This window comes from Somniosus microcephalus, chromosome 1 (assembly GCF_052327205.1).
Source record: "Somniosus microcephalus isolate GS21.2 chromosome 1, FLI_Smic_1.0, whole genome shotgun sequence".
Lineage (NCBI taxonomy): Eukaryota > Metazoa > Chordata > Chondrichthyes > Squaliformes > Somniosidae > Somniosus > Somniosus microcephalus.
This window is the reverse complement of record NC_140987.1, coordinates 258,951,122-259,023,210: the sequence shown is the minus strand read 5'-3', so window position 1 is coordinate 259,023,210 and position 72,089 is coordinate 258,951,122. Positions and strand designations below refer to the sequence as shown.

Below are 72,089 nucleotides of genomic sequence, written 5' to 3'. Positions count from 1 at the left end.
GCGGCACAGATGCGTGTGGGCCGCGAGCCCGGCACTTCTCCGAGGTGCCGGGCTCATTTTTCTCCACAGATCAACGGCCAGCGGTCGGGTGCAGGCAGCTCCTCCTTAACGGAAGGAGGAGGCCTGCACTTCCCCAGCCTGCCGCACCGCATCGGGTGCCGCAGCGGCGGATTAGCGCCGCAATGCGGCAGTCAGCGCCCATTGCGAGGCGCTGACACCCTCCAGTAGCGCCGGCAGCCGTCTGGGCGCGGCGCTACTGAATTTTTGGCGCGCGCAGGGGGACTTAGCGCCGGCGCTAAATTTCCGGCGCTAAAGCCCTGGCGCGGCGCCAACTCAATTTCTAGGCCATAGTGCCTTTCAAGCCTTCGGAACGTCCCAAAGCGCTCTGCAGCCAATGAAGTACTTTCCAATGAAAGACTAAACTTTAGTGTTAAAACTACCACCTTGTATATCCTTAATTTTCAAAGAAGCCTCCTATTGCCCCGTTTGTTTAAAAAATTCATCCATTTTGCTGTCAATCACTTCACATAGACATGTTGAAGACCACATGAACTCCCAATTAATGAGGCACCGGTACCTAGACATGCCAGGTCACTCATTTATTCTGTACCTCCTCAAGTCCTTGCTAGCAAGGGGTCTCACCCAGATTAGGCCAGATATGCCACCCCACCCCCCCACCCCCTCCTTACCCGGCCAGCTATCTCCAGGTTTATGGTCTTGAGGCTTGTCTTTTACAATTGCTAAGGAATATTTTGTTTGTATAAGCCTTCATAGTTTATTTAGCATTAGTCCTTTCCTTCCCTAGCATTGACTACTGACTCCATTTTGTCGACACATTTAAGGCAATTCTTAGGGCATTTCTCCTACACTCAGAAACATTACTTTGCATCCCATAACTTTTGAGTTCTGATGATATCTTCACATACATGTCTTTTAGTCCCCATATAATTTCTGCCTGTGGCAGACAGCAGGGAGATTCCTCTGTAATTACCACAATCGGACTTGTCACCTTTCTTGAAGATGGTCACGATTACGGAGTCTCTGAGATCCCCTGGCATGCTCTCCTCCTTCCAAATAAGAGAAATTAGTTCGTGTATTCGCGCCAATAGTGCTTCTCCGCCATGTTTTAGTGCCTCGGCGGGGATTCCATCTGCTCCTGAGGCCTTGTTGTTTTTCAGTTGTCGGATGGCCTTTTCAACCTCATGCCGGGCTGGGGTTGGGCTGAGGTGGTGGCGGGTAGCATGCTGTGGGATGGGGTTGAGGACACTTGCATCGAAGACAGAGTCTCGGTTAAGGAGGTCTTCGAAGTGCTCCTTTCAGCGGACACTGACTGCCTCTCTGTCCTTGATCTCGCTCAGGCCAACATCCCCAGCATCGAAGCTTTGACCATGCTCGATCAGCTCCGATGGACGGGTCACATCGTCCACATGCCCGATAAGTGACTCCCAAAACAAGCGCTCTACTCTGAGCTCTGACACGGCAAGAGAGCCCCAGGTGGGCAGAGGAAATGCTTCAAGGACACCCTCAAAGCCTCCTTGAAAAAGTGCAACATCCCCACCGACACCTGGGAATCCCTGGCCCAAGACCACACAAAGTGGAGGAGAAGCATCCGGGAAGGCGCCGAACATCTCGAGTCTCTTCGCTGGGAACAAGCGGAAGCCAAGCGCAAGGAGCGCACTTCAACCCAAGCACCACCCCCCCCCGCCCCTCCAACCACCGTTTGCCCCACCTGTGACAGAGACTGTAGATCCCGCATTGGACTCATCAGTCACCTGAGAACTCATTTTTAATGTGGAAGCAAGTTATCCTCGGTTCTGAGAGACTGCCTGAGAAGAAGATAATTTCTCCCTATGTTGCTCACTGGCATCTCAACAGCCACCATTGGCTCTCTTTGTCCCCTTCTGTATCCTTTCTAACCTTTCCTCAATAAACACTGCTCTACCTCCCCAAAACTTATCATCCAATAATATATCCTCTCGACGCACACAGCTATCCACCTCCTTGAGCAATGTGTCCCCTATGATTAAAGGCTTTTCATAACTTTCAACCTGTATCTTTATCTCCAGTTATCTTCTCTGGTTTCTTAGCTATCACTACTTCTGAATTACAAGACATATCTGTTCATTATTGTCACCTTCTGAGTGGCTTCATGGGATTTTTTTCACCTTTCCTACTTTAATTCATCCAATATCACTATTTTTGGTCATATTACTCTAGCTAGGTTACAGTTACTGCATGCTGTGCTGCATGGAATTCTGTAGCTTCTGAATGATTCCTTGATGCAACAGGAATCTTTCCTTAAAGGCAGAAGCAAAGAATTTGAGTCTTTTTTCTGTACCTATAGATGGAGCTACACTTACTTCTCTCAATGATGAGGTCACATATTCAAACATACCCACTCCGGAGACTTGATCACATAATCCAAGGCTGATACTCCAGGGCAGTACTGAGGGAGTGTTACAATGTAGGAGGTGCCGTCTTTCGGATGAGACGTTAAACTTATTTCGAAGAAGAGCAGGAGACTCCTGGCCCTGTTTTATCCCTTAACCAACAGTACTAAAAACAGACTATCTGGTCATTATCTCATTGCTGTTAGTGGGACCTTGCTATGCACAAATTGTCTGCCGCATTTCTATATTACAACAGCAACTGTTGTCTTAAAACAGTGTTCTGTTGTTCACTTGAGTAGTAACAAGTTCAGTCTTCTGGTTATAATCATTTTATTCTTTAACTTCAGCATGGAAAGCAATTTACAAGCGGAGTATAGTCACAGATAGTACACGAGAACCTAGGCATGGGTCTTTTCGTGCTGCTTGAACAAAAGAAAAAGCTTATATTTATACATTATTCTCTTTATCAAACTGGATGTAGCCTTGCCTTATTTGGTAGTCTCTGGTCAAAAGCACCGTCCTTCAGCCGATGCACACAAGTTTACATTTCTCGTACATCAATATTCGGTAGTTTACATTCAATGTACCGTCCTTCAACCGGCTTGTACTTCAACGTCCTCTTGCAAAGATTGCAATGGTACATGATGGGATGTTTACTGTATGGCAATACTATAAACATCCCAAGGCCCTACTTCAATCTTGAACACTGGCTGTTGCTGAGTGAAATCTATATCTCTCTCTCTCTATCTAATGATGTCAACCTCATTTTTTCCCTATTATGAATGAACTAAACATGAACACCTTTCAGAAGCTGAATTAACCAAGTTCCATATGCCAACAGCGACTGCACTTCAAAAGTATTTCATTGGCTGTAAAGTGCTTTTGGAATGTCCTGAGGTCATGAATGACACTCTAGAAATGGAAATTCTTTCTTGTAAGTGCTCCAGTGGAGATGGTTTAGATCTGCTTGTGATGGAAAGTCCTGCACCCATCAACTTGGCAGAACTCTAACGCACCAGAGGGACATTTCCATATCCATCCGTCTCTTTGGCCTCTGATTGAGATTGCCAATCATTGGGTAATTATGGGCAGTTTTGTGCTGAAGATTCATGCCTTCAGATTACCCAACCACACGTTGCTTAGAGCTGTTTCAGCCAGCAGAGAAAGAAGGTAGTTCGAAATAAAAACAGAAAATGCTGGAAAATACTCAGCAGGTCAGGCAGCATCTTTGGAGAGAGAGACAGAGACAAAGTTAACGTTTCAGGTCGATGACCTTTCATCAAAGGAAGTTCCATTAGCACATAATCTCAGGTTTCAAAAATTAAAGAATGTTATCGTCATTGACTGCATGATTCAGTTTCCTCTTCCCTTTAAGTCCATGTCCAAGGGTATAATAAACAAATAGTGATTGCAAGTTTTCAGGTTACTTGGTAACTCCTTGGTTTGCAGAAGTGCACGGTAATGCCATAGTCCTGTACCTTCTCGTATTATAACACACACTCACAGATTTACAGCAGAGAAACAGGCCATTCAGCCCAACTGGTCTATGCTGGTGTTTATGCGCCACACGAACCTCCTCCCACCCCCCTTCATCTCACCCCACCAGCATAACCTCCTATTCCTTTCTCCCTCATGTTCTTATCTAGCGTCCCTTTAAATGCATCTATGCTATTCGCCTCAACCACTCCATGTGGTAGCGAGTTGCACATTCTCACCACTATCTGGGTAAAGAAGTTTCTCCTGAATTTCCTTATTGGATTTATGTGTTATGTGTATACCATTTGTCTTACAGGTTTCAGTGTTACAGATACAAGTTTTGTATTATCTGCAAACTTCAAAATTGTACTTCCTATACCCAAGTCCAGGTCTTTATATATATAACAAGAAAAGCAATGACCCCTGGAGGGCCCCACTGCATACTTCCTCCGATCAGAAAAGTGACCATTCACCACTGCTCTATGCCTCCTATTCCTTAGCCAATTACGTACCCAAGTTACCACCGTCCCTTTAATACCCTGTGCTTCTATTTTCCGAGAAAGTCTGTTATGTGGTACTTTATCAAACTTTTGAAAATCCATATATACATCTACTGCACTACTGGATTTGTGTGTTCTGTGTATACCATTCAGTCAGTAGTTTACCGCTATAGTCATCAACTCAGTTTATATATTACATTAAAACAATAACTCAGCTTAATGAAGCTTGTAGATAACAAATGATTTCATCGTGTACTCTGTTTGCACTGTTACACAACACAAGCTGATCTGCAAGATGCTGCAAATGACTACCTAGGTTTAAAGACAGAAAATCTGTCAACAATTTCCCAAAATATTCCGTATTTTTTTAATCAAAATACTGTGTGGGCTTCATATAACAAAATTAATTTATTTCAGCCAACTATTGTTCTATTACCATGGTATCCATTCAACTAAAAGCTAGCCATGAATTATTTCAACCAGCTACAAGTGGTTGGTTTCTATGGAAACAGGCATTTTCAAGCCAGGTCCATTATCTCAGGGAACATCTGCACTTGATGAGTAGGTTCTGATCTCGGTATACTAATAAGGCAACCTTGATTCATCAATGGGCATCCCATGCTAATGACACCTGCGGAGACATTTAGAACAACATCAAAGCCTCGGCTAACCGGGTCTGTTTCCATGGAAATTAGAACATTGCAACTGCACCTAAACAGTTACTGCATACATATAGTAGTCATAGAGCATTATCTTAAGAGCTATCTCTGTGAATTTGATCATCGAACTTCTAACTTAAATGTTTCGCTTCTGTTTTGTAAATCTACTAATTATCTGAATAGTTTATCAACAAATTTGCAATAAAAATGGATCAACAATTTATGAAAACTTAAAGGCATTCCAGATATAGATGGAGGAAGTTATTCAGCCCCTCAAGCCTATTCCACCATTCAATTAGATCATGGCTGATCTGCATCTGAACTCCATTTACTCGCCTTTGCTCCATATCCCTTGATACCCTTAACTAACAAAAATCTATCAATCTCAGTCTTGGAAATTTCAATTGGCCCTGCATACACAGACCTTTAGGGGAGAGAATTCCAGATTTCCACTACCGTTTGTGTGGAAAAGTGCTTCTTGCTTTCACTCCTAAATGGCTTAGCTCTAATTTTAAGGTTAAGCCCCCTTGTTCTGGATTCCCCCACCAGAGGAAATAGTTTCTCTGTTACATAAGAACATAAAAAATAGAAGTAGGAGTAGGCTGTATGTCCTGCTATGCCATTCAATAAGATCATGGCTGATCTTCGACCTCAACTCCACTTTCCCGCCCTCTCCCCATATCCCTTGATTCCCTTAGAGTCCACAAATCTATCGATAGTCTTGAATATACTCAACGACTGAGCATCCACAGCCCTCTGGAGAGGAGAATTCCAAAGGTTCACAACCCTCTGAGTGAAGACATTTCTCCTCATCGCAGTCCTAAATGGCCGACCCTTTATCCTGAGACTATGCACCCTAGTTCTAGACTCTCCTGCCAGGGGAAACAGCCCCTCAGCATCTACCCTATCAAGCCCTTCAAGAATTTTATATGCTTCAATGAGATCACGCTCATTCTTCTAAACTCCAGAGTATATAGGCCCATTCTACTCAATCTCTCCTGATAGGACAGCCCTCTCATTCCAGGAATCAATCTAGTGAACCTTCATTGCACCCCCTTCTAAGGCAAGCATATCCTTCCTTAGGTAAGGAGACTAACACTGTACTCAGTACTCCAGGTGTGGTCTCACCAAAAGCCCTATATAATTGCAGCAAGACTTCCTTACTCTTATACTCCAACTGCCTTGCAATGAAGGCTAACGTACCATTTGCTTTCCTAATTGCTTGCTATACCTGCATGTTAACTTTCTGTGAGTCATGTACAAGGACCCACAAATCCCTCTAAATACCAACAATTACTAGTCTCTAACCTTTAAAAAAAATTCTGCTTTTCTATGCTTCCTATCAAAGAGGATAATTTCACATTTCCCCACATTATACTATTGCATCAATTAGTCCCACAGTCAAGCAGATTCAATAGTAATATTCAAAAGGGAATTGGATAAATGCTCGAAGGGGAAAAATTTGCTGGTCTATGGGGAAAGGGCAGGGGAGTGGGACTAATTGGATAGCTCTTTCAAAGAGCCGGCACAGACATGATGGGCTGAATGGCCTCCTTCTCTGCTGTATCATTCTTTGGGGGAAAAATTTGGTTGCTTTGCGTCTCCCGTTCGCGCCCTGGCACTAATGGGGTGCAAAGCAACTAGCACCTGGGCGCGACGATGTTTGCGCCACTCGTGAAACTGACCAGACATTTTGCGGCGGCGCTAAACACTGCCACCACAATTTCCAGCGTCCGCAGATCGTCACGTCAGTTGAGCATCTAACGCCCCGGTAGCGCCCTGGACCAGATATTGAGTGGCGCCCCCTGCCTTTCTGCCTGCCGCTAGCAACGACAGGTTGAGGGGAACATTTTGCAGTCGGGAATGGACTGGGAGAGCGCTATTTAAAGGCGACCGCTTTCCTGCCTTTTTTTGTCGGCGACATTTTTGCCCCACGCATTCTGAGAGAGAGAGACTTCTGGAGAGAGTCAATGCTGTGTGAAGGAGTTTTGGATAGAGAGCAGCACTTTGCAGATTCATTTTGATTTGACCTTCCTTGTATCGATTTAGAAGAGACTATGGGGGCTGCACTCTGAGCTCTTTCCCTGGGTCTCTCCATTGTTCTTTCCAGCAGAATTGATGTACAGGTCTCTCCAGGCTGAGTTTCAAGGCTGCAATGAGCAGGGTGTGGATGGAGAGCAAGATCGACCCTCACCTTTAAGAACTGGCCGGCGCCATTGTGTCTGTGTTCCATTGTTGACTGACATCACACGAGTTTCGCCAGCACTCTGAGGTAGCGCCTCGCTCCTCGGCGTTAACGCCTTAAGAGAGGTGTGTAGTGCCTGATTTAGTGCTCCAATCACCTCCAGGGGCGATAGAAGCCAAGTTTGCAGTCGGAGGCGATAATTAGCGCCAGGCTCTAAACTTTGCACCCGGCCAATAATTGCGCCCCTGTTTCTAATGTAGAATAGTTGAAGCAGAGAGCAATGATACATTTAAGGGGAGGCTTCATGCATACATGAGGGAGAAGGGACTAGAGGGATATGGGGGAATTGTGGGAGGAGGTTAAGAATGAGAGGAAATTTCTGTGCAGTACAAACACTAGAAGAGACCAGTTGAGCCCAATGCCCTGTTTCTGTGATGCAGAATCAATGTATTGAAGAGTAATAAAGTCTTTATATAGCTGGTGTATACATAAGAACATAAGAAATAAGAGCAGGAGCAGGCCATTTGGCCCTTCGAGCCTGCTCCGCCATTCAATAAGATCATGGCTGATCTTCTACCTCATCTCCACTTTCCTGCATAATCCCCATATTCCTTAATATTCAAAAATTTAGCGATCTCTGTCTTGAATATACTCAACGACTGAGCCTCCACAGCCCTCTAGGGTAGAGAATTCCAAAGAGTCACCACCCTCTGAGTGAAGAAATTTCTCCTCATCTCGGTCCTATATGGCCTACCGCTTATTCTGAGACTGTGACCCCTGGTTCTAGACTCTCCAGCCAGGGGAAGCATCCTCCCTGTCAAGCCCTGTAAGAATTTTGTATGTTTCAATGAGATCACCTCTCATTCTTCTATACTCTGGAGAATATAGGCCTAGTCTACTCAATTTCTCCTCATAGGACAATCCTCCCATTCCAGGAACCAGTCTGGTGAACCTTCATTGCACTCCCTCTATGGCAAGTATATCCTTCCTTAGGTAAGGAGACCATAGAAGTACACAATACTCCAGGTGTGGTCTCACCAGGGCCCTATGTAATTGCAGTAAGATGTCTTTACTCTTGTACTCAAATCCTCGTGTAATAAAGGCCAACATACCATTTCCTTTCCTAATTGCATACTGTATCTGCATGTTAACTTTCAGTGATTCATGTAGAAGGACACCCAGGTCCCTCTGAACACCAACATTTCCCAATCTCTCACCATTTAAAAAATACTCTGCTTTTCTATTTTTCCTACCAAAGTGGATAACTTCACAATTCTCCACATTATATTCCATTTGCCATGTTCTTGCCCTCTCACTTAGCCTGTCTATATCCCCTTGAAGCTTCCTTGCATCCTCCTCACAACTTACATTCCCACCCACCTTTGTATCATCAGCAAACTTGGATATATTATATTTGGTCCCCTCATCCAAATCATTAATGTAGATTGTGAATAGCTGAGGCCCAAGCACTGATCCTTGCGGTGCCCCACTAGTTACAGCCTGCCAACCCGAAATTGTCCCGTTTATTCCTACTCTCTGTTTTCTAAACATAGAAACATAGAAGATAGGAACAGGAGTAGGCCATTCAGCCCCTCAAGCCTGCTCCGACATTCAATGAGATCATGGCTGATCATCCAAACTCAGTACCCTGTTCCTGCCTTCTCCCCATATCCCTTGATCCCTTTAGCCTTAAGAAATATATCTAACTCCTTCTTGAATATATTTAATGAATTGGCCTCAACTGCCTTCTGTGGTAGAGAATTCCACAGGTTCACCACTCTCTGTGTGAAGAAATTCCTCCTCATCTCTGTCCTAAATGGCTTACCCTTTATCTTTAGACTGCGACCCCTGGTTCTGGACTCCCCCGCCATCGGGAACATCCTTCCTGCATCTATTCTGCCTAGTCCTGTTAGAATTTTATAAGTTTCAATGAGATCCCCTCTCATTCTTCTAAACTCCAGCGAGTATAAGCCCAATCGACCCAATCTCTCCTCATACGTCATTCCTGCCATCCCAGGTATCAGTCTGGTGAATCTTCGCTGCACTCCCTCCATGGCAAGAATATGTTCCCCGACATCTCTGGGAGGTTATTTGTGTTCTCCTTTGTGAAGACAGAACCAAAGTATGTATTTAATTGGTCAGCCATTTCTTTGTTCCCCATTATAAATTCCCCTAATTCAGACTGCAAGGGACCTACGCTTGACTTCACCAATCTTTTTCTCTTCACATATCTATAGAAGCTTTTACAATTAGTTTTTATATTCCCTGCATGCTTATCCTCATACTCTATTTTCCCCCTCTTAATTAATCCCTTTGTCCTCCTTTGCTGAATCCTAAACTGCTCCCAATCCTCAGGTTTGCTGCTTTTTCTGGCCAATTTATATGTCCTCTCTTTGGATCTTATGCTATCCCTAATTTCCCTTGTTAGCCACGGTTGAGTCACCTTTTTTGTTTTATTTTTGTGCCAGACAGGGATGAACAAATTCTGTACTTCATCCATGCGATCTTTAAATGTTTGCCATTGCATATCCACCATCAACCCTTTGAGTAACATTCCCCAATCCATCCTACCCAACTTGCGCCTCATACCATCATAGTTTCCTTTATTTAAATTAAGGACCCTAGTCTCTGATTCAAATACTTCACTCTCCATCTTAATGAAGAATTCTATCATATTATGATCACTCCGCCCCAAGGGGCCTCGCAAAACAAGATTGCTAATTAATAATTTCTCATTACATAATACCCAGTCTAATATGGCCTGATCTCTAGTTGGTTCCTTGACATATTGGTCCAGGTATACACTCCAGGAATTCCTCCTCCACAGTATTGTTACTAATTTGGTTAGCCCAATCTATATGTAGATTAAAGTCACCCATGATAACTGCTGTGCCCTTATTGCACGTGTCTCTAATTTCCCGTTTAATGCCATCCCCAACCTCGGCATTACTGTTTGGGAGTCTGTATACAACTCCCACTAACGTTTTCTGCCCCTTGGTACTTCTCAGTTCTACCCACACAGATTCTACATCATCAGAGCTAATATCCTTCCTTACTATTGTGTTAATCTCCTCTTTAACCAGCAATGCTACCTCACCTCCTTTTCCTTTTTGCCTGTCTTTCCTGAATATTGAATACCCCTGGATGTTGAGTTCCCAGCCTTGGTCACCCTGGAACCATGTTTCCGTAATCCCAATCATATGATATCCATTTACATCTATTTGCGCAGCTAATTCATCCACCTTATTATGAATGCTCCTCGCATTAAGACACAAAGCCTTCAGGCTTGTTTTTTTAACACTCTTAGACCTTTTAGAACTATTATTGACTGTGGCCATGTTTGATTTAAACCCTTGACTTCTCTGCCTGCCACTTTTCTCCTTCCTGTCTTTTGCTTCTATCCTTATTTCCCATTCCTCTGTCTCCCTGCACAGGTTCCCAACCCCCTGCCATTTTAGTTTAAACCCTCCCCAACAGCACTAGCAAACACTCCACCTAGGACATCGCTCCCGGTCCTGCCCAGGTGCAAGCCGTCCAGTTTGTACTGGTCCCACCTCCCCCAGAACCGGTTCCAATGTCCCAGGAATTTGAATCCCTCCCCCTTGCACCATTCCTCTAGCTATGTATTCATCTGAAATATCCTTCTATTTCTACTCTGACTAGCACGTGGCACTGGTAGCAATCCTGAGATTACTGCCTTTGAGGTCCTATTTTTTACTTTACCTCCTAACTCCCTATATTCAGCTTTTAGGACCTCGTCCCGGTTTTTACCTATATCGTTGGTACCTATATGCACTACGACAACTGGCTGCTCACCCTCCCCCTCCAGAATGCTCTGCAGCCACTCCGAGACATCCTTGACCCTTGCACCAGGGAGGCAACATACCATCCTGGAGTCTCGTTTACGGCCACAGAAATGCCTATCTATTCCCCTTACAATAGAATTCCCTTTTACTATAGCTCTCCCACTCTTTTTCCTCCTGTGCTGTGCAGCAGAACCACCCACGGTGCCAGGAAGTTGGCTGCTGCTGTCTTCCCCCGATAAGCCATCCCCCCAACAATATCCTAAGCGGTATATCTGTTTGAGAGGGGGATTGTACAGGGGACCCCTGCACTACCTGCCTGCGCCTACTACTCTGCCTGGTGGTCACCCATTCCCTTCCTGCCTGTGCAGCCTTTACCTGCGGTGTGACCAACTCCCTAAACGTGCTTTCTACGATGTCCTCAGCATTGCAAATGCTCCAGTATGTATCCATTCGCAGCTCCAGCGCCGCAATGCGGTCTGCCAGTAGCTGCAACTGGATACACTTCCCGCACACATGGTCGTCAGAGACACAGGAAGTGTCCCTGATTTCCCACATAATGCAGGAGGAGCATACCACAGCACCGAGCTGTCCTGCCATGACTTACCCTTCAATTTATTTAAATTAACTTAAATCAAATCAGTACCACCAATTACACTACAAATAAATGATATACTCAAGGGCCGTTGGTTACTAGCACTAGAAACTATAACCACAAAAAAATTAAGACCTTCTAAACTTTATAAACTATGAACCTTAACTGTCAAACTATAGAGTAGTATAAATACTCACCTGGCCGTACTCACCCAATCAGCTGCTCCCTCCTGCCCGCGTCACATTTTGAATCGTGACGTGGCTCTGGAACGGTGCCGCCGGTCTGAGATTGGTAAGAAAGCCCGCAAAAGTGAGTTTAAATACTCACTGGGTTTCCGGTCTCACTGCTCCCGACACCAGCCTCTGCAAAGAAAGCCCGCGAAAGTGAGTTTAAATACTCACTGGGTTTCCAGTCTCACTGCTCCCGACACCAGCCTCTGCAAAGAAAGCCTGCGAATGCGAGTTTAAATACTCACTGGGTCTCCAGTCTCACTGCTCCCGACACCAGCCTCTGCAAAGAAAGCCCACGAATGTGAGTTTAAATACTCACTGGGTCTCCAGTCTCACTGCTCCCGACACCAGCCTCTGCAAAGAAAGCCCGCAAAAGTGAGTTTAAATACTCACTGGGTCTCCAGTCTCACTGCTCCCGACACCAGCCTCTGCAAAGAAAGCCCGCGAATGTGAGTTTAAATACTCACTGGTTCTCCGGTCTCACTGCTCCCGACACCAGCCTCTGCAAAGAAAGCCCACATTAACCAATCCTCAATCCATGCTAGTATGTTACCCATAATCCCATGAGCTCTAATTTTGTTTAATAATCTCTTGTTTGACACCTTATCCAAATACACCACATCTACTGGTTCCCTCTTATCTATTCTGCTAGTTACAACCTCAAAAAACTCTAACAGATTTGTCAAACACGATTTCCCTTTCATAAATCTGTGATGACTCTGCCCAATCCTATTATTATTTTCTAAGTGCCCTGTTACCATGTCCTTAATAATAGATTCTAGAATTTTTCCTACTACTGATGTCAGACTAACTGGTCTGTAGTTCCCCGTTTTCTCTCTCCCTCCTTTCTTAAATGGTGGGGTAACATTTGCTACCTTCCAATCCATGGGAACCGTTCTAGAATCTATGGAATTTTGGAAAATGACAACCAATGTATCCACTATCTCTATAGCCACCTCTTTCAAACCCCTAGAATGTAGGCCATCAGGTCCAGGGGATTTATCAACTTTCAGTCCCACTATGTGCTCCAGTACTATTTTTTACTAATACTAATTTATTTCAGTTCCTCATTCTCGTTAGAGCCTTGGTTCGCCACTATTTCTGGGAAGTTTTTTGTGTCTTCTTCCATGAAGACAGACACAAAGGGCTGGATTTTGATACTGGGGCGGGCTGGGTCATGTAATCCGCATTTTGTGTTAGTCACCCGATTCTAAATCGATGTGGAAAAATTATACCATTTTAACTTAATTGGCCAATTGAGTTCCAACGTGTGGGAACTCATGGCCAATGAGATTTTCCAGTCTGAAAGTCGCCTCCGATGATGTCATCATTGCTGCTGCATTTAAGGTCTGCAACAAGCCTTGCCAAGCTTTTGCCCTTGCATGTTAGAGGCACCTGCAGGAAGAATGGCCAGCCAGAGACCTAGGTCTGCACAACGCTTTGATGACGTTGCCCTGCAGGCTTTAGTAGAGGGAGCAAGAGCAAATAAAGAGGTGCTCCTCCCTTATTCAGGGAGGAAGAAGCCTCCCCAGCAAAAAAAGGCTGTGTGGATCCAGCTGGCAGAGGAGGTCAACTCATTGTCAATAACCCGCAGAACCTGGCTTCAGTGCAGGAAGAGCTTTCATGACCTTCTGCACACTGGAAAAGTGAGTATGAATTTCCCATCACCCTCAATCTGATCCCCATTGCCTCTCCTCACCAGCACTCAGCTTTAGCAATCTCTTCCTCCACATCCCACTTGACACTGACATCCATGCACCCTTACCCATTCCCTCTCTCTCTATGGTCACATTCACCTAACTATTTGACTATGCAGCCCTCACATTCCCTATCACTGTGATGCAATTACAACTTACAACTCACAGGGAGGGCCCTTGGTCTTGCCACCTCACTCCATCTTTGTCTCCTTCTAAGCATCTATGCTATGGATTCTCTATACTCACTCCTTCATTCTCACTCAAACTCCACTTGACTCCCTCATTGCAGGAAAAGAGAGCTCACAATAAGAGAGAAAGAGTGAGGACAGGAGGAGGGCCACCCTCAGTAGCCCAGCTCACCACCTGGGAGGAGGCAGCCCTGGAGATCGTGGGAGTGGAGGAAGATTCCCAAGTGGGGGATGGACAGACGGGCGCATCACAGCAAGCTGGTGACAGAATAGTTTTCCATCTCTCTCAATGACATTGAACATAAGAACATAAGAAATAGGAGCAGGAGTAGGCCAATCGGGCCCCTCGAGCCTGCTCCGCCATTCAATAAGATCATGGCTGATCTGATCCTAACCGCCAATCCACTATCACAGAACCATCTCCTGAATCTAACAGAATTAGACACACGAAATAGGAGCAGGATCAGGCTACACGGCCCCTGGGCCCGCTCCACTACCCACAGGGCCATGACCGATCCGAACCTAGACTCATGTCCAAATTCCTGCCCGCTCCCCGTAACCCTTAATTCCCTTTACTTCTAGGAAACTGTCTATCTCTGTTTTAAATTTATGTAATGATGTAGCTTCTACAGCTTTTTGGGGCAGCATATTCCATGGACCTACCACCCTCTGAGTGAAGTAGTTCCTCCTCATCTCTGTTTTGAAAGAGCAGCCCCTTATTCTAAGACTATGCCCCCTAGTTCTAGTTTCACCCATCATCGGGAACATCCTCCCCGCATCCACCCGATCCAACCCCTTCACAATCTTATATGTTTCAATAAGATCGCCTCTCATTCTTCTGAACTCCAATGAGTAGAGTCCCAATCTACTCAACCTCTCCTCATATGTCCATCCCCTCATCCCCGGGATTAACCGAGTGAACCTTCTTTGTACTGACTCGAGAGCAAGTATGTCCTTTCTTAAGTATGGACACCAAAACTGTACGCAGTATTCCAGGTGCGGTCTCACCAATACCTTGTACAACTGAAGCAATACCTCCCTATTTTTATATTCTATCCCCCAGCAATGAAAGCCAACATTCCATTGGCCTTCTTAATCACTTGCTGCACCTGCATACTAACCTTTTGAGTTTCGTGCACCAGGACCCCCAGATCCCTTTGTACTTCAGTACTTTCCAGTTTCTTGCCATTAAGATAATAACTTGCTCTACGATTTTTCCTGCCAAAGTGCATAACCTCACACTTTCCAGTGCTGTATTCCATCTGCCAAATCTCTGCCCACTTACTTAGCCTGTCTATGTCCCCTTGCAGGTTTTTTATGTCCTCCTCACTCACTACTTTCCCTCCCATCTTAGTATCATCTGCAAACTTTGATATGTTACACTCGGTCCCCTCCTCCAAATCGTTAATATAGATTGTAAAGAGTTGGGGACCCAGCACTGACCCCTGCGGAACACCACTAGTTACTGATTGCCAGTCTGAGAATGAACCATTTATCCCAACTCTCTGCCTTCTGTTAGATAGCCATGCCAGAATATTACCCCCAATCCCGTGATTTTTTATCTTAAGCAATAATCTTCTGTGTGGCACCTTGTCAAATGCCTTTTGGAAGTCTAAATACACTACGTCCACTGGTTCTCCTTTATCCACCCTATATGTTACTTCCTCAAAGAACTCCAGCAAATTTGTCAAACATGACTTCCCCTTCATAAAACCATGCTGACTTTGTCCTATTAAATTATGATTATCCAAATGTCCTGTTACTGTCTCCTTAATAATGGACTCCAAAATTTTACCTACCACAGATGTTAGGCTAACCGATCTATAGTTTCCAGCCTTCTGTCTACTGCCCTTTTTAAATAAGGGTGTTACATTAGCAGTTTTCCAGTCTGCTGGGACCTTTGCCAAGTCCAGGGAGTTTTGGAAAATTATTACCAATGCATCCACAATCCCTACCGCCACTTCCCTCAAGACCCTAGGATGTAAGCCATCAGGTCCAGATGATTTATCCGCCTTGAGTCCCATTATTTTACCGAGTACCACTTCCTTAGTGATTTTGATCGTGTTTAGCTCCTCCCCCCCTATAGCCCCCTGTTTGTCCAGTGTTGGGATATTCTTAGTGTCTTCTACTGTAAAGACTGATACAAAATATTCATTCAGTGTTTTTGCCATCTCCATATTTCCCACCATTAATTTCCCGGTCTCATCCTCTAAGGGACCAACATTTACTTTAGCCACTCTTTTTCTTTTTATATAACTATAAAAACTCTTACTATCTGTTTTTATATTTTTTGCTAATTTACTTTCATAATCTATCTTCCCTTTCTTAATCAATCTTTTTGTTATTTTTTGCTGTCTTTTAAAGTTTTCCCAATCCTCTATCCTCCCACTAGATTTGGCTACCTTATATGCCCTTGTTTTTAGTCGAATACTATCCTTAATTTCTTTACTTAGCCACGGATGGCTGTCTTTTCTTTTACACCCTTTTCTTCTCAGTGGAATATCTATTTTTTGGAAGATGTAAAATAACTCCTTAAATGTACACCACTGATCATGTATCGTCTTACCCTTTAATCTATTTTCCCAATCCACTCTACTCAATTCCGCTCTCATACCTTCATAGTCTCCTTTATTCAAGCTTAGCATGCTTGTTTGAGATCCAACCTTCTCACCCTCTAATTGAATATGGAATTCAACCATGTTATGGTCACTCATTCCAAGGGGATCCTTTACTAGGACATTTTTAATTAATCCTGTCTCGTTACACAGGACCAGATCTAAGGTTGCTTGCCCCCTGGTCGGTTCAGTTACATACTGCTCAAGAAACCCATCCCTAATACACTCAATGAACTCATCCTCAAGGCAGCCCTGCCCAATTTGATTTGTCCAATGAATATGATAGTTAAAATCCCCCATAATTATAGATGTTCCCTTATTACAAGCCTCAACTATTTCCTGATTGATACTCCGTCCAACAGAGTTGCCACTGTTCGGAGGCCTATAGACTACGCCCACTAGTGTTTTTTTCCCCTTATTGCATGAGTCGCTGATAATGATTCTGAAGCGCTAACAGATGGACTTATGATCATCTGCAATATGCAATATGCATGTAACCTTGGCATCACATCTCTGACTCTTTCCTTTACTCCCCCACAGGACCATCGCAAGCACCCGTCCCCACTATCCAGGAGGACGAGCATGAGTCTCAAGACTCCTCAGAGGAAGCTGCAACCTCTGAGGGCGCAGCATCAGCAGAATTCACCGCACCCAGCACCAGCGCAGACACTCACACCTCGGAGGAAACATCGGGAGATAGAGTAGTGTTATCACCTGGTGTATCACAGCTCACAAGTGAGCATCAGCAGATTGTGGAAACAGGGACAGCAGTGGGGAGTCCTAGTCGGAGGGTGCAGGACTCTGCCAGCACGGCTCAGCTGCATATCGCCCCTCTGCCTCTGGATCCATCCATAAGATCAGCGGTGCTGGAACTCCAGGAACAGATGCAGGAGTCTCTGGCAAGTTTTGTCTCCAGGGTTGCTGCGAGTGTGGAGCGAATGGAGGAGTCCATTGCGAACATGAGCAGAGCCTTTGTGGAGTCATTGGCGCATGAACGCATCACCATGGAAAGGATGGCAACCTCCATGGAGGTGATAAGTCGCCAGAGTGCAGAAAACATGGTGAGTGTTCTGAATAGAATGACATCTCTGGAGGAGCGATGGTCATCTATTGAACAGAGAAACCAGACCTTCAAGGAAGTCCTTCTGAGTAGGACTGCCAGTGCAGATACGGGTCCCCATGGCCCCCCTGATGTGCAGCAAGGTGCTCTCAAGCTACTTGCAAGCGCTGAGGGGGACTTGACCCATGAGAGGGAAGTTGGTGGCAGACATCAAGGAAATGGGGGCTCTTCTCCAAGCGCTCACACTTCCATGCCACTGCAGAGCCCTCGGTCAGAGCCCCACCAGAGTCCACACCCAACTGAGATCGGCATCTCAATCCCTGCACAGCCTCAGAAGCAGCAGACTTTTGGTGAGCCCTCACATGTTCGCAACCCCAGAGGATGCCTGCCAAAGGTGTTGAGACAGGAGCAGCAAGGAAGTGAGCAAGGGATCTCCACATCTGCTGAAGCCACAGGGGAAGCACCACGTAAGAGCACGCGTAAGAGAAAGATACTGCACAAATAGTCACAAGGGTAGTCACTTGGGTGAAATGTGATGTTTTATGTTAAAAAGCCATCAGATGATTACTGTAAATAAAAAATCTGATGGCTACTGCTGCATTTTGGTGGCAAAAACAGGAAGGCAGATTATTATTTGAATGGCAATAGATTGGGAGAAGGGGAAGTGCAAAGAGACCTGGGTGTTCTTGTGCACCAGTCGCTGAAGGTAAGCATGCAGGTGCAGCAGGCGGTTAAGAAGGTAAATGGTATATTGGCCTTCGTAGCAAGAGGGTTCAAGTACAGGAACAAGGATGTCTTGCTGCAGTTGTACAGGGCCTTGGTGAGACCACACCTTGAGTATTGGGTGCAGTTTTGGTCGCCTTACCTGAGGAAGGACGTTCTTGCCATGGAGGGAACGCAGCGAAGATTCACCAGGCTGATACCTGGGATGGCAGGAATGACGTATGAGGAGAGATTGTGTCGATTGGGCTTATACTCACTGGAGTTTAGAAGATTGAGAGGGGATCTCATCGAAACCTATAAAATTCTGTCAGGCCTGGACAGACTAGATGTAGGAAGGATGTTTCTGATGGCTGGGGAGTCCAGAACCAGGGGTCATAGTCTAAGGATAAGGGGTAAGCCATTTAGGACTGAAATGAGGAGGAATTTCTTCACCCAGAGAGTGGTGAACCTGTGGAATTCTCTGCCACAGAGGGCGGTGGAGGCCAGTTCATTAAATATATTCAAGAAAGAGTTGGATATATTTCTTAATGCTAAAGGGATCAAGGGATATGGGGAGAAGGCACGGACAGGGTACTGAATTTGGATGATCAGCCATGATCTCCTTGAATGGCGGAGCAGGCTCGAAGGGCCGAATGGCCTACTCCTGCTCCTATCTTCTATGTTTCTATGTAGTTGTGGTGTGTGTCATTTCGCGAATGGGATTTCCACATTGAGGGCTTAGGATTACTTGCAATTGTCAGTATGGTGGTCAAATTGCTAGGAATCCGCTGGTTCTTGGCTATTGTCGATGCTCAGGTAAGAAGCTGCGAGGCAAACGTGCTTGATTGGCTAGGCTAAGCAAATCTGGCCAAGATGAGTGCGTTCCTTGCATTCTGGGCAGCAATGTTCTCGCGTACTGCTGCCGCTGGTTGATGGGCCTCTGCAAGATGTTCGTTTTCGCTCTCCTCCTCCTCCTCCTCCTCATCTGGGGAGGATATGTGAGGAGCCACTTGGTCCTCAGGAATCTGCAAGCCACGACGCTGTGCCATGTCCTGAAGTGCACAGCAAACCACGACGATTCTGGAGACCCTGGCTGCTGAGTACTGCAGGGCTCCACCAGATCTATCCAGGCATCTGAAGCGCATCTTCAGCAAACCGATGGTTTGCTCAATTATGGCTCTGGTGGACATGTGGCTGGAGTTGTAGCTCTCCTCAGCTTCGTTGGATGGGCTCAATGGCGTCATTAGCCACGTCTTCAGGGGTTAGCCCTTGTCTCCAAGTAGCCATCCGTTAAGTTGGTCTGGCGGACTGAACAGTGGAGGCACACTAGACTGGCGCAGTATGAAGGAGTCATGGCAACTGCCAGGGTACTTGGCACAAACATGCAAAATTTCCTTCTTGTGGTCACACACCAGCTGAACGTTAAGGGAGTGGAAGCCCTTGCGGTTGACAAAAATACCTGGATTGCGATGGGGTGCCTTAAGGGCCACATGTGTGCAGTCAACGACGCCCTGCACCCTTGGAAAGCCTGCCAGATTAGCTAATCCAACAACACGCGTCGTGACACTTGCTCGATCCTTGGTGAAATGGATGTGATTGTGCGCGATGGCAAAGAGGGCATTTGTTACCTGCATGATGCAAGTGTGCACGGCCGCCTGTGAGATGCCGCTGATGTCTGCTGCTGATCCCTGGAATGAGCCTGAGGCAAAAAAGTTGAGTGCGGTGGTGACTTTGACGGCCACTGGTAAGGGTTGTCCACCTGGTCCTCTGGGCTCCAGGTCTTGTTGCAGCATTGCAGAGATGTCACCCACTACCTCTCGCAAAACTCGGAGCCGCCTTTGGCACTGTTGCTCAGACATGTTGAGGTAGCTGACCCTGTGTCTGTAGACCCTGTTTGGGGGGTATCTCCTGCGCCAACGGGCTTCCATGCGCTGGCCCCTTCTGGCCTGTGCAGCTTCAGATGGGTGAGCAGCAGCTTGGCGCTCCTGTTGTTGCTGCTGCTGTTGGTGCTGCTGCTGTTGGTGCTGCTGTTGTTCATGGTTCTGCTGGTGCCACGGCTGGTCTTCGTCCTCATCTGATGTCCAGAAGGGAAGGAAATAAATGCCTCCCATGCTTCTGGTATATGCCTCATTTGAGGAAGCGCTCAACGAAGGTGGCGAGAGGGGTTATCCAGGAGGTCACACTGGAGATGGGTGTCAGGCTCCAAACTTCCACAGCTGTGGTTATGCCTTCTAAAAATTCCCCCAGACCTGAGACAACAAAGTACTGCCACCTTCAAATGATGGCTGATCAAATCTCCTCTTTAATGGTTGAGGTGCAGCTGATAGTCAGCTCCAATTGTGCTACCGCCAGGTTTCACCGTCGTGTTTCAGAACAGGCATGCTTCACATGGGAAAAGGGTTAAAATCACAAAGGCCTATCAAAATGGCATTATAGAGGCAATTTAGTGCTTGTTAAGGGCCTTATCGGCCTATCCCGCCTCTTGGAGGTGGGACAGAGACGGGACCAGTAGACATGATTTAATGAAAATTGCTTGGAGGTGGGATGGAGCCGGGGTTGGGCCCGCCCACCATTTTTTGCAATTTTAACCCCCCACATGCCTCCAATCCCGCCTCAACGGCCCGATGAAATTCGAGCCCAAATTATTTGCTTAATTTCTCAGCCATTTCCTTATTCCCCATTATAATTTCTCCTGTCTCAGCCTGTAAGGGACCCACATTTACTTTCGCTAATCTTTTCCTTTTTACATACCTATAGAAGCTTTTACAGTCTGTTTCCATGTCTCTCGGTAGTTTACTCTCATTATATTTTCCCTTTCTTTATCAATTTCTTTGTCCTCCTTTGCTGAATTCTAAAATCCTCCCAATCCTCAGGCTTACTACTCTTTTTGGCAACATTATAAGCCTCTTCCTTTGATCTAATACTATCTTTACCTTCTCTTGTTAGCCACGGTTGAACCACTTTTCCTGTGGGGACTTTTTGCCTGAAAGGAATGTATGTTTGTTGTAAATTATGTATTAATTCTTTAAATGCTAGCCATTGCTTGTCTACCATTATACCTTTTAACGTAGTTTCCTAATCTACCTTAGCCAACTCGCCCCTCATACCTACGTAGTTTGCTTTGTTTAGATTTAAGACCCTAGTTTCGGATTTAACAAAATCACTTTCAAACTCAATATAAAATTCTATCATATTATAGTCACTCTTCCCTAAAGGCCCCTTGACAACAAGGGTATTAATTAACCCTTTCTCATTGCATAATACTAGATCTAAAATAGCCTGTTCCCTGGTTGGTTCCTCAACATACTGACCTGGAAAACTATCTTGCATACATTCCATGAATTCGTCCTCCACACTATTACTGCAATCTTTAGTTTGCCCAGTCTACATGATTACTGTATTACTCTTGTTACATGTGCCTCTAATTTCCTGATTTATGCTCTGCCCTACATTACAACCACTGTTTGGGGGCCTATAAACAACTCCCACCAATGTTTTCGGCCCCTTGTCATTTGTTACCTCCACTTAAACTGATTCTACTTCTTGATTTTCAGAGCTAAGATCCTTTCTCGCTACTGTCTTTATCCCATCCTTTATTATCTGGGCTACCCCTCCTTTTTCATTTAGCCTATCTCTTCTAAAAGTTAAGTATCCTGGAATATTTAGTTCCCAACCTTGGCCACTTTGCAACCACGTCTCCCTTATGGCTATTAGATTAAACCTGTTAATTTCTATCTGTGCTATTAATTCATCTATTTTGTTGCGAATGCTTCGCGCATTCACATTCAAGCCTTTAGCTTTGACTTAATTCTATTTTTCCCTGATGTCTCCTTAGTCACTGATGCCTTTTTACCTTTGTTACTCTTGTGAAGGAATAAGCCTTGGTGGTCAGGCATGCTTAAGACCTGTAAAATAAACGTGGCAAATTGGGAGCCATGCAATTTAACCAATAAGTCATCACTAAATAAGCCACCACCAGTGGCTCCTGTGAAAGCTGATGAAGCAATGGGAAAATTCTTTATTGACTTCATTGGACCACTTCCCCCATCTTTGGGATACAGACATGTTCTCGTTTGTGTAGATGGATGCACTTCCTTCTGCTGGCTGGTCCCCACAAAAACTGTTTTGGAAAACGCACTCGCCAATGCTATTACTGACATAATTACTGTAGCTGGTGCCCGCAAAATCTTGCACTCCGCTGTCTCCAAGGTCTTCAAAGACTACTGCAAACAAAGGGGGATTGGGTTAGAGCACAGCACGCCACATCATCTGCAATCAGCGGGGCTGTGGAATGTAAAAACCAGGAACTAAAAAAGCTATTGGTCAAACTGTTAAGAATCAGGAGAAATAAGTGGACCACCGTCACTCCAGAGGTGCAGCTATCATTTAATAATGTGCCTGCATCTGCATCAGGGACAGTGTCCCCTAAAACTCCATATTATCTAATGTATGGGGTTGAGATGCATACCCATGGTTCTTTTATTGCCTCTACACTCTCTAATTCCTTGACCCGGCAGCAACAATTATTTAAAAAAAGAAGTAACAGAGGAGATACATCAAATTGATCAGAGGATAAGGAAGACAAACAGGCAGAAAAAAATGACAAAGCATGGCAACCCCTAGCAGGAGATTGGGTACAGGAAAAGAAATTCAAACAAAAACCTGGTTTAAGACCCAAGTGGAAAAAACCTGTTCAAATACGTTCCATTATTAATGAAAGAACTGTTAAAATACATATTAATCAGCTGAATGACAAGCATATTCTTAAAACTGTCTCCATAGACGATCTCAAAAGATGTCCTGTGGGATACCGAAATGGAGGAACAATACAAGGTGCAGTCGTACACTGTCTTTCAAGACCCAGCTTGGAGCACGACACAGGAAGTAGATGCGATTGAACTACTGATGACAATCAGCCAGACAGTGTCGCCAACTCCTCCACACGATGCTTGGCAACGTCTCAGGAATTGGATTCGCAAAAAGCCACAACCAAAACAAGTAAAGACCAACAAGTTACTTCAACAAAGGAGGAAAACACTGCGGATGGAGAAGGAATCAACTGAGCACCTGGCAAGGCCTTTACGAAAACAAGAATCTGTCCTCACGCTGGATCAATGGAACAGTGTGTCAAGCTTCAGCCAGTTCCAAATGACTTCTCCTTGACTCGTATGAATAACTCACCTCTACGGAACGTACATCTGCCAATTGGACATTCTAATTACATGTTGTTTCGCTAATTGCATGACAATGTACCTATCATTTTTTAAATTTGTGTTCAATTTAAAATAAGGCAAAACATTGTCCTGGGATGACTTAAAGAAATTTTCATGTAGCGCATGATTGGGCTCTTGTGAATCTCGTGAAGTTAATGTACTATTGTAACCTTACTTGTAACATTGACCAAACTCTGCCCTGATGCTTGAGCTCATTTTTTGGTCAAGAGGGGGGTGTGAAGGAATAAGCCACAAAACCTATTCAGAAAAATACACCATCTTATGAAAGAATTCTGGCCTTATTAAAACATGACAAACTGGGTTTGGAAATTTAGAAACCTAACTATGAAATAGCTATGAAAGAATTCTGGCTATTGAGATAAGATAGTTGTTGACCCTGAATAAATAACCTTATTGAAACAGAAGGTGAAGGGCTCCGACAGGCTGAACTTTTGGGAACGAAACAATGGTTCACCCTGGATAAGGTGTTCTAATTTACACTTCGTAAAGAAGCACATAAGATAAGGAACATCTGCCCTCGTAAAGATGACATAAAGTAAGGAACACCTGCCGTCACACCGTTTTTATATGGTAAACGTAGAACAGCTAGAGATGAGACATGAGTCTGGCGGAGGTGGCAGTAAGAATTGCAGAGGTTGGCATAAAAATGACGAGATAATTAGCTTGCATCAGCAGAAAACCTTAAAGGAAATACCACTGGAAAAGGGTATAAATATTTGTAAGCGGTTTTTGATCCTAGCCCAATTACTAGACGGACGGTTCGAATTGCCCCCACCTTACAAAAGTTCTATACCCGGGAATTATTATTCAGAGTGTAAATGAAATAAGTCACGGACAGGAATGCTTCAGTGAAAAATCAAACTTATATTCATTTGGTCTAACATACATTGGCTAAAACATGCACTAAACGAAATCACTGTCTCTGTGGAGAATAAAATCCAGGTTACAAACATACATACTGTACCAAACTGGGGACTATAACAAGCAGTAATTCCCTTGTTGCTATGGTGGACTCTAATTCCACCCCTATCAACGAATTACCCAGTCGCATAAACCCCTTTGCCTGGCTGAACCAAACGAAGCTCCCACCCTCGGAATAGCCCAAAAACTTCACTTCTGAGAAAAGTCTGAGCCCTTACAGCTCACGGGTTACCGGCTTGGGACACTCGAGACTATGCTTACCCCCACACGTGGTCGGTTTCGATCACTCCGCTCGGCGGCTTCTCTGGTACTTCTTGTTAGTTCGATCTTGTTGGAGCGGGAGCGAGAGAGAGAGAGAGAATGTTGGAAAAGAATCTATCTTTTATAGGTGTCTGGCTACCCCTATCTTTCCTGCCAATCTTTAAAATCCTTTTGTTTCTAAGCACTCCGGTGCTTAATCAGTGATGGGTTGTCCTCGGACCCATGAGTATTGGATTAATGGCCCTAAGTCTGGGACATATCTTTCGGTCTTTGTGTTGGGAAAAAAAACTGGCTTCTTTTCGGCTGTCTGAGGCCAGTGGGTTCATTGTTCTGCTTCTCTTCTGAGATGGAGGTGAGAAGTGCTTTTGCATATTAGAGTGGCTTTCTAATAAGTTCAAGCTCAATGGCCCCCTTCCTTTTTCCAGGACTGTCGGGCGAACCCATACATTCTGGATGATGGACAGTTCTTTTGTCACAGCCAACTGCCATGCGTTCTCTGGAGTTTTAACAAACCAGTCCCTCACGCATCTGCACAGGGCGATCCCACCACAGGTAAAATACCCTCAGCCCATAAAGTCCACAAAAATATTCTCGACTGAGTCCATTCTTCAAACAGAGACTTTGCGATCTCTTCAGTCCCCCGTTTGATGCTTTTCTTTCCACAAAGCATCACTCGACGAGAGAGCAAAGGCCAAAGTCTCCCACAAGCGAAGCTGTTTCCCTGTTTTTACATTTTAAACCCCTTACTGCGTGCCATAGTTCCCTTCTACCGAGCCAAAACATCAGCAAAAAGGCTTCTTAATACATTCAAATAGCTGGGTTCCAATTCCCACGGACAAACTTCGAGTCAAAATACAGAACATTAATAAGATCCACAGGACGTTACCAAAAAGTCACTGCGCACATCACACAGTACGGCATTGACAGGTGGTAACACATTACAAAAATGCAATAGCGCACATCGCGCAATACAGAGTATAAAACTATAAAATCCAAACTATACAGACAAGCAAAGGCAACAGGCAGGAGAGAAAGAAGTTTTGTACAGCGCCACCCATCTCCGGGTGGCCACATTAGGTCTCCTCGACCCTGGGCCTCTTACGATTCCGGCTTCCTTCGTTCACCGGTGTGTTAAGGAGGCGTCCACGACACCCTCAGCCGTGGGATACTGGCACTCCTTCTCACTCCTGCCCCCACAGGCGGAACAACTAGTCCCTCTGTGGGCTCCTCACAGTCCCAGATTAGGGCTGGAGACCCACACCTGTAGCGCAGCTCACTACTACCTGCTGTTTCCTCCTCTTATCAGCTCTTTCCCCAGGGTTGAAAAGCCTGTACTGATTGATATGGAACCACTTAGTGCGTCGGGGCATTTTGACCACATATACCATTGGACTTGCCCTATCCACGATACTGTGCGGTCCCATGTATAGCGGTTCAAAAGTCCCTACCCTGGCGAAGTTTCTAACCATTACTTGATCTCTGACCTTCCACTCGTGGTGCCTCTGAGGCTCAAGCAATAAACGATTTCTACAATGTTGTTTCCCCATGTTACTCCCCATGTTACTGGCACCCTGCCAATGGATCTGTCTGAGATGCTCAAGCAAATTCTTAACAAACCTGTCCTGGTTCACCGCTCTCAACTGACCTTCCGTGAGAACCGGGGCCAGTACATGACTGGGTGTTCTCATGACCCTGCCAGTCACAAGCTCATGCGGGGAATACCCTGTGCTTCTAGACGGGCTGGCTCGGACCCCCATCAGAACTAACGGCAAGACCTCGGCCCATTTTCTAGGCGGGTCTCCTTCCGTAACCTTTCCTTGATGGTCCTATTCATCCACTCCACAATCCCCGATGACTGCGGGTTGTGTGTGACGTGCCATTTACCCTCGACACCTAGCATCTTCAGAGTCGCCTGCATGACTGCCCCTGTGAAGTGACTCCCCTGATCGGACTCCACATATTGTGGTAGCCCCCACCTAGAGAACACTTCTCTCACTAGAATCCTTGCGGCCCCAAAGCTGTGGCTGTTCAGCATGGGAAGGCGTCTACCCATTTAGAGAACACATCCACCAGGACCAGGCAGTACTTGTAACCCCCTTGTGCAGTGGGCAGCGGTCCGATATAATCAACCTGTATGGACTGCCATGGTCCCTCCACTCTCCTAGTGTGTCCCATGGATACCTTCCTTTTCTGAGGGTCAGGGTTGTTTGCAGCACACACCAAGCAATCCGCGCAGAAGTCGCGGACGTCCTCCCTCAGTTGCGGCCACCACCCTGCCTGTTCCACCCGTTGCCAGGTGGTCTCCGGCCCGGGGTGCCTCGCTCCTGGAACCTCGTGGGCCAATTGAAGGAATTCCCTCCGGTGTTGCTGCAGAGCTACCCACTGTTCCCCTCTGAAAACCATCCCTTCCTTTACCGTAAAACCTGCCACTCCATATGGACCCTCTACCTTATCTCCCTTAGCCAGCGTCTCCAGAACAGTCATTAGGGCGGGATCCCATGCCTGGACCATCTTTAGGTCCGGGGCCAATGCCACCCCTGCACTCCCTTGGGTCCCACCTCTGTCTCTGATCGCTGCTACCAGACTCGACCCATATGGATCCCAAAACGTGCCCGTTTGAGCACCCTCTTTGGCCAGCACGTCGGCCTGCTGATTGCCCTCCGCACGGGGTTCTGTCTTAGAATGGGCCTTGACTTTGTGGATATAGAAATCCCCCGGGTTCCTATCGATGTTAGGATCTGTCGCAACAATGGCTTGGTTGCTAGGGGTTTCCCGTCTGCAGATGTGAACCCGCGACAAGACCAAATGGCTAAATATTCTGTACACGAATTACAAGTGAACATGTTGTCCGAACAAATCGTGTAGGGTGTAGGGAACTCTTCGGGATGGGTAACCACATACACCATCGCCGACAGTTCAGCGTGCTGGGCGCTCATGGTGCTCGGGAGTTTAATGGCCTTGGCAATCAATGCCTGCCTTTGGGTCAAAAATCCCGCATCCAATGAGTCGCTCCCCGGCCACCACTGTACTGGACCCATCTACATAGATCTCGCGGCTCGAGGGATGGATCACAGCCCGAAACCCTATGTCTACGTCCCATACCACTTCAACAGAACATTTGTGGGCCACCCCTGGGTAGATCAAATTTGCAGTGAGCTTGGGCTCACAGGGGCCTTTCACACTCAAATTCATCTGAGAGAGCAATAAAGTCCAGCAGGCAATGCGTGCACTGCTCACCGTGCCGTCTTTTATCCTCCCATCCAGAAGCATCTGAGTGGGCATATGATGAGTTAAGAGAGTTACCGGGGACGCCCCCGTGAAGATTTGTGATCTCCTCACGGCCCAATGTGTGGCAAGCAGGTGCCTCTCACAATTGGAGTACACCCTATCTACATCTGTGAGGATTCTTGATGAGTATGCCACAGGCCTCAGCTTGCCTTGCCGCTCCTGGAGCAGCACTTCACTCAAACTGTCCCCTGTGGCAGCTACCTCCAAGAAGAACTCCTTTCCCCCATCAATCGCTCCTAAAGCCGGTGCGGTCTGCAGATCTCTCTTTAGACGACTAAAAGCTGCCATGCAGTCCTCATCCCACTCCCAGCCCACTCCCTTGTGGAGGAGCCGGAGTAGAGGAGCTGCCGTAGTGGCATAGCCCTCGATGAAATCCCTGCAGTACCCTGTGAGTCCCAGGAAGGATCTTACCCCCGTTACCGCGGTCGGGGCAGGTAGCTCCTGTACTGCCTTCCTCCTCGCCTCATCGATGGCCCTCTCCCCAGCACGCACGGTCAGCCCGAGGAATTTTACTACCTGCTGGCCGATCTGTGCTTTCTTGCGATTAACCTTGAACCCAGCTTCCTTTAACAGACTCAGCAGCTCAGCCAGCAGTGGGCCATGCTCCTCCCCCTCGTTGGAGAACAAAAGCAGGTCATCCACGTACTGCACAAGCTGCTGCGGTCTGCTGAACCCCTTTAAACAGTTGGCCATGCATTGGTGGAAAATAGAAAGACTGTTGTGAAATCCCTGGGGAAGGCAGGTCCATGTGTACTGCTGACCCTTGAAAGTGAATGCGAACTTATACTGGTCCTCCCTTTTGAGAGGGATAGACCAGAATCCGTTTGAAATGTCCAGCACCGAGAATGTTTTCGCGGATGCTGGGATACTCCCGATCAGGTCGGCTACGGCTGTGATGGTGGGGGCACAGGCTGGGATGTTCTTGTTAAGAACCCAATAGCCCACAGTGGCTCTCCACGAATTGTCCGGTTTCCTAACCGGTCAAATTGGAGAGTTCACATGGGTCGCTATGTGTCTCAACACACCCTGCTCAACCAGTGATCCCACTGCCGTCTCTAAATCCGCCTCTGCCTCTCTGGGGAAGTTGTACTGTTTCTGTGGTCGGGCCATGGGGTCTCCTTCTACTCTGACCTCCACCCCTATTACCCTCCCACAGTCATGCTTGTGTGTAGCGAATGCCATGAGGTTGGCTCGCACATCCGCTATCTACTTCGCCGGGGTAGAAGTGACCAAAAGTTCAAGGTCATAACTACCCTTGGGCTTCATCATGCACACAGTTCCCTTGCCTTGCTTCCCTGGTATAACTACCACCTCCTTCTCCTTTCCCGTGCATACTGCCCCCCAAAGACAGTGATTCCGGAAATCCACCAATATCTTGTGGGCCAGTATGAAGTCTGCCCCCAAAGTGCCTATTCCCTCCTGCTCCCACCGCATCAGGACACATTTCCACTCCGTATGGAGTGTGCCCAGATCGATGGCTAGTGGGATGGAGAAAGACCCAGCCTGTTCGTTCCCAGTGAACCCGACTAAGTTATATGGGACCCCGCTCGATAGAGGTGATGTGGTCGGGTTATCCGCATAGGCAATGGTGCTTGAAGCTCCAGTGTCCAGCAGATAGGTCCCTTGCACCTTCTCCACCCCCATCTTCACGCACGGTCTCTTCCATGCATCATAACTTAGTGGGCACAGGTAAACGGGCTGAGAAGCCCCTAGTCATGGGTCGGGATTGTTCGGGGCGGATGGGAGTTTGCTGCCCGCTGCCGCGTCCACCCTTCCCTGCCCTGCCGGAAAGACTGCGCGGAGAGCAGCCACTAAGACCGTGAACGGATCAGTGCTGCTTCCTGCCACAGCTGCGGCTTTCTGCACTGACGCTGGAGGATCCCCTTTCCCGCTCCTTTTGTCAGAGACTGGGCAGTCTCTCCTCCAGTGCTCTTTACTCCCGCACCCATAACAACCCTGCTTCTTCTCTGAGCTACCCCCTTCCTGGTGCCACTCTCTTCTAACGTTGCCTCCACTAGGCTTTAACTCGTGTACTCTGCCCTTTGGTTTGTCATCCTCACCCCTACCATTCTTAAGAGAGAGTTAACTGCCGGATCACACTCTCTTCTGTGGTCTGGGGATCCCTGGAATCGAACCACCCCTCTGCTTTGGCCTTGATCCTGGGCAGGCTGTTCGCCACCAGGGTCCTCAGCCAATGAGCCCAAGGCTCCCCTTGCAGCTGAGCCCAGTCGGGCACCCACGCACAGGCACTCCGGTAGACGGGCCAAAGCCTGTCCGCGAAAGCCTGCGGTGCCTCCCCAGCTGACTGTAGTGTCCTTTCCACTCGGGAGAAGGGACTTCCATCATTGAGGCCCATAGCCTCTACGATGTCATCCTTTATCCCCTCTAACGTACCCTGCCCCCTCTTGCTACCCGCTGAGAGCGACTGGTACAACCTACTATCCAGGGAAAATAAAAGTAATTTGGCTGTCTCAGCTTCGTTACAATTATTGATCCCCCCCATCTGCTCCACATCTATAAAATGGACAGATGGGTCCCCTGTGCTGGTCAGGTTAGAGACCATTGCCTGCAGCTGGGGGGTCGTATACGGGGCCACGAAGTCACTCTGCAGTGCTCCTTGCTCTTGACCGTCTACGGGCGCACCGTATTTCTGCTGCCGGACAGGGCACATGGGTCCTGGTCCCGGCACTTCGGGCGGTGGTCGAGCGTTCTCCTCTGCCTCACAGTCCTCCTTATCTACCTCCTCCTCTTCCTCATCTACCCAGGCCACTCCCGGAGCTACCAAGCAGACCATCCCTTTGGCCTTAGATAGAGCATCAGTCAAAGTCCTGATCTGCTCCTGGCAAGGACCATGATTACCCTTATCAAACCCTCCAGTGCTGGCAACTCTGTATGCCACCTGAATATCCTTCAACTGCTCTCCCAGAACCTTTACCTCACTCGACAAGCGAGCGTTCTCCTCCCTAACCACCCTCTCATTCCCCTTTGCCTCAGTTACCTGGCATTGCAGGAACTCCTTATGGTTACGGAAGGTTTCCTCCTGGCTTATTCTTCCCTGCTTCTCATCCCTTAGCTCCGTGCCTAACCTGCTCCCTACTACAGCACTTGCATTTGACTGTGCCTCAGAATCCCTGAGCTCTGCCTCTAACTTCGCAACCTGCTTATCTAGCAGTTGGACTTGTCTTTGTAGACAGATGAGCCATATCGCCTTTTCAAAGCTGCGCCTATGCTCCTTACCCTCCATCCATTCTGCCGCTGCGTCCACCGGACGCTCAGCACACAACAAGCCTAGCACCCACTTCTTAGTGACATTAACCTTCTTAAACACATATGAAGAAATCCTTTCCTCCATTTGGGATCTTTCGCCAGAAGCGCTGTCCATGACAGATTTACACTCCTTTAACCCAGGTTCTGCCACTGGTCGCCAAGAGCTGTAAGCGGCTTTTGATCCTAGCCCAATTGCTAGATGGACGGTTCGAATCGTCCCCGCCTTATGAAAGTTCTATACCCGGGAATTATTATTCAGAGTGTAAATGAAATAAGTCACGGACAGGAATGCTTCGGCGAAAAATCAAACTTATATTTATTTGGTCTAACATACACTGGCTAAAACATGCACTACTAAACGAAATCACTGTCTCTGTGGAGAATAAAATCCAGGTTACAAACAACATACATACAGTACAAAACTGGGGACTATAACAAGCAGTAATTCCCTTGTTGCTATGGTGGGCTCTAATTCCACCCCTACCAACGAATCACCCAATCGCATAAACCCCTTCACCTGGCTGAACCAAACGAAGCTCCCACTCTCGGAATAGCCCAAAAACTTCACTTCTGAGAAAACACTGAGCCCTTACAGCTCATGGGTTACCAGCTTGGGACACTTGAGACCGTGCTTACCCCCACACGCGGTCGGTTTCGGTCGCTCCGCTCGGAGGCTTCTCTGGTACTTCTTGTTAGGTCGATCTTGTTGGAGCGGGAGCGAGAGAGAGAGAATGGTGGAAAAGAATCTATCTTTTATAGGAGTCTGGCTACCCCTATCTTTCCCGCCAATCTTTAAAATCCTTTTGTTTCTAAGCACTCCGGTGCTTAATCAGTGATGGGTCATCCTCGGACCCATGAGTATTCCATGACTGGATTAATGACCCTAAGTCTGGGACATATCTTTCGGTCTTTGTGTTGGGAAAAAAAACTGGCTCCTTTTCGGCTGGCTGAGGCCAGTGGGTTCATTGTTCTGCTTCTCTTCTGAGATGGAGGTGAGAAGTCAAAACATCAGCGAAATGGCTTAACACATTCAGGGCGATCCCACCACAGGGAAAACACCCTCAGCCCATAAAGTCCACAAAAATATTCTCGACTGAATCCATTCTTCAAACAGAGACTTTGCGATCTCTTCATTTTGAACTCTCAAATGGGATAACAGACTCGCTTTAATCAGGCAAAGCGATTCTCGGCTTCAGAGGTGGCTCTGTAGTCTCCAACTCTTTGTACCTCGGGATCAAAGGTATTTGATATTAGTGGATATCCTGTAGAAAACTTTAAGAACTGTAAAACTGTAGCGAAGTTAAAATTTGAAAGTAAGATTCTCTGTTAAAAAGATCGTATGTTTTCTCTTTTTGGAACTGTTAGTGTTGCAATTGACTCACCAACTGTAAATTGCATGTCGGTTCTTTAATAAATCTATATATTTTTAGAATTGTCTCACATGAGACTTCTGTATCAAAAACTCGCAAACTCAATCTCTGTACACTCTTTGGTGGAGAGTTACAGAATTCTGGGTGAGTTTTCCGGACCCTCATAATATCCAGAACGTTACAGTCTAGCTAAACTTATTAAAAGCGCTATCTGGAGGACGGTAACATTCTCGGGTTGTTCCTTTCCTTTAGGGAGAGATAGTCCGGACCTTTAGACACAATTAAGCATCTTTAGGATTCGGCTACCTCAAACTTTAGTTGAAAGTGAACGTCTGAGAAATACGCATGATCCGGGGTAGCCCTAAAGGGGCTAGGACTAGTAAATATCCCTTCTCTCTCTCTGTCCCTTCCTGACCCACTCTGCTTGTTTTTACCCGAACTCTACTCTGCTTTAGAGCCTTGACATGTCTCTCACTGCTTTTAAATGTACTCTTTCCTGAATCCTCCCACCGCCCCCCCGCCATCATTAGTTTAAAGCCCTGTCTACAGCCCTAGTTAATCGGTTCGCCAGGACACTGGTCCCAGCCCAGTTTAAGTGGAGCCCGTCCCAACGGAACAGCTCCCTCTTTCCCCAGTACTGGTGCATGTGCCCCATGAACTGAAACCCCTTCCTCCCACACCACTCTTTGAGCCAAGCATTTAAACCTGTAATCTGTTTGTCGCTATGCCAATTTGCGCGTGGCTCAGGTAACAATCCAGAGATAATTACCTTTGAGGATCTGCTTTTTAATTTGGAACCTAGCTCCTCAAACTCCCTCAGCAGAACCTCATTCCTAGTTCTACCTATGTCGTTGATTCCTACGTGGACCATGACAACTGAATCCTTCCCCTCCCACTCCAAGGGCTAGATTTGTGTTCTAATTATGTGTTAGATTTCAGGAGATGGTTCTATTCCTGTTCCTGGCTGGGGTGGAGATCACCTTTTACAGAAGGTAAGTACTGTAGAACATATAGGGACAGTGATCTCCTGGACGAGTTTCGATCGCCTAGATGGGTCGGAGAGGAATTTCCCAGATTTTTTTCTCCCAAATTGGCCATTGGGTTTTTTATCTGGTTTTTCGCCTCTCCCAGGAGATCACATGGGTTTGGGAGGGATGTAGAGTGATAGTAGATTTGAGGTTAGGATCAGATCAGCCATGATCTTATTGAATGGTGGAGCAGGCTCGAGGGGCCGATTGGCCTATTCCTGCTCCTATTTCTTCTGTTCTTCTGTTCTTATTTTCGTGGAGCCGTCAGGCGGGGTTTCAGGCATGTGGGGGGGGGGAGGGAAGTCCCGAATTTGGGGGTCCCGACACCATCCCGCCCCACGTAAGTTTCAGGGGCGGCGGGTACCCGCCCCGCACTGGGACCCGCCAAAACCAGGCGGGAAGGGATTAGTGCCAATTAACTGCCTGTTAACAGGTAGTTAACAGGCAGTTTTTAGCCTAATCCCTATTTTGAGGGGTTTCGTGTGGGTTTCCCAACGGCTCCAAACCACGCCAGGTTAGAGCAGGCGGGCCGTCGGGTTGAAGGAGTTGGAGGGGTCGCGATGTCGGTGCTCAGGTGAGTGATGGGTGCATGAGTGTAAAGGTAAGTGTGTTTGGTGTGTCTAAAGTGTGTAAAGAACTTTTACTTACCTGTACTTACCTTCACAGCCCTTCTTCCTGCAGGCGTCGGGAGCCCATCACTCACCCGGAACTTAAAGCTGAATGGCTGCGATCTGTCAAAAGTGACAGCCTGCAGCTTTGCGTGCCGGTGAGAGTTCTAACTGAGTCTGTGCAGAATGACTCATGGTAGAACTCAGACTGTCAGTGTTTCACAGCTTCAAACAGCTATGAAACACTGATATTTCATCTGTCAAAAACTCTTGACAGATGAAATTGCAGTTTGTGACGTCACCTGTTGCCGGGTGGCCCTTAATTGGCCTGCTGAGCCCGCTGGGTGGGCTCAACAAGGTCGATCAAGGGAAAATCGTGCGGATTGGCCGGACGTCAGAAACCCGAAAGGGGAAGTCCCGCCTTCTTCCCGACAGGTTCGGGAAAATCTACCCCAAGTTCTTCTCCAGCCGCGAGGAGATGTCTTTAACCCAGGCAACACAACCTTTGGAACTCTCGGTCGCGGCTGGTCCCCCTGACTATACTGTCCCCTACCACAAATATGTTCCCTTTCACTCCCCCCACTTGAATTGCCTCCTGCACCATGGTGCCATGGTCAGCTTGCTCATCCATCCTGCAGGCTTTTCCCTCATCCACACAGGCAGCAAGAACCTCATACCTGTTGGACAAGGGCAAAGGCTGAGGCTCCTCCAGCATTGCACCTGGGGTCCCCTTACCTGTCTGAGTTCCAGTCACACCCTCCTGTCCCCGACCACTAACCAGACCTGTACCACTACCTAACCTAAGGGGTGTGACTGCCTCCTGGATCAAAGTGTCCAGGTAACTCTCCCCATCCCTGATGCCCCGCAATGTCTGCACCTCAGACTCCAGCTCAAAAACTCTGAGCTGAAGTTCCTCAAGATGCAAGTACTTATTGCAAACATGGTTGGCCGGGATCACAATGCTCTCCACAAACTCCCACATGGTGCAGTTGAGGCACACCACCTACACTGCCATCCCTATATGATCTTGTTTTATTTAATTAAATTTATAATTAGGTAACTTAGTTTACAGTGTAGTTTCTTGACTACTTACTTGATCTAGATTAAGTTAAGGGTGCTGCAATTAAATATCTACCTATAACACAAAGCACTGCAAGTAGTGTAGGCAAAAAGCAGCAATGCCTTCTCCCTCTTCTCTGAATTCCCACTCTTTCCAAATAAAACACTGTTCAAGTCCACTCCGTTTAATCCCACTCTGAAAGAGCTACATTTATTTCGGTGAGGCAAACAATATTATTTTGTCCATACTTTTAATTAATGGCATTGTGTAAAACATAATGATGAGTGAGATTGAGAAGTGGTACTAATAAAGAGTGCCTTATCATTAAAGTTATGGCATTGTAGGAAATTGTTGGATTTAAGAGATGTACAAGATAAGGGACACCAAGTAAAATATGTTTAGTACTGCACAAATAGAGGAATATTCATCATAAGACAGGTGGATTGCTGATCTTATATTAATTGAATGAGGACATTGATAACTTGAATGATGGATGTAAACATGAGATCTAGAAGGTTTCAGGTTCAGTTCTCATTCTGAATTACCTGGTTTCACCTGGGTTGATAGTAGTGCACTTACTTTAGGAGTGAAAAATTGCGTTTGGGAATGGAAAATTGTTCAAGAGTTTGTGCTGCTATAATTCTGGTTATCTTGCCACGCCCGCTGAAAGTGCATGTGTGGGCGTTGGGCAACAACAACAACAACTTGTATTTACATAGTGTCTTTAATGTAGTAAAATATCTCAAGGCACTTCATCGGAGCATTATCAAACAAAATTTGACACTGAACCACATAAGAGATATTAGGGCAGAAAAGAGGTAAGTTTTAAGGAGCATCTTAAAGAAAGGAGAGGTTAGAGAGGCGGAGAGGTTTAGGGAGGGAATTCCACAGCTTAGGGCCTTGGCAGCTGAAGGCACGGCCGCCAATGGTGGAGCGATTAAAACCGGGGATGCTCAAGAGGCCATAAATAGAGGAGCGCAGATATCTCAGAGGGTGGTAGGCAATGTTCCTTTAATTCTTTTTTTGGGTGCGTGGCCCCTTTAAGGGGGTGCACGGCTCATTCAAAATAGCACGCATGCACAGTTTTTGCCATTGAAAAGCCAGTGAGCCAGCTGCACGGGAGGTCCAGAGCGCTGCACGACCGTGCAGCTTAAGGGGAACATTGGTTGTAGGGCCGGAGGAGATTACAGAGATAGGGAAGGGCAAGGCCTTGGAGGGATTTGAAAACAAGGATGAGAAGTTTAAACTCGAGGCAGTGTTTAACCAGGAGCCAATGTAGGTCAGCGAGCACAGGTGTGATGGGTGAACAGGACTTGATGTGAGTCAGGACACGGGCAGCAGAGTTCTGGATAAGCTCAAGTTTACAAAGAGTAGAATGTGGGAGGCCAGCCAGGATTGTGTTGGAATAGTCAAGTCTAGAGGTAACAAAGGCATGGATGAGGGTTTCAGCAGCAGATGAGCTGAGGCAGGGGTGGAGAAGGGCGATGTTACAAGGACAAGATCAAGTCGACTATGATATCTCCACCGCTGAATAGCTTGTTGACACTGTACATCAAGACTCTTACAGGAACAATAGCCACTTGGGTAAGTCACAAGAGGGTGCACTGATAGCATTATGATATTTCCAATAGACCTGGATTTACAAAAATATTACAGAGAAAAAGACAAATTCAAGACATACTTGGACAAAGCAGCCCGCTTGATTGGCGCCCCATCCACCACCGGCGTACCATGGCTGCAGTGTGTACCATCTACAAGATGCACTGCAGCAACTCGCCAAGGCTTCTTCGGCAGCACTTCCCAAACCCATGACCTCTTTCACCTCGAAGGACAAGGGCAGCAGGTGCAGGGGAACACCACCACCTCCACGTTCCCCTCCAAGTCACACATCATCCTGACTTAGAAGTATATCGCCGATCCTTCATCGTCGCTGGGTCAAAATCCTGGAACTCCCTCCCTAACAGCACCGTGAGAGTACCTTCACCACACAGACTGCAGCGGTTCAAGAAGGCGGCTCACCACCACCTTCTCAAGGTCAATTAGGGATGGGCAATAAATGCTGGCCTTGCCAGCGACGGCCACATCCCATAAACGAATTTAAAAAAATACTGTATCCTAAAAAGTAAAGAAAAAGCCCACGATAACGTTGCAAGAAATTGAAACAAAAGAAATTACAAAAAAATCTTTGGCTTGATTTAGCTGTCCATTTCTGGGGCCACGTTTTACAAATCTATAGCACTAGAGAATAAACACAAGTTATATTGAAACACCGAGCTATGCTTGTTGTATATGTAAATATGCGAGACCCACAGACACAGGCTACATATAACGAGAATATCTCAGAAAACTTGGAATGAACACGGGTGCAACTAAGCAAACAACCGTTCAGGATACAACTGGCTTTAATATAAAACACTCAACAGGCTGGGTGCAAATAAAAATTGCACCAAGTCCTCCTTGCATTTAAAATCACTTCATACAATATCCCAGCGTGCAACGCCACGCCGCACCTGCTGCTTGGTGGAATTAGCCCGCCCCACTCACCGGCGCAGATTGCATACAGAGCTGTCCAGTAACGGTGCAGTGCTTTGGTTTGCTAGCAGCTTTACAGCCTGGTCGTGGTGTGTAGGTGCGGAGACTGAAGATGGGAGTCCGTGTGCTTGAGAACCAGGTTAGCAACGTTTTCGCACATTTGCGAGTGTTCCATGCCATCCCCTCCCCCGGCCTCGAGGCGCTTTTGCGAGTGTTCCGTTTCTCCCCGGGCGGCGGTCTCGAGGCGCTTTGATTCATTGATTGTCTGTCTCGGGCTCCGGCCGGCTTCCGCGCCTCTCCTGTTGGGACTCGAGCCATTTTCGCCGTCGCAATTTTCCGTTAGTCAAAGGGTCGGAGAGATGATTTGGGCGGGGGGGGGGGGAGGAAACATTTTTAAAATTGCGGTTAAAAATAATCTCTTTAACCCCCCCCCCCCCCTCTCTTTCACAATCATCAGAAGAGTTTCGTTGACACGATGTTCGACCTCCTTGGATTTGCAGAACGATAGTGGACAAAATGTCGTTTTGTAGTGGGTTTTTGTGGGGAATGGGACAACCGGACCGCATGGATGAGACCTTGCGATGGTTTCTGCGCTGGACTCGGATCTTGTAACGTTTCAACTTCGTACTTTTTTAAAATCTCCTTTTAAAATATTTGTTTAATTGAAGGGGATGATCACTCCGCACGCTGGCCTTTGGAATAAATGACTGCAGGAACCCGTTATTGAGCCTTTTCCCAATTTTTAGATCTAAATTTGACCCGAGCTTAAGTTAAAATAAGTGACCAGTGACTTGTTTTGACACGGTCATATCGATTCAGTGCTTCTCTGAGAATAAACACACCTTAAGAGTTATTTTCTAATGAATTTCATACCGGTTGAAGTGTTTTTGAAACGAACATTATTGATTGGCTCCTGGTCTACAAGTCCTTAAATTCAAAATTCTCATCGTTAAATCTCTTCATCCTTCCCCTAGCGTAACTTTTCCAGCCCCATAACCTCCCCCTCTGCTCCCAAACTCTCCATCCTTCTAACTCTGGGTTCTTGCATATCCCCCTACCTTCAGTCAAGCTGACCCCCGTCTCTCCAGAAGCTGCTTAATTTTTATAATTGTGGAGTCTCAAATTTCTCCATTATGATAAAAATTACAATTTTTAAAAAAGCTTAAGTTTGTTCATGATATTTCAGATTCTACCTTATCCCCATGCGCGAGTCCCAATCTTTATAATATTTCTTAAGTCTGGATAAAAGCAGCTTCTCGTTTCCTGTCTGAGAATTCTGCAATGCGACTGGCTGCTTAGATAGCTTGTTGCCGTCACTGCAGCACTAGGCTCGGGATTCCCATTACAGAGCGCTGAAATCAATTGAACGTCAAAAGGCAAACTTCTTGCCACGGATCTCTGTGGGCAGCTTTCTTCAGGACCAGCAGCGAGCGCCTTTGTTTCGCCGCTGACTGCAAATTATGGGCCATTGTTTTTATGGTGCAAGTAATGGGAAGTTGATAGTGGTACTGCAAAGCTGGTATTACAGCTATGGTTTTTTTTTTAAGTTCAGCATTTGTTTTTAACACATTGTACAAAGCCTGGAAGAGAGAGCTCTGATGCACTCGGTGCAGAGGCTATACCAGGGCTGAGCATTTTGGGCAGATTCCAGGAATAATTTTGTATCCAGATTGTTCAGTAACAAGTTTCGCAGTAATTATTTTGACCACTTAAGTAGATACTGATTCTGTCCTAGTCATTTTTTAACCAGACCTTTTACTTGTAGGTGGTCAGATTTACTTTTGTGATCTGTTGGTTAAAATTTGAGCATCATTTATGATTTAGTGGGCTGACCACCTTAAGAACTTGCATTTTGATAGGGCCATATTGGGATAATTCCTTTTTAATACCAATTCAAAAAGCTAGCAGTAGTAATGTGTGTGACAATTAAACTTAATTTATTGTTTCAAAGCATTCATCTTAAGAGAGTACATAGAGCAGTACACACAGTCCTACATCTGGAATCGTGTAAAGAACTTCCTGGGAATTGAGCGATGCCAACCTAGGAAAGTTTCGGCTAGTTGAGATGTAGCTACTGTTTCTGCAACGACTGAAACCCTTCAGAAGTAAAGACCTCCGCAACTGTCTCCGGCTCTGATTTATTCCTTGTGCATTCCAACTGAAATTCCACCCTTCATGTTTCGGATCCACCTATGATTACAGATATCTCCAGGATATTCAGCATTCCTCGAACCACTGCTCTCGCCGCATCCTGAGATCCACGCTCTTGACCTCTCTTCAGCAGCACACACTCACTCTTTTATATCAAAGCTGTCCTGGTCTGCAGTTCATCCATTGCCTCATCCGGTGCTTTAACAAAAGACTTTTTATCTTCCTTTCAGGTGTCGAGGATTGCAAGTTTCAACAACTCTTGAATACCAATGCCCCTCCGGAAACCTTTTTCCTCCGGCCCCATCTTCCAATCTCGACCCATGCCATATTTTCACTTTCCCTTCTGACCCCCAAATTATCAGTCCTCAGTGAAAGCCTCAGCTTCATCCCCCTTATGCCCCCACCTCTTAATTTTGAGCTCGGCACCCACTTCTTTACCCCGGACACACACTTTCTCCACCCACCCCCCGCCGACCCTTTCTCCCGTCTTCAGAATTCTCGTTCCACCTGGACCCTCTTGCCCTCTCTAAATCTTTTCATTGGGTACTGCCAGCGTGACATTGGTCATCTCAATTTCTCTGCTTCCCTCACTCACACTTAACTTGCCTCCCTCTGAACTTGCAGCGCTCCGTTCTCTGATCCCATCCTAACCTTGTCATTAAACCTGCTGTTGTAGTTTGGCGAACCGACCTCTACCTTGCGGAGGCTGAATGCCAACTCTGACACTTCCGCCTACCTCCCCCGGACCATGACCCCGACACTGAACATCAAGCCATCGTTTCTAAGACCATCACTGACCTCATATCCTCTGGAGATCTTCCCTCCAAGGCCGCCAACCCCATAGTCTCCCATCCCCGCACAGCCCACTTCTACCTCCTTCCCAAGATCCACAAACCGGACTGCACTAGTAGACCCATTGTTTCAGCCTTTTCTTATTTCTTCCTATCTCGACCCTTTTTTCCCCCCCTTGTCCAGTCTCTTCCTACCTACATCTTCAACGTCCTCCGCCACTTTAACAGTTTCTTGGCCCTAACCATCTCTTTTTCACCATGGAGGTCCAATCCCTCAGCTGCTCAATCTCCAACCAGGTGGCCTGAGGGCGCTCTGCTTCTTCCTTGAACAGAGGCTCAACCAGTCCCCAACCATCACACCACCCTCTGGCTGAACTTGTTCTCGCATTGAACCACTTCTCTTTTGACTCTACTCGCTTCCTCCAAATAAAAGGTGTTGCTATGGGAACCCATATGGGTCCTGGCTATGCCTGCCTTTTCGTGGGGTATGTAGAACATTCTTTGTTCCAGTCCTATTCGGGTCCCCTCCCTCACTTTTTCCGGTACATTGATGACTATCGGTGCCTTTTCCTGAATTTGGCCCCAAACTGGAAAATGTCATCAACTTTGCTTCCAATTTCCACCCTTCCCTCACCTTCACATGGTCCATCTCCTACTCTTCCCCTCCTTTCCTCGATTTTGCTATCTCCATTTCTGGGGATACTCCATTTCTGGGGATAGGCTATCAACAAGTATCCACTATAAGCCCACTGACTCCCACAGCTACCTTGACTACACTTCCTCCCACCCCACTTCCTGTCACATCTATTCCGATGATGCCATCTTCCATACCAGTGCTTCCAATATTTCTTCCTTTTTCCTCAGCTGAGGATTTCCCTCCACCGTGGTTGACGGGGCCCTCGACCGTGTCCATTCCATTTTCTGCTTTTGCCCTTTCTCGCTTCCCAGAGCCATGATCGTGTTCCCCTTGTCCTCAACTTCCATCACACCAGCCTTCACATTCAACGAATAATTCTCCACCATTTCTGCCACCTCCAGTGTGATCCCACCACCAAACACATCTTCCCCTCTCCTCCCGTTTCAGCATTCCGAAGGGACCGTACCCTCCAACACCCTGGTCCACTCCTCTCATCACCCCTTCCCACGGCACCTTTCCATGCAAGCACGGGAGATGCAGCACCTGCCCTTTTTCCTCTTCCCTTCCCAGAAGAAGCAGCAATTTACTTCTTGTACTTTCAATTTAGAATACTGTATTCGCTACTCGCGATACAATCTCCTCGACATTGGGGAGACCAAACTTGGATTGGATGACCACTTTGCAGAACACTTCCGTTCAGTTTACAAGTGTGACCCCGAGCTTCTGATTTCCTGTCATTTTAATTCTCTGGACTGCTCCCACTCTGTCCTCAGCCTCTTGCACTATTCCAATGAAGCTCAAGGAACAGCACCTCATCTTTTAGACACTTTACAGCCTTTTGGACTCAACATTGAGTTCAACAATTTCAGATCATAACCTCTGCCCTCTTTTCGGACAGCAGCTGTTCCTGATACTGAATTCCCATTTACACCACCTAGACCCATCTTTTGTATCTTTTTGTCCCATTACCATCTTTCGCCTCGCACCATCATCCCTTTTGTCATTCAATCTCTCCTGCCTACCACAGATCTTCCCTTTTGTTCTTTCCTGTCCCCCGCCCCTTTCCCTGCCTCTACTTGCTTAAAACCTGTTACATCTCTAACTGTTTCCAGTTCTGACAAAAGCCGTAGACCTGAAATGCTAACTCTGTTTCTCTCTTCACAGTTTTATATTTGTGAATTGGTCATTTTGAACCCCACAACTGCCTGTGAATTGTTTGATTATTCTCTTTTGATAATTACAAGCACATGTCCTCTGTCTTGAGTATCTAATTGAGCAGTCTCCCAACCTATAGTTCCGTACTATTTCCATACTGTATGCATGGAAATGTAGATTGCCGTGTATACGGAAGCAAGGATCTTCAGTTGCTTTTGTTTTGAGGCTATGTTACTTATCTCCATTAGTGTATATTGTAGCCCATGCCATCATCTCCTCTTTGGTAAGAGGTGGTCGTTGACCTAATAGAATTGTAAGACTATAAGGTGTCTAGAATGTACACTGAAGCTGCCATACATGTAGATGTCTGTTCATATATATTGTGATCACTTGATCTATCAAAGTTGCTTTTTTTTTTGGTACTATGTATTTAGAATCTTACAGCACAAAAGGAGGCCATTTGGCTCATCGTGCCTGTGCCTACTCTTTGAAAGAGCTATCCAATTAGTCCCACTCCCCTGCTCTTTCCCCATAGCTCTGCAATTTTTTCCTTGGAGGATAAAGAGGAATTTGAATAAATTAAGACTTTTGAGGTGGATAAAAACCTCCAATGGCAAATCCATATTTACAATATGTGGTTAAAGGAACGCCAAAGAACCCTTTTTGACAAACCATACACATTGATTCTGAGTAACAGTGTACGGAGACTGCGAGCTACAATGTGTTATGTAGGTTGAATGCCACTGATGCAATCCTATGCTATTTTTCAGAAAGATTTTGAAATGGTGCTAAAGGAGGCGGGATGCAAACTGGTGGTTATTGACTTCTCTGCAACATGGTGTGGGCCTTGTAAAGCGATCAAGCCACGGTTCCTTGTAAGTACTAATGAAATCAGTGATATTTCCAGAAAGCCTTTGAAGTTCCTCGAGAGGCTGCTGCATAAGCTTCGAATGATGAAGTAACAGGTACTTGTTAGGGAGTGGTGGAGTACTGAGTAGCGATTCAAACTCTGTGCAAAGTGGTCAGGTTTGCAGATGATGCCAAACTCGTGAAGGGCTGCAGCCAGGGACCTATAGAAGCCAGAGTAGCAGCAGATTCAATTTAATATAATTATAAGATACTACATTTGGTTGGGGGGGGGGGGGAAACGAAACGAAACATGAGTGACATTATGTAGCAGTAGCAAAAGGTGAAGTTGAAAGCGATCTAGGAGTCCATGTACGAAGAAGGGCTTCCAGGATTGTTAGGTAGCAGTTGAATGCAAAGATGTGTATTAAAAGGACCAGAGGAAGACTAACTACTGGTTTTGAAGGATGCTTTGTGTGCTTTTATTTTTTTTACATATTTTGTTGCCCACCTAATTGGTGAGAAGTCTTTGTGCCATGGGTTCTGGTACTGCCAAAATTTGTTTACATCCTCTAGATGTGAGAAATGGACTTTCCCTCTGGAATCTCTGTTTTTGGAAGGGAGAAGAGGAAGAGCAATCAAGGGATGCCAGGCAGACGTGCTCTGTAACTTGGAAGCACAGGCAGGGTGCATTTACATAAGAAATAGGAGCAGGAGTAGGCCAGATGGCCCATCAAGCCTGCTCTGCCATTCAATAAGATCATGGCTGAACCTCGCATTGTTCCAGGAATCCTGTGGTGAGACTGAGTTGTGCCTCTAATGATTTAATCTGACTTGCAACCACAGCATTACAAGTGATGCTGAAAGTCACTTCAGCCCTCACCTTTTATGCCTTTGGCTTATTGTAGGTATGCTACACTGCTGCATTATAGAGAAAGGTACCATGGAATGCCAAAGACTGCAATGTTTCTCATACTCATGTAGCATAATGTTCACTTCTCCAGCCTGAAACTGGGTTTGGTGCAGCACTGCTGTTACTTGATCCCAGTTTTCACATAGGTTCAAAGGTATTTCAACCCATTCTAAAGGCTGTATGGGTTTTTGCTCCTGGCCCCTGTTGAGTTAACCACCTTCCTCCTGTGATTCACAACAACACGCTTTGAGTAAGCACAAGACACTTGATAGTGGAGTATACAGAACAGACTTTATTCGTACAGCACAGGAGATCAATCTATACAGTGCAAAAGAGTAGCTTTGGGTTTTTCTCTCTCTCTCTCGAGCTCTCCAACTAATCTTGGAAAGCCATCCTTTTATACATTTCAGTTTGCATACTTCAAAGGTACATTTCACACTGGTTTATATGTTCTTGCATCTGCTCAAGAACAGCTTATTACGTAAACAGTCTTGGTTGTTTTACTTCAAATGTACTTTCCACAAACAAAACTTAGATGAAGGGACTGAATGTAAATTATCCAAGTTTGCTAATGATACAAAGCTAGAAACATAGAAGATAGGAGTAGGCCATTCGGCCCCTCGAGCCTGCTCCGCCATTCAATGTGATCATGGCTGATCATCCAAATTCAGTACCCTGTCCCTGCTTTCTCCCCATATCCCTTGATCCCTTTAGCCTTAAGAAATATATCCAACTCCTTCTTGAATATATTTAATGAATTGTCCTCGACTGCCTTCTGTGGAAGAGAATTCCACAGGTTCACCACTCTGGGTGAAGAAATTCCTCCTCATCTCTGTCCTAAATGGCTTACCCCTTATCCTTACTTAGACCCCTGGTTCTGGACTCCCTGACCATCAGGAACATCCTTCCTGCATCTAGTCTGTCTAGTCTTGTTAGAATTTTATAAGTTTCAATGAGATCCCCTCTTATTCTTCTAAACTCCAGCGAATACAAGCCCAATCGACCCAATTTCTCCTCGTACGTCATTCCTACCATCCAGGTATCAGCCTGGTGAATCTTCGCTGCACTCCTTCCATGGCAAGAACATCCTTCCTCAGATAAGGTGACCAAAACTGCACACAATACTCAAGGTGTGGTCTCACCAAGGCCCTGTACAACTGCAGCAAGACATCCTTGTTCCTGTACTCAAACCCTCTCGCTACGAAGGCCAACATACCATTTGCCGCCTTAACCGCCTGCTGCACCTGCATGCTTACCTTCAGCGACTGGTGCACAAGGACGTCCAGGTCTCGTTGCACTTCTCCCAATCTATTGCCATTCAGATAATCTGCTGCCTTACTTTTGACACCAAAGTGGATAACCTCGCATTTATCCATGTTATATTGCATCTGCCATGCTTCTGCCCAATCACCCAACCTGTCCAAATCATACTGGAGTTTCTCGGCATCCTCCTCACAGCACACATGCCCACCAAGCTTTGTGTCGTCTGCAAACTTGGAGATATTACATCTCGTTCCCTCGTCTAGATCATTAATATATATTGTGACTAGTTGGGGTCCAAGGACCGATCCCTGCGGTACCCCACTAGTCACTGCCTGCCACTTGGAAAAAGAGCTGTTTATTCCAACTCTTTGCTTTCTGTCTGCCAATCAGTTCTCTCTCCAAGTCAATACCTTACCCCCAATCCCATGTGCCTTAACTTTACACGCTAATCTCTTATGTGGGACCTTATCAAAAGCCTTCTGAAAGTCCAAATACACCACATCCACTAGTTCTCCCTTATCTATTTTACCAGTTACATCCTCAAAAAATTCCAGTAGATTAGTCAAGCACGATTTACCTTTTGTAAATCCATGTTGACTTTGTCCGATCCGGTCACTGTTTTCCAAGTGCTCTGCTATTACATCTTTTATAATGGACTCTAGCATTTTCCCCACTACCGATGTTGGGCTTACCGGTCTGTAATTCCCTGTTTTCTCTCTACCACCTTTTTTGAACAGTGGGGTAACATTAGCTACCTGCCAATCCATGGGTACTGTTCCAGAGTCAATCGAATTTTGGAAGATGACCAGCAATGCATCTACTATTTCTAGGGCCACTTCCTTAAGTACCCTAGGATGTAGATTATCAGGCCCAGGGAATTTATCGGCTTTCAATCCCGTCAATTTTCCTAACCATTTCCCTACAAATACTGATTTCTATCAGTTCCTCCCTTTCAGACCCTATGTTCCCCGACATCTCTAGGAGGTTATTTGTGTCCTCGTTTGTGTAGACAGAACCAAAGTATGTATTTAATTGGTCTGCCATTTCTTTGTTCCCCATTATAAATTCCCCTGATTCTGACTGCAAGGGACCTACGCTTGACTTCAATCTTTTTCTCTTCACATATCTATAAAAGCTTTTACAGTCAGTTTTTATGTTCCCTGAAAGCTTACATTCATACTCTATTTTCCCCCTCTTAATTAATCCCTTTGCCCTCTTTTTTGCTGAATCCTAAACTGCTCCCAATCCTCAGGTTTACTGCTTTTTCTGGCCAATTTATATGTCCTCTCCTTGGATCTTATGCTCTCCCTAATTTCCCTTGTTAGCCACGGTTGAGTCACCTTTTTTTGTTTTATTTTTATGCCAACTGGGATGAACAAGTTCTGTAGTTCATCCATGCGATCTTTGAATGTTTGCCATTGCCTATCCACCGTTAACCCTTTGAGTGACATTCCTCAATCAATCCTACCCAACTCGCGCCTCATACCATCGTACAGTAGTTTTCTTTATTTAAATTCAGGACCCTAGTCTCTGAGTCAACTACTTCACTCTCCATCTTAATGAAGAAGTCGATCATATTATGATTGCTCTGCCCCAAGGGGCCTCGCACAACAAGATTGCTAATTGCTAATTAATCCTAGGTGGGAAAGTCAGCTGTGAGGAGGACGTAAAGAGGCTGCAGAGAGATACAGACAGGTTGACCGAGTGGGCAAGAACATGGCAAATGGAATACAATGTGATGAGTGTAAAGTTATCCACGTTGGTAGGAAAAACAAAAGCAGGATATTTTTTGAATGGTGAGACTGGGGAATGTTTGCATTCAGAGGGACCTGGGTGTCCTTGTACATGAATCACAAAGTTAACATGCAGGTACAGCAAGCAATTAGGAAAGGAAATGGTTAGCTTTTGTTACAAGGATTAGAGTATGAGTAAAGAAGTCTTACTACAATTATACAGGGCATTGGTGAGGCCACAGCTGGAGTACTGTGTACAGTTCTGGTCTCCTTACCTAAGGAAAGACATACTTGCCTTTGAGGGAGTGCAATGAAGGTTCACTGGACTGGTTCCTGGGATGTGGGGATTGCCCTAATGAGAGATTGAGTAGACTAGGCCTATATTCCCTAGCATTTAGAAGAATGAGAGGTGATCTAATTGAAACATATAAAATTCTTAAGGGGCTTGACAGGGTTAATGCTGAGCAAATATTTCCCCTGGCTGGGGAATCTAGAACACGGGGCCACAGTCTCAGAATAAGAGGTCGGCCCTTTAGAACTGAGCTGAGGAGAAATTTCTTCACTTGGTTGTGAATCCTTGGAATTCTCTACCCCAGAGAGCTGTGGATGCTCAGTCGTTGAGTATATTCAAGACAGAGGTAGATATATTTTTGGGAACTAAGGGATATGGTGATTGGGAGGAAAAGTGGAGTTGAGGTAGAAGATCAGCCATGATCTTGTTGAATGGTGGAACAGGCTCGAAGGGCCAAATGGCCTATTCTAGCTCCTATTTCTTACGTTTTTATCTGTTCTCTGATCCTCTCGAACAGTTTATAGACTGCTTATTTACCTAACCACCCACTCTACTGTGGTTAATTGATCCTCTGCCTATGTTTATTACATTAGTCACTAAAGCTACACATTAGTTACTCGTGGTCATTGTTGCTCAAATCGCATCTCTTTGCACAGGCATCCCTTGTAGATGATCGACATCTGTAGTAGGACATAATGCATCCTTCCTTCTCATTGAAACCCTGCTGTTTTCCTGTTTATCTTAAAAAAAAAAAAAAAAAAAAAAAAAAAAAAAAAATCCTGTTGCACTATGACCAGTTGTAGTTATACAGGTCAGTTTGATTAGTAACCCTTAACTTTCCAACAGCCCCTGTGCAGTCACTTATCTTTTAAGTGGCTATATGCCTTTAAATTACATCCTCATGACAATTTCCTATTTCCCTCCCAATTAGATTCAAATGAAGGTGAAGCAAGACTGTAGAACATGGGTGGCATAGGTTCAAACTAGTTCAGGGTAAATTTAAGACTGAGGTCAGGATGAACCTCTTCGCACAGAGTAATCAATCCTTGAAATAGATTTCCAAGAAGGCCAGTGGAGGTGCAAAGTTTAGTAATTTAGGAGCTTATTGGATGTTTTTTGGCTGAATGAGAGAAGATAGGCCTCATCTGCATTCATCTTGAGTACTTAAGAGGACATCAGTGATCATCTGGGGAGCAGCTTAGTTTTGCACCTGTAAACTCTGTTTACAGTTGTCTTGCAGTTTCCTTTGTTCATATTGTGACTTAAGCCTGGTTTTAATATTGGGGTATTGTATGTGGTTTTCCAATGAATTTTCAGTTACATTAGCTTTTTGAAATTCTATTGGGCCAACTATTTATATCACTTTTGAATCACCCATAGTTTTCACCATCAGCTTGGATGTCTTTTTGTTTGTACATACTTTGGAGTGCACTTACTCTACTTAGAGATTTTTCTATTATCGGATGCCTGAGAACCAGGTGTGAGTGCATAGGAAAATAAATAACTACAGTCACATTCATTTCCTGTAATACATTTCAATAGGGCGATGACCTTTTTTTCCAGTTCTGAATTATTCAGTTGGCATAATTATGTGCGCAGCTAGAAACTACGCTGGTTGTTGTATTTAGTCACTTATTTTTATCGCTAAGCCAAAAATGATCAAGGTCCACAGTGCAGGGTACCACTGGTAAGGCTGTAAAGAGAGAGATAAGGTAGATCAGGAATTGGCAATTAGGCAATGGCAAATTTGAGTGTTGGCTTGAAGGTTGTGCAGAGAAGGAAAGATGGCTGTTTCACAGTTTTGAGATCCTGGGAAAGAATGAGTAAGAGTAGGAGACTGCACGGTGAGATGATGGATTGCTTTCAACATGAAGATCTGGGGGGAGGCAGAGTGTATTTGGAACTTGGTAAAGTTCAGGGAGCGCTAACTACAGTCTGTAGATGTGGGGAAGGATACTGGACATATTGCCCATGTGACCTGATTTTTCTTGTATCCTACCTAGGAATGTAAGAAGTGCTAGAAAAGACACTCCAACTGTTGAGATTTTAAATGCTTAGCGTGAGAAAGAAGTAGAGCTTCTTAAGTTTTTAGCAAATTGGGGGATATGGAAGATCCATTTGAGGTCCGTGTCAGAGAGACTAAGAATTTCAGCAAGTGAAGCAGGTCCACTCTCCTCCTGAAAGACAAAGAAACATCACTTTGAGGAATTGATAAAACAATTTGAATTGCCCAATTTAAGGGCATGTAGAACAACAGAGGGAACTAAAGTCTGTGACATTAAAGGCCTGTGATCTGAAGGAAGTTGATAAATATGGAGTGCAATTATCAGCTAAAGACTTTTAAGCTTAGCAGGAACAAGAAAGGAAAATTTAAAGGTGCACTGTAATATCAAGAACAGAAAACACAGGTGTTACAATAGAGAACTATTGGAGGCTAGAGGTGAGAGGTCCCCTATTAGCTAACAAAGTTTCTTCTACATTGTTCAGGAATTTGAAAGATTTTCAGGTAAGTGAACAATATTAAGTGGATGGACTTGGGTTTTTAGCGAGTTGACAAATTTAGTAAGAAGTAAAGAAACATTTGGCACAAAAGAGAAAACCTGAGTTTCTTGGATTCAGCTTTAATGATGGAGGAAATATGGGAGTTCCATTTGCGGCCAGAACAGACAGTGAAACCAATGCTGTTGATGGGTACAGGAAAAACTAACGATGGAGCCAGCAAAAGTAAGGGGTGGTAGCTTTTGGTTGGGCTTACAAAAGAAACATGCAGATTACTGAATTTCCTCCAGGGCCCAGGAGTAAGAAGTTTGCCCATCGGGAGCACCCAGCACAAATATGGGAACCAGCTGCCCGAGTTTTTTCATCCGCTAATTTTAATGGTCGCGCCCAAGTCTGTGATCGGCGCTCCTGATGAGCGATGCTGTTATGCTCTGGTACTGATGGGGAGAATCTGGACCTGTGTCTTTGAATCGTTGAAAGAAATAAGTTTTTCATTGCCTCACTGAAGGGCATGGACAAAATCAAAAACGTAGTGATTCACTCATTACATTGCATGCAATCTGAAGGAAGTTAATGAATGTAGAACCGATCTATCCACAAAAGCATGGATGGGGTAGGCTAAGATGGCCCTTGTATGAAGTAGGAAAAGAGTGGGAGAGGACAGAACACATTTTGATTTAAAATCTGCCATTTTTCCCTTTAAATCATTTAGAAGTACCTCTGTCTTTCTAATTATGTCATACAGAAGAATAGTTTCACCATTACTTCATAGCTGCCAAGTTAGTTATCTGGAGTTGTACTGTGTTCATGCACTTCCATTCTGTTTTTCACGCCTGGTACCTAAAATGTCAGGTAACGCACCCAAACCTTCCTTTCTATAATTTATTTCCGCTATGTACACTATATTGCATAGCCAAATTTGTTTTGCACCAGTAAATATTAGCTTGCATTTCTCGATGTTTGATTGATTACTAGTACCATTCATCTGTTCAATGTTGATGTCTTTGCAGTTCCTTCTGGGGAGCAAACTGCTGCACTGTGAAACTCTGCTGTCTGCAGACAGATGTTCGATTTGCCGATCATTATCACGAACAGTAGAATTCCTTTGTCACGAGGGGCATGGGCGGGTACTTGGATTGTATGCAAGGGCTTGTGATAAGAGAAGCATAAATAATTTAATTACACAATGCATTGTGTAGTCACATTCCAGGTTAGGCATTAACAGTGCAACCTAGTCTTGAAGTATTACATAGACTTTACAGCACAGAAACAGGCCATTCAGCCCAACTGTTCTATGCCAGTGTTTATGCTCAACACTAGCCTCCTCCCGCTCTAAATCATCTCGCTCACATATCCTTCTATTCCTTTCTCTCATGTACTTAGATTGCTACCCCTTAAAGGCATCTATGCTATTCACCTCAACTACTTCATGTGGTAGCAAGTACAAAGATTTTTAAATGAGCTGCATAGGATTTGCTAGTATTTCGTGGCATGGCATGCCAACGAAAGAACTAATCAAAGCTCCTCATTTTTGTTTTTCCCGGTTCCTCTTGTGGATCTCTCCTTTACCCTCTGTTTACAGGGCTGGATTGATAAAGACAGGAACACATCACTGTCTGCCCCCTTATCCAAGAAGTAATGCATGGAAAGAGTTAAGGTGGGGAACATTAAAGAAAGTCAAGAAAATAGTATTTGAAATTACTGGGAGAAGTAATGTTTCCTAATCCACAAAAGCATGAAAATCAAGGCCCTAAAAATCTGCAACCATTCTGGCATACTCCTGCTTTAACTTCAGCAGGACTCTTCCGGAATGGCAAGAAAAATAAGTCGGGTCTCCGTCTTTTATCGGGGAAGCTGCACAGCCGGTTGAGGGCAGAGGCCTAAACGTGACCATCGGCATAGGAGGGATTGGTGACCACCTATGTCAGCCCTGGGCTCTCAGTAAGATAAGACGTGGTCAGTGGAAATAAGCCCGAGGTCAGCAGTGGAGGTTCCTCTGGTGGGCCAGTCTTGACATTTAAACCGGTGAGCCCCACCAAGGATTTTTCCCACCGGGGCCCTTGTGTGGAAAAAATTTAAATATTATTGCCAGTCTTCAACCTTTTCAAAAACACCCACTTACTTTTAAAATATATACTTTAAATAATTATTTTAGGAGTGTGTTTTATTGAATGTTTGGGGTTTTTTCCATACTGTACAGGGTAGTACAATTAGTTTGGTGCAATGCAAACATACCACCTCTACCCTTGTTTGCCTCGAGTTAAAATTCCTTTTGATAACTGCAGTCTGTTTCCTATAAATTGGTAAATCAATACTGAAACTTACAACTTTGTTTTGGATTCCATAAGCTTTCTCTTCTGTACTTTTTTTTTAAAGATTAAAATTGTTAATTGTCTCTTTTCTTACAGCACTGCTGCAAGTGGTTCTCAATGTTTCTAATCACACCCCCATCAAAAAATTCAAATGAGCTGTCTCACCCCACTGTCTATGGATATGGACATTCAGCTGTCTCTGCCCTAGCCCTAAACCTGTATCTTTTCCTAGTTTCTCTCCTATCTCCCCATGTGTGTTATATATACAAGCTCAGATTTGGGAGGTGACAACATGGTCATGGACTTTGGAGATGGGGCGGTAGTTTGCAAGGTCAGAGGAACTAAGGATTTTTTTTTAGGGTGGGGTGTGATGATGAGTGAAACTACCTTAGAGAGAACCACTTCCAATATTGGCTAGTATGGGAGCCAGGAAGAGAAGTTGGGTGGTCAGCTGTATAATGGGAATAGAAAGAAAGAGAGGCTTGCATTTGTTTAGTGCCTTTCACTACCTCTGAACATCCCAAATTGCTTTACAGCCAATGAAGTACTTTTGAAGTGTAGTGACTTGTAATGTAGGAAAAATTGCAGCCAATTTTGCGCACAGCAAGGTCCCACAAACAGCAATGTGATTCTGACCAGATAATTTGTTTTTAGTGATGTTGATTGAAGGATAAATACTGGCCAGGACACTGGGGATAACTCCACTGCTCTTTTGAACAGTGCAGGTTGGGTCTTGGTTTAACGTCTCGTCTGAAAGACGGCATCTTCGACACTCCGAGTACTGCACTGGAGTGTCGGCCTGGAACTTGAGCCTGTGCTCAAGTCTTTGGAGTGTGACTTGAACCCACAACTGCCTGACTCTGAGGCGCGAGTGCTACCCCCATAGCCGTAGCAGGAGGTGGGTCTCGTGCACCAGAATCTGGGAGGAACACATGGCAAGACGTGAAATTGTCGGAGGATGCAGAGGGGCTAATGCATGGTGCAGAGCTCTGAAGGCTGGGACTTTGAGACTAAGGAGTAGTGACATCAGTAAGAATGTGACTTGGGCCAGCTTAAAGACCCAAACTCCTGCAAAAGATAAGCAGACAGTCCTAGCAGAGGGGAAAGTTACTTTAGGTATTGAAAGAAGGGCAATTATATTTTTAGAATTGTTATTTTTTGCTGTGTTCATTATGCTATAACTTTAATTTTGGGTTGTATGCTACGGAATCAACATGGCTGTTCTTGATAGTTGGAATTTTAACCCTGAATGAGTGTTTTGAGTTCGTTGGATTAGTGTTGGCATTTGCCTCGTTGCTTTTTAAAATGAATATGAAATTTATGCCATGGACACTTCATAGAAACATAGAAGATAGGAGCAGGAGTAGGCCTTTTGGAACCTCGAGCCTGCTCCGCCATTCAGTGCGATCATGGCTGATCATCCAAATTCCGTACTCTGTTTCTGCTTTCTCCCCATATGCCTTGATCCCCTTAGCCTTAAGAAATATATCCAACTCCTTCTTGAATATATTTAATGAAGAATTGGCCTCAACTGCCTTCTGTGGTAGAGAATTCCACAGGTTCACCACTCTCTGGGTGAAGAAATTCCTCCTCATCTCAGTCCTAAATGGCTTACCCCTTATCCTTAGACTGTGACCCCTGGTTCTGGACTCCCCCGCCATCGGGAACAGCCTTCCTGCATCTCGTCTGTCTAGTCTAGTCCTGTTAGAATTTTATAAGTTTCAATGAGATCACCTCTCATTCTTCTAAACTCTAGCAAATATAAGCCTAATTGACCCAATCTCTCTCCATACGTCTTTCCTGCAATCCCAGGTATCAGTCTAGTGAATCTTCGCTGCACTCCCTCCATGGTAAGAACCTCCTTCCTCAGATAAGGTGACCAAAACTGCACACAATACTCGAGGTGTGGTCTCACCAAGGCACTGTACAACTGCAGCAAGACATCCTTGTTCCTGTACTCGAATCCTCTTGCTACGAAGGCCAACATACCATTTGCTGCCTTAACCGCCTGCTGCACCTGCATGCTTACCTTCAGCGACTGGTGCACAAGGACACCCAGGCCTTGTTGCACCTCCCCTTTTCCCAATCTTTCCTTTCAGATAATAATCAGCCTTCCTGTTTTTGCCACCAAAGTGGATAACCTCACATTTATCCACATTATACTGCATCTGCCCAATCACCCAAATCATACTGGAGTTTCTCTGCATCCTCCTCACAGTACAAACGCCCACCCAGCTTTGTGTCATCTGCAAACTTGGAGATATTACATCTAGTTCCCTCATCTAGATCATTAATATATATTGTGAATAACTGGGGTCCTAGCACCGATCCCTGCGGTACCCCACTAGTCACTGCCTGCCACTCGGGGTGGGTGGGGGGGGGGGGCGGAGAAAGACCTGTTTATTCCAACTCTTTGCTTCCTGTCTGCCAACCAGTTTTCTATCCAAGTCAGTACCTTACCCCCAATCCCATGCACTTTAACTTTGCACACTAATCTCTTATGCAGGACCTTATTGAAAGCCTTCTGAAAGTCCAAATACACCACATCCACTGGTTCTCCCTTATCCATTCTACCAGTTACATCCTCAAAAAATTCCAGTAGATTAGTCAAGCATGATTTACCTTTTGTAAATCCATGTTGACTTTGTCCGATCCTGTCACTGTTTTCCAAGTGCTCTGCTATTACATCTTTTATAATGGACTCTAGCATTTTCCCCACTACTGATGTCAGGCTTACCGGTCTATAATTCCCTGTTTTCTCTCTACCACCTTTTTTAAATAGTGGGGTTACATTAGCTACCCTCCAATCCATGGGAACTGTTCCAGAGTCTATAGAATTTTGGAAGATGACCAGCAATGCATCTACTATTTCTAGGGCCACTTCCTTAAGTACCCTAGGATGTAGATTATCAGGCCCATGGGGATTTATCGGCCTTCAATCACGTCAATTTCCCTAACCCCATTTCCCTACAAATACTGATTTCGTTCAGTTCCTCCCGCTTATTAGACCCTATGTTCCCTGACATCTCTGGGAATTTATTTGTGTCCTCCTTTGTGAAGACAACCAAAGTATGTATTTAATTGGTCTGCCATTTCTTTGTTCCCCATTATAAATTCCCCTGATTCTGACTGCAAGGGACCTACGCTTGACTTCACCAATCTTTTTCTCTTCACATCTATGGAAGCTTTTACAGTCAGTTTTTATGTTCCCTGCAAGCTTACTCTCGTACTCTTTTCCCCCCTCTTAATTAATCCCTTTGTCCTCCTTTGCTGAATCCTAAACTGCTCCTAACCCTCAAGTTTGCTGCTTTTTCTGGCCAATTTATATGTCCTTGCCTTGGATCTTATGCTATCCCTATTTTCCCTTGTTAGCCATGGTTGAGTCACCTTTTTTTTTGTTTTATTTTTATGCCAAACATGGATGAACAAATTCTGTAGTTCATCCATGCGATCTTTAAATGTTTGCCATTGCCTATCCACCGTCAACCCTTTAAGTAACATTCCCCAATCCATCCTAGCCAACTCGTGCCTCATACCATCATAGTTTCCTTTATTTAAATTCAGTACCCTCGTCTCTGAGTCAACTACTACTTCACTCTCCATCTTAATGAAGAATTCGATCATATTATGATCGCTCCTCCCCAAGGGGCCTCGCACAACAAGATTGTTAATTAATCCTTTCTCATTATATAATACCCAGTCTAAGATGGCCTGATTTCTAGTTGGTTCCTCGACATATTGGTCCAGGAAACCATCCCGTATACACTCTAGGAATTCCTCTTCCACACTTTGCGCATAAACCAGGTGAAAATGTTTAAAATAAATTGGTCTATTAAACAGTGTACAGGTTTATCACAGTTTGAATCATTTCATGCTTTTAAAGTAATGCATTTAATAATAAGCCAAGCCTCATACAATATTCAATATTAACTAAATGGTGAAGACACCACAGAATAGGCCATCTGTTGTGTGCCAAGCTCTCCCTTTATAGCTCATTGTAAACTTGGACCAAGTCCCATACTTGTTTATTATTATAATCCTACATGTTCACATCAAAGCTATAAGGTCAGAAATTAAAACCAACGGGTGGCCAGGAATGTGAAATTGCCTTCGACATACCTCCAAAGTTGGTTAATTTGCAACAAATGTGTCATCAGGTTTCCTTTTTGGTAGAGGACAATTAAGCAATCTGCTTTCCTATCAATCAGAAATGTCTCATTGCTCTGCTAACATTGTACTTTACAAATACAAAAGCAAATTATTGCGGATGCTGGAAGTCTGAAGTTAAAACAGAAAATGCTGGAAATATTCAGGTTAGGCAGCATCTGTGGAGTTAGGCCTATGCCCTTTCATCAGAACAGTATAATAATGTGTACCTTTGTTCCATTTACAACTTTCTTTGTTCCTTTTTAAACACTTTTTCTGTTCATTATGTATTTGTGTATAGATAACTGAAGATTATCAAAAATAAAGCCTGTTAAGTTGTTATATTCCCAATGCTTCTGCCTCCTTTAGTTTGTGTCAAGGTAACTACTTATTCTATTGGATCAAGTACCCAGAGGCTGTGGAAAAGTAATTAAAAAAGTGCAACTGCATTTTAATTGGTTTATATAAAACTAGAAATTCCTGATGATAATTGTGGATAATGGAGGTTCCACTGCATAAGATTTGGTATGGTGACAGAGAAAAAGAGATTTGCATTTATATAGCACCTTTCACAACCACTGGGCATTCCAAAGCGCAATACAGCAGATAAGTACGTTTTTTGAAGTGTAGACACTATTGTAATATAGGCAACATGGCAGCTAACTTGCGCACAGCAATGCGATGATGATAGCTGTTTTAGTGATGTCGATTGAGGGATAAATATTGACCAGGACACCGAAGCTAGCTCCCTTGCTCTTCTTCAAAATAGTGCCATGGGGTCGTTTACATCTACCTGTTTAATGTCTCATCGGAAAGTCTGCTCCTCTGACAGTGTAGCACTCCCTCAGCACTGCATAGGAGTACTGAAGCATAACAAGACTAAACTCCAAGTGTAAAGAGCCTGAGCATTGAGGGAAAATTGGAGAAGCTTAAGCTTTACAGTCTAGAAAGAAGGAGGTTAAGCATTCTTGGTGAATCCTATTCACGTTATTTAATAAAAGTCAATAAAATACTAAATGAATTTGATCGGGTACGTGCAGAATATTCAATTTAAGGCAAGAAAGTTGGACCAAAGTGTAAAATATTGGCAAATTGTTTTAAAATGTACATTCAAAAGAAATTCTTCACTCGGCGTGGGAAGTTTGTTTTTGTTTATGGGAGTCGCTGGCAAGGCCAGCATTTATTGCCCATCCCTAATTGCCCTTGAGAGCCACCATTTCAGAAGCCAGTTAAGAGTCAACCACATTGCTCTGGGTCTAGAGTCAGATATAGGCCAGACCAGGTAAGGATGGCAGATTTCCTTCCCTAAAGGACATTAGTGAAACAGATGGGTTTTTAACAACACTCTGGTAGTTTCATGGTCACCATTTTTATTCCAGATTTATTTAATTAACTGAACTTAAATTCCTCTGGATTACTAGCCTAGTAACATTACCACTATGCTATCGTGTCCAATGAGATTGCCCTTGAGAAGGTAGTGGTGAGCTGCCGCCTTGAACTGCTGTAGTCCATGTGGTGAAGTTACTCCCACAATGCTGTTGGGTATGGAGTACCAGGATTTTGACCTAGTGACGATGAAGGAACGGCGATATACTTCCAAGTCAGGATACTGTGTGACTCCAGGTGGAGGGAGTGAATGTTTAAAGTGACGGATGGGGTACCAATCAAGCGGGCTGCTTTATCCTGGATGGTCTCAAGCTTCTTGAGTGTTGTTGGAGCTGCACTCATCCAGGCAAGTGGAGAGTAGTCCATCACACTCCTTACTTGTGCCTTGTAGATGGTGGAAAGGCTTTGGGGAGTCAGGAGGTGAGACACTCGCTGCAGAATACCTAGCCTCTGACCTGTGCTTGTTGCCACAGTATTTGTGGCTGGTCCAGTTAAGTTTCTGGTCAATGGTGACCCCCAGGATGTTGATGGTGGGGGATTTGGCGATGATAATGCCGTTGAATGTCATGGGGAGGTGGTTAGACTCTTGTTTGTTGGAGATAGTCATTGCCTGGCACTTGTATGGTGCGAATGTTACCTGCCACTTATCAGCCCAAGCCTGAACGTCGTCCAGGTCTTGTTGCATGCAGGCATGGACTACTTCATTATCTGAGGAGTTGCAAATGGCACTAACTCTGTGCAGTCATTAGCAAACATCCCCATTTCTGACCTTATGTTGGAGGGCAGGTCATTGATGAAGCAGCTGAAGATGGTTGGGCCTGGGACACTGCCCTGAGGAACTCCTGCAGCGATGTCCTGGGACTGTGATGATTGACCATCAACCACCATAACCATCTCCATTGTGCTAGGTATGACTCCAGCCAGTGGAGAGATTTCCCCCCGATTCCCATTGACTTCAGTTTTACTAGGGCTCCTTGATGCCACACTTGGTCAAATGCTGCCTTGATGTCTAGTGCAGTCACTCTCACCTCCCCTCTGGAATTCAGCTCCTTTTGTCCATGTTTGGACCAAGGCTGTAATGAGGTCGGGAGCTGAGTGGTCTTAGCGGAACCCAAACTGGGCATCAGTGAGCAGGTTATTGGTGAGTAAGTGCAGCTTGATAGCACTGTCGATTACACCTTCCATCACTTTGATGATTGAGAGTAGACTGACTGGGCAGTAATTGGTCAGATTGGATTTGTCCTTTTTGTGGACTGGACAGGACATACCTGGACAGTTTTCCACATTGTCAGATAGATGCCAGTATTGTAGCTGTATTGGAACAGTTTGGCTAGAGGCGCGGCTAGTTCTGGCGCACAAGTCTTCAGCATGATAGCCGGGATGTTGTCGGGGCCCACGGCCTCTGTTGTATCCAGTGCGCTCAGTCATTTCTTGATGTCACGTGGAGTGAATCGGCTGAAGACTGGCTTCTGATAGTGGGGACCTCGGGGAGTAGGCCGATATGAATCATCCACTCGGCACTTCTGACTGAAGATGATTGCAAACACTTCAGCCTTGTCTGTTGCACTCACGTGCTGGGCTCCACCATCATTGAGGATGGGGATATTCATGGAGCCTCCTCCTCCCGTTAGTTGTTTAATGGTCTACCACCATTCACAACTGGATGTGGCAGGACTGTGTTCAACCAAGTGAGGTAATATAAGCAAAAATATTAAGGATGTTAATTAAACTCTATGATAGAATTGGGATACTAGGAACAGGAGTAGCCCCTCGAGCCTGTTCCGCCATTCAATTAGATCATGGCTGATCTGTATCTTAACTCTACCCATCTTGGTTCCGTACCCCTCAACACCCTTGCCTAACAAAAATGTATCATTCTCACCAGAGGGTTGATGGTCAGAGTGGCCCTTTCCCATGCCTCACTTTTCCTGTGTTATTGGTTTCATTTCTTACGGTAGGTTTTACACTATCATTGATTTGTAGAATGCCCAGCAATGCAGTTAGATGGGAGGTGCGAGTTTCAATACTGGCTCACTGACTATGTTTTTATATTTTTACAGGAATTGGCAGAGAAAAATCCAAGTGTAATTTTCTGTGAAGTAGATGTGGATGATGCAGCTGTAAGTTGGAACCCATCAGACTGAATATTTCAGATTATTTTGAATGTAGATCTAATGTATATACACAATATAATGAAAACAGATCACTAGAGTTGGGCAATAACTGTTATGACAGTGTACATAAGAACAAAACTTTTATAAAACACAGGTTAGGCCCCAACTGGAGTATTGTGGTCAATTCTGGGTACCACACTTTAGGAAGTATGTCAAGGCCTTGGAGAGGATGCAGAGGAGATTTATTAGAATAGTATCAGGGATCAAAGACTTCAGTTACGTGGAGAGACTAGAGAAATTGGGGTTGTTATCTTTATAGCAGAGAAAAGGCGATTTAATAGGTGTTCAAAATCATGAAGGGTTTTGAGAGTAAATAAGGTTAAGCTGTTCCAGTGACACTGATTTAAGATAAGCATGCAGGTGCAGCAGGCGGTTAAGAAGGCAAATGGTATGTTGGCCTTCGTAGCAAGAGGGTTCGAGTACAAGAACAAGGATGTCTTGCTGCAGTTGTACAGGGCCTTGGTGAGACCGCACCTTGAGTATTGTGTGCAGTTTTGGTCGCCTTACCTGAGGAAGGACGTTCTTGCCATGGAAGGAGTGCAGCGAAGATTCACCAGGCTGATACCTGGGATGGCAGGAATGACGTATGAGGAGAGATTGTGTCGATTGGGCTTATACTCACTGGCGTTTAGAAGATTGAGAGGGGATCTCATCGAAACCCATAAAATTCTGTCAGGCCTGGACAGACTAGATGCAGGAAGGATGTTTCTGATGGCTGGGGAGTCCAGAACCAGGGGACATAGTCTAAGGATAAGGGGTAAGCCATTTAGGACTGAAATGAGGAGGAATTTCTTCACCCAGAGAGTGGTGAACCTGTGGAATTCTCTGCCACAGAGGGCGGTGGAGGCCAGTTCGTTGAGTATATTCAAGAAAGAGTTGGATATATTTCTTGAGGCTAAAGGGATATGGGGAGAAGGCAGGGACAGGGTACCGAATTTGGATGATCGGCCATGATCTCGTTGAATGGCGGAGCAGGCTCGAAGGGCCGAATGGCCTACTCCTCCTATCTTCTATGTATCTCTCAGGGTTTAAAAAATTTGCGCAGTGAGTTATGATCTGGAGTGCACTGTCTGCAGCTGATTCAATAATGGCTTTATAAAGGGAATTGGATATATACTTGAAAGGGAAACATTTGCAGGGCTATGGGGAAAGAGCAGGTGAGTAGGACTAATTGGATTGTTCTTTCAAAGAAGCAGCACAGGCACGATGAGCCAAATAGCCTCTTTCTTTCTGTGTTGTATGATTCTATGATGTATTTAACAAGTTTTAAAAAAGGAGAGACTGATTCCTGTGTAATGGTCGAGCAAAAATCCATGAGTTTCTATCAGTTAAGTATCCTGATGGTGAAACTCGTTCTTTAGGATACAGCTAAAATGTAAATAAAACATAAATCATTGTCATTCATGGTTTTCCCCAATCCAAATTAACTGTGATCTGGTAGACTGAAACACAGTATAGCATTTGAAAAAACTCTTGATTCCAAATGATAGAAGCCTTCAGAACAGGAGTAGGGAGTTCAGCCTGCCCAAGTCTATTCTGACATTCAGTTAGAAACTTATAAAATTCTGACCGGACTGGACAGACTAGATGCAGGAAGGATGTTCCCGATGGTCGGGGAGTCCAGAACCAGGGGTCACAGTCTAAGGATAAGGGGTAGGCCATTTAGGGCAGAAATGAGGAGGAATTTCTTCACCGAGAGTGGTGAACCTGTGGAATTCTCTACCACAGAAGGCAGTAGAAGGAGTTGGATATATTTCTCAAGGCTAAAGGGACCAAGGGGTATGGGGAGAAAGCAGGGACCGGGTACTGAACTTGGATGATCAGTCATGATTGCATTGAATGGCGGAGCAGGCTCGAGGGGCCGAATGGCCTACTCCTGCTCCTATCTTCTATGTTTCTAGATCATGGCTGATCTGTATATTAACTCCAGCTACCTGCTTGGTTCTGTAACCCTTAATACCTTTTGCCTAACAAAAATCTATCGGTTTTGAAATTTTCAATTGACCTCCAGCCTCAACAGTTTTGGTGGTTGTGGGGGGGGGGGGCGGTGGCAGTGGAAATGGAAAGAGAAGAGTTCTGGACCCCCCCCTCCCCCAAAAAAAAAAAACCCCACCAGAGGCAATAGTTTCTTTCTCTACCCTTTAATCATCTTAAACACCTCAATTAGGTCACCCCTTGACCTTCTCTACTCGAGGGAATCCAAATGATCATTATGTATACTGCATCGTACAAGTTAATATTGTTCATTGTAAAAACTTGAGCTGATGTTGACTGATTTGTTTGAGCTCTGTTGAAATAACTTGTGGTTTGTCATCTTTAGGATATTGCTGAAACCTGTGGCATAAATTGCATGCCAACATTCCATTTCTACAAGAATGGAGAGAAGGTAATTGGGAAGTTCTAGAGTGTGGTGGGATGGTTAAATTAAATGATGATCACAATTGTGACATGGAGTCTAAGAAGCTCTTCCTCATAGCTCATAAAATGTTTCATCAATAAAAGAGTACCTACTTGTTGCCACTGAGATTGCTTGCATTTTGTGTCCATCTCCTGCGAGAATGTGGAATGGGTTTTTCTCTACAGTTCATCGCAGTGAAAAACGGGGGAGGGGGGGGAAATTAACAGGCCAAGCCTACTACTGCCTACCCATCTAAGCTCTGTTTCCCTGCCACTGGCTACCCCTATCCTGCCCGCTGCATGTAAATACTGGTGGAGGGGGCTGGAAAATAGCATCCCAGTCCTTTGCTCTCCCATTTGCCCCTCTTGCTGCCACTTGTGACTGTCTGTCTGGTGGAAAAGTGATTGTAGGCCTGGGAGGTGGTGTGAAGGTCCTCTGAATTTTGTCAGTGTAAGAGTCTATTCCCTCTAAAAGGGCCCCCATAAGCTCACCTTGTGTAGACCTCAGTCTCTGCCAAGTGAGCTGGTGAGTTTCTGTTTCTACAGGGCTCTTCTACCCTGTTTTTAAGGTCTCTCGCTGAGCCTTCCGGTGCTGTTGCAGCCCCTCAATTTCCCTGTTTTGCAGCGAGTAGCTCCCTCTTGGTGGTGGGAATCCTGCTGGGAGCCCACCTTGGATTTGGAACTGACTCCTGACCCCAGGAAAAAAACGATGGATGTTGCTAATGTCATTTAGCCTGTCTCATATTGAATTTGATTGTTGACGTGCACTTTGTTCCTGAAGGAATTGTATGAGGAACTGCTAACTTGTGACTGAAGGTAATGCGAGATTGTATTCTATGGTTGCACACCTGTTCAAGCCAAAGCCTGAAATCTTCCTTAATTTTGCATCAAAGGCAGTATTCAAGGAGGACTTTTTGTTCAAAATAATCACCCTTTTTATAGAAGAAAACTACCAGAAATGTCTTTTATTTTTTAAAAATGTTAATTTTCTTAAAGACATGAAAACCAGAGTTAGGTGTCTCTTTGCAAGGTTTCTTTGGTGTCTGAGGATATCCAGAGCAGTTCCATTCAGACCTTGGTGGACTTTTTACACATGTCTAATTTACTTCATCCATCCGGTTGATGCAGGCTCTCCACTAATGAAGTGCTATCAGTATTCTAATGAGGATTACACTGCCCATACAGTTGGCATGCAACAAATAAAAAATACACTGTTAGCTGAAGGGCCTCTTGACCCAGGAACTACACTACTGGCTGAAGAATTTGCATTCCCAATTGCAAACCAGAATGAACCTCTGACCTCTCTAGTCCACAGAGTATACAGCACAGAAATGGGCCTTCTGGTCCAGCTGGTCCCTGCTGGTGTTTATGCACCACATGAGCCAAATGCCTTGGCTACTTCCCTGATAGGCTTGCAGAGACACTAGGGAGGAGAAGGAACATGTGGAGAGTGTGGTCTTCAGAGCATCCTATCTGATCTGACTGGCCAATATCTTAAAACAAAGTGTATTTTTTATTTGTTGCATGTTGACTGTATGGGCAGTATAACCCTTATTGGAATACTGATAGCACTTCATTAATGGAGAGCCTGCATTGACTGGTTTAGATATGGATGGATGATGGGCTCAAATAAATTAGGCCTGTGTAAAAAGTGCATTAACACACCTACAACCCTCTGTGATCTCTCCGTTCCTTCAATTCTGGCCTCTTGTGCATCCCTGATTTTCATTGCTCCACCATTGGTGGCTGTACCTTCAGCTGGCTGGGCCCTAAGCTCTGGTATTCCCCTCCCTAAACCCCTCTCGCTCTCCATCTCTCTCCTTTAAAAGACGCTCCTTAAAACCTACCTCTGACCAAACTTATGGTCGCCTATCCTAATATCTCCTTATGTGGCTCGGTATCAAATATTAACGCTCCTGTGAAGCGCCTTGGGTTGTTTTACTATGTTAAAGGTGAAATATAAATGCAAGCTGTCTCCATTAATTCCAAATTTAAATGCAGGAAACATCCACAGTTACTTGGAATTACTATTTTTTACTGGACGCAATCCTCGATTATGGTCACGTGCAGCAGTGTATGAAGTCTCGTGGTTTCGTCTCGCTATAGAGGGCAGGGTGGATATTATATACAACTGCGGTTTTGGAATCCAAGATTTTAAATTCTATGCTCATCAAGAAAATAAAAATTAACAAATTGATTCCAACTTGGCTTACTGGAAGTGGGAGATTTTAACTTGAGCTACGGACTGGTTTTAACAATGAGGGAAAAGAAGGCTTCTGCACTTGTGCCTTTTACAATGTGAAATGCTGCAGGCTTAATCAGCTGGACGTAACATACCAACACTGGTTGAGATTTGATTCTACTTTTATGTAAAATTCAAAGGGCTTCCTCTGTGCAATGTTTAGTAACCCTTCATAATAAATGTTGCTTTACTGAATGTCTTTCTTGGCTACCCTGAAAGGCTTTAGTTTAAATCTTGTTACGGTTTTATTCAAATACATGCATTTAGTGATTAGTTTTAATACTAGAATTTCTCTGTTTCCTTAGGTGTTTGAGTTTTCGGGAGCCAATCGAATAACGCTGGAAGACAAAATTCAAGAACTGCAGTAACAGCTATTGATCTAATGAAACCTGTCATTTCAAACCAAAAAGAAATCAATAATTAATCTTTAGTTTCTAGTAAGGGTATTAATTACTTGTCTGCAATGTGAAAATCGCTTCAGTTGAGTTTCCAAGTGAGATACATTTTCTCTTTGTGAAATGATTGTAAAGTCTGGTTATCTGTCTAGACTTTGGGGCAGTGTAAGGGTGCAGTTATACAGCCACAAGCAGTTTGATGCAAAAACAGCGTGCATCGATGTGAAGTGCCGGGGACACCTTGGGAATCAGGTCCCTGTCCGATTCCCTGAGCGCGCTGAAGGAAAGATGAGACTACCTCGCGTCGGTAGTCTTGTACCACTTGGAGTTTGCACAGGGTGTAATATAATTCCAGCTGGTGCCAGAGCACTAAGTGCCCAGATGCTCCATTGGGAAAACTTGTTAGACGGAAGTGGGTACTCACACTTGCAACCATTTTACATTTTTTTAATATATCCCAAGATCTCGTAACTGGCAGCTATTTTAAAGAAGAAAATAAAGCTTTGGGCTAGAAATTCGGTTCCTTTGCACCTGCCGTTAGCGCCTCTGGGAGCGCAAAGGGCTTATCGCCCAGGGAGGGGCGAAAAAAGCACCTCCTGAGAAATTCAGCGGGGGCGCTGCTGAGACGGTACCTGATAGCAGCGCGCCCCCGCCCATAGCGCCTCAGGCTACCGATGATGTCACCCCTGTGTGCCGCAACCCCTTACCGCCCCGCAGCAGAAATTCAGCTGTGCCCTGCGAGGCTGCCGTGGGCAATGTCAGTGCCCGCCTCACGGGCTGCGAACTGGGCCGACCTCAGCTCGCGGGGCAGTATTTAAAGGGGAGGTGCGGCCTGTGCCGCCATTTTTTTTGGCTGGCCGACCTCCAGGTTGGCCTTCCATGGCGTGGTCCGTGCAGCCCGGCGCTGGGTCTTGGTGCCAGGCTGTGGCCGTAGCACCACACTGCCCTGGTGGCCTAATGTGGGCCATCAGAGGTCCTGCATAGTGCGCAACGGCCCTCCCCTTTAACTGAAGGGGAGGGGTGTGGAAACGCGGCAGTGCTCCACAGCACTGCTGATCGCGCCCCGACATCACCTTGGTTACTGCCCCACCAGGAAGTGGAGCGCTCGCGATTGCGCTCCACTTCCTGGTGGGGCGATATGCTGAATTTAGCGGCCGGGGTGGTACTTCTGCGCCGGGCACTAAATGTCTGGCCTTAACTCGGTTACACCCCCACTGAACTGAATTTCATGCCCTTTACCTCTAGTTGCCCTTTCATTTTTATACACTTTTTTTTTTATTCTTCACCACCACCACCCCTGCCGCAGCTTTCATGTTTCAACAAGTTTCCGCTTAAAAAGTGCACCCGAGGGGGATTTAATTGCAGGACAAATTATAGGGTTGTTGTTGACTTACTGCAGCTGCATGTTTTTGAAAATTGGATTGACCACAAGCTGCTGTTTCTACATTAAACCAATTCTCTGTGCAAGAATTTTTGTTGTCCATTCTATCCATGCTATGCCTAACCTTGGAGTGCTTGATGCTGACATGAAATGCAAAATATGCAAGATTCCATGAAAATGAGCACAGAAATTAACCCTTCAGTTGATTATTGCATGAACTATGTTCAGTGCAGACATAATATATAAATCCTACACACCTTCAAACACACCTATTACCTCTTAAAGATTCTGTCAGTCTCCAGACATTACAATCATTGAGAGGACCATGACAATCAATGCTGGTGGCAAATGGACAAAGATAGTTAACTTAAATGTTATTTTCTGTCTCATTCTTTATGTTGTGGGTAGTTTTGTGTTCACAGATAACAATCTGGTCTCTCAAAACTTGACTTGATCTGATATTTTTAATTTACTGAAACTTAAGTGTTGAATGAGACTTTCAGCCATCGAAGGTTTTTTTTTGTCTAAAGTAACTGCCAGTGCCATTTTCACTTAAGCATGTACTTTCTAAATGTATAAATGTAACCAGCAGACTGGTGGTAAGTATATGTTTTAATTTCATCAATTGTTAAACGTGACTACGGCACTTAACATTATGTTGTGTTTAATTAAAAGAAACTTGATTCTTTTAAATTCAAGTTTAATTCTTGTCTCCCACAATACAAATAAAACAGTCTTACAGCTGTGACCGCATAACATTGTGTGGCAACTTCTTCAAAACGCTCTGGATACCCTTTAGTGTATTTTAGCAGTCTTTGATTTTAAAATTCTCATCCTTGTGTTCAAATCCCCCCTATCACTATAACCTCCTCCAGCCCTACAATCCTCCATGAGACATTAAACCGAGGCCCCGTCTGCTCTCTCAGGTGGACATAAAAGATTCCATGGCACTATTTCGAAGAAGAGTAGGGGAGTTATCCCTGGTGTCCTGGCCAATATTTATCCCTCAACCAACATAACAAAAACAGATTATCTGGTTATTATTAAATTGCTGTTTGTGGGACCGTGGCAAATTGGCTGCCACGTTTCCCACATTACAACAGTGACTCCACTTCAAAAGTACTTCATTGGCTGTAAAGTGCTTTGAGACATCTGGTGGTCGTGAAAGGCACTGTATAAATGCAAGTCTTTTTTTCTTTGACCAAGCTTTTGGTTACCTGTCCTAATATCTCCTTATGTGGCTCGGTGTAAGATTTTGTTTGATAATGCTCCTGTGAAGCACCTTGGGACGTTTCTACATTAAAGGTGCTATATAAATGCAAGTTGTTGTTGAAAAGTTAGATTCGAGGTAATTCAGACTGATTCTTGCAGTGCTATAATGTTCTTTGCAAGGCTATTAAAAATGATATGCAGTCAAACTAAATAAATCAGAAGAAGCTGGTGCCAGCAAACTTCAAGAAATTATTGAGAAAGATGGGTGCTGTAATTGTCAGATTCTCTGCTTCCGCAGAAAAGCAAATGGAATACTGACATTTTCAATTTGGCAGCAGAATCGGGAGTTGCATAGCAACAGGAGCACGTGACTCCTATAGTAACGGAGAAGCTTCCTTCTGTTCTTGCTGACAAGGTTCCTGCTCTCTGTAGTGTAAATGCCAACTGTCTTGCTAACACCTACTGATACCAGCTCTGCTTCTGCAGCAAGAATTGGCAGTATTTACAGTGCATTGCTCAGTTAATGTGCTAAAGCATTGCCCACTTGCTTCTGCTTTGTGATTCTAGTGCTGAATACAAGAGTCCCCATTCTTCTTCTGTGCTTGGCTGGCTTGCTGCCACAGAAGATGCAGTTGGTTGGATGCTGACCCTGATGTTTCCAAGTCTCTTCACTGCGCTGGCTGCCCTAGGCCGCTGTTGCTGTGCTCCAGGCCTCTTGTTCCCACTGTGCTGGCTGCTCTAAGTCTCTGTTCTAGCATGTGCTCTACTTCAGTTTTCTTTCCATGGGTAAGTGCAAGGAAAATTTAGTCAAAAACTCTACATGAAATATACAGAGCCTGGGAGATTCATGCCCCATTGTGGGAGTCTCTTGGACAATCTGCGAGGTTAAAACCAGCTTTGTGGCACATATGTCAGACGATGTAGCAAGCCACATGCAACAACAGCTACTTGAATTTAGACAACATTTTTAATGTAGCAGAATGTCCACGGTGCTTCACTGAGGCGCAATCAATGAAATATATGCTGAGTCTAAAGTAAATACAGGAGTGAGACAAAGCTGGATCAAAAAAGGGTCTGGAAGGAGGTGGAGTTATTTAGTGAGGGAATGCCAGAGCTTGAGGGAACAGGAATCTACGTAGATCGGTGTGGATGTGCTGCTGGGTGAGTGGTACTGGAGGGTGGGGTACTGAATAGGACATGGGCAGCATAGCATTGGCGGTGATGGGGATGGAGTCATGGCAAGGGTATGAAGTTTGGTGAAGTGAGTGAAAATGATGGTTTTGGTCTTTCCAATGTTTAGCTGGAGCAGGCCGGATGCTGGTCAAGCAGTCTGACTGCACATGGGCAGTGCAAGGGTGGAGAGGTAAAGCTGGGAGTCGTCAGCGTAGATGTGGAAACTTCACCATCCGAAGACACGAGTCGGTCAAGAAGCAGTATACAGGCAAGGGTGAAGGGGAGGAGGAGAAGGGTTGATTCTTGAGCGACTCCCGAATGGAGGCTAGATGAGAAGCGCATGCTGTGGCTCCAACGGATAGTTGAGAGTAAAACCAAGCAAGGGCAGTCCTACTGAGCAGAACAAGGGAGGAAATGTGTTTAGCCATGTGTGGTTGACCATGTCAAAGGTTGCAGAGTGGTCACAATAACAGAATATGGGAGGGCCAGAGACCTGATTTTGGAGAGGTGCAAGCAAGGAGTTGCAGGAGAGATGGACACAGATTTGGAAGATGACAACATAATCAAGGACATGCACAGCAACAAGAGAGCTGGGTGCTGTTAACATTCAACCGCCTTCCTATCTGGTTCACAACACGTTTCCGTAAGCACGAGACGTGGAGTATGCGGAACCGACTTTATTGATGCACTGTACAGGTGATCCGCCTAACTGCAGAGTGTGGCTTTTCAGTTTCAAGTTCTATCTTTTGAGCAGGGTTGGGCAATTATTTGGGCTGGCGGGCCACTTAACAGGTTTCAGTGAGCGTACACCAAAGTACCCCTTGAGGTGAGTGGTCCCGTGCAGGCTTCTCACTAGCTCCTACGGCTGGAAGAGATACTGCACAGCGAATTTAAAGGGACAGCGGAAAAAAAAATTAGGGAACATTGCATAAACATAAATTCAGATAGTCATACTATCCTAAAGGTACAAAAGGTAGTGTAAAATAGTAACACCTTCCATTCTTGAATGAAATGATTGATCGATTATATGTTGTACTGAAAGTATGTGTGCTGAGTACGTGCCAGCAGCCCAAGCCTTTGCAAGGCCTGAACTACAATCGCATTACCTGGGATCCACTCCCTTGCCTAAGACGGTGATGAGAACTCTAGCCGTCGTCCTCTGGCTACCGGGAGAGGAAAGAGAGCGTCAGTCTCTCCGGTAAAAGAGTCGAGATGAGCAGCCATGACTTGACCGGAGGAGCGTCCAGTGCGCACGCGCAGAAGCCCCCCATCAGCCAGTGATGAGCGGCGGGTTTTTCAGAAAGTGGTTCACGGAGCCAGAGTGATAGATGCAAACAGATCTTAGGCCAGTTCCGAGACATAAAAGAGAAGCAGATCTGCAGCAGTCCCGGCAGCTTTATTTTTTTTTAATTGCCCCATTTCAAGGCCGCAGCCTACGCCTAGGCTGCAGTATGATGTCATTAATAACACATTTCCTTACACAAGCACTTTACATATCAGAAGACAAACCTATGTCTCCCTCTCACGACTCTTCATATCATCCTGTTTATATTGGAAAGCCTGTTGCTGTAAGATACAAAGAAGTTTGACTGTTAAACTTAACCCCCCCCCTCCCCTCCCAAGATGTACAACATGCATCTCTAGGATGTCCAACAGGTACAAGCTACTGCATCGAAGCTCTAAAGGTTTTAGTGGAGATGTGCTCCATATTGAAATAAATAAGATGCCAAATTCAGCATTGAAATGTAAATGAGGTTTGTACTCTGTACAAGTTAATTAAATGCGATATGGATACTTTTTTAAATGGCAGCAGTACAATATATTTAATAGAATGGAAACCTGTGTTTGAAGATGCTCAATGATAGATTCATTTATATTTGCCTTTTTGTAGGCTTTGCTGATCACCTGAGTGAGTATAGCAAGGCCCATGAAACTAACAATAATATGACGAGTCTTCTGCCTTAGAACATTAAAAAATTCCTCGGTGTGATAAATGTAAATTAATGCATTAAGGTCAGTCACCGAGTCTAAGGTTGACAATTCTGGTTGGACCTATTCCTGGAGATTACATCACATAACCTCCTGCCTTCAACCGCCCCCCCTCATCACTCTCGCTATTGGTCACCCAACATGTCCATCCTCATGGTGCCTCGCCTTCCTAGCCAATCGGAAAGTGACCTGATTGGATAATGCTTGACTTGTGAAACAGCCCTCCCACCACCCACCCATCTCCAATATTTTTATAACTAGTAAACAAAACTGTTCAAGGAAAAAAAATGTTTTAATGAACTTTTTTATTGCCCTGATGACTTTTCTCCTGTATTGCTCGCAGTTGTGTCCTGGAGATCAGTCTCTAATTCCTGGAGATTCCAGGGGAATCCTAACTGAGTCCAAGTCAGCACACTAGTGATAGTTATAAATCTTGTGTTTTAGATTTTACTGTGCTCTCCTCTCTAATCCATTACTTTAACCTGGTTGCACCTTGGCACACTGAGATCTGAATATTGAATAATTCAGGACTCGCCACACTGCACACTTTCCTATTTTAATTGAAGAGTTCTCTTGTGACTCAATCAAAATGAGTTGCAGTCTTCAAAAGATGTGGAATTTTGAAAAAACAGCATATGCTTTTTGTTTAATCATAGAATGGTTACAGCACAGAAGAAAGCTCAGCGAGCCTGTACCGGCTCTCTGCAAGAGCACCTCAGCTAGTCCCACTCCCCCGCGCTTTGCCCGTAGCCCTGCAAATTTCTTTCCTTCATATACTTATCCAACTCCCTTTTGAAAGCCATGATTGAATCTGCATCGACCACCCTTTCAGGCAGTGCATTCCAGATCTTAACCACTCTTGGCATAAAAATGTTTTTTCTTGCATCGCCTTTGGTTCTTTTGCCAATCACCTTAAGTTTGTGTCCTCTGGTTCTTGACCCTTCTGCCACTGGGAACAGTTTCCCTCTACTCTGTCCAGATCCCTCATGATTTTGAACACCTCTGTCAAATCTCCTCTGCTCCAAGGAGAACAACCCCAGCTTCTCCACTCTATCAACGTAACTGAAGTCCCTCATTCCTGGAATCATTCTCGTAAATCTTTTCTGCACCCTCTTTAAGGCCTTCACATCCTTCCTAAAGTGTGGTACCCAGAATTGGAGACAGTACTCCAGTTGGGGCCAAACCAGTGTTTTACACAGGTTCATCATCATTTCCACACTTTTGTACTCTGTACCTCTATTTATGAAGCCCAGGATCAGTAAGCCTTTTTAACAGCTTTCTCAACCTGCCCTGCCACCTTCAACGATTTGTGCACACATACCCCCAGGTCTCT

General features: G+C 45.1%; 1 protein-coding gene across 1 annotated transcript; it reads left to right on the top strand.

The window, feature by feature from the left end:
- Positions 1 to 37,590: 37,590 nt before the first annotated feature.
- LOC147124762 (thioredoxin-like) lies at positions 37,591 to 67,075 on the top strand. The gene is made up of 5 exons (XM_085992814.1): positions 37,591 to 37,808; positions 43,174 to 43,278; positions 59,854 to 59,913; positions 62,288 to 62,353; positions 64,912 to 67,075. The coding sequence occupies exons 1-5, from the start codon at positions 37,782 to 37,784 to the stop codon at positions 64,972 to 64,974; spliced, it is 321 nt and encodes a 106-aa protein (XP_085848940.1). The 5' UTR covers positions 37,591 to 37,781; the 3' UTR covers positions 64,975 to 67,075.
- The last annotated feature ends 5,014 nt before the right edge of the window (positions 67,076 to 72,089 follow it).

Bases quoted from the DNA above. Each gene is read 5' to 3' on its own strand.
- LOC147124762 (XM_085992814.1), top strand. From the start codon at position 37,782: ATGGGAGTCCGTGTGCTTGAGAACCAG. The intron at 37,809-43,173 runs GTTAGCAACGTT...GCTATTTTTCAG, and splicing joins TCCGTGTGCTTGAGAACCAG to AAAGATTTTGAAATGGTGCT. The intron at 43,279-59,853 runs GTAAGTACTAAT...ATATTTTTACAG, and splicing joins CGATCAAGCCACGGTTCCTT to GAATTGGCAGAGAAAAATCC.